This window comes from Bufo bufo, chromosome 4 (assembly GCF_905171765.1).
Source record: "Bufo bufo chromosome 4, aBufBuf1.1, whole genome shotgun sequence".
NCBI lineage: Eukaryota > Metazoa > Chordata > Amphibia > Anura > Bufonidae > Bufo > Bufo bufo.
Genome location: NC_053392.1, coordinates 528957503 through 529029591, shown reverse-complemented (window position 1 = coordinate 529029591; position 72089 = coordinate 528957503).

The window sequence follows — 72089 nt, the reverse complement described above, 5'->3', positions numbered from 1 at the left end:
CAGAGTGGGGCGGTGGGTGGAAATACCAGTACCCGCTGACGAAGGTGGGTTAAATAAGGAGCACTTGGCATCAGATGTGTGGCATCAGGCGGGTTGTAGCATCAGATTAGTAGCTGAGGCGGGTATCCAGAAGAAACCGGTCTCTGATGCATCAGGAATTGGTGGTTGGAAATCCTGGCTGACCCACGCCTGATTCATCTTGACAAAGGTCAGTCTCTCCACATTTTGGGTGAACAGGCGAGTTATCCTTGGGTTAACTATGGTCCCCGCCTCACTAAAAACCCGCTCTGATGCCAGACTACTGGCCGGGCAGGACAGCATTTCCAGGGCAAACTCTGCTAGTTGCAGCCACAAATCCAGTTTGGCTACCCAGTAGTCCAGCGGATCTTCAATGTTGGGTGTCAGGGTGCCATCCAAGTACAGGTAAAACTTGAAAAATTTGAATATCGTGCAAAAGTCCATTTATTTCAGTAATGCAAATTAAAAGGAATTGCATTAATGCAGCTTAAAATTAGAATTTTGTGAAAAGGTTCAATATTCTAGGCTCAAAGTGTCACACTCTAGTCATCTAATTAATCCATACCCCCTGAGTAAAGGATACCTCAAAATTGAGACTTTGGGGTTTCATAAGCGGTAAGCCATAATCATCCAAATTATAACAAATAAAGGCTTGAAATATCTCGCTTTGCATGTAATGAGTCTATCTCATATATTAGTTTCACCTTTTAAGTTGCATTACTAAAATAAATGAACTTTTCACGATATTCTAATTTTTTGAGTTTCACCTGTATGCCACCACCTGCTGGTTCAGGTGCTGCTCCAGGTCTACCTGCTGCTGCTGGTGAGTAGTTTCTTCACTATGCGGCTGAAGAAAGCTACTCATCAGCGACAGTAGACTCAGGCTGCTGCTGCTGAAGCTGGTACTGCTCCTGCCACCCCACCCCTCCCCAGCAGCCATGGCAGTGGAATGTGAGAGCAGAGGGCCCCCCTGGTCAGACCTGCAAGAGGATGGACGATGGCGCAGATAGGTAGCGGCCAACTGACTACATTGGATGTCTCTGTAGTAGTTAAGTTTGTCCTCCCTCTCGGTGGGAGTAAAAAAGGCCCCCAAGTCACCCCTCTGCCGAATGGTGACAATTCGGCTGTCACTATGCAAGCAAATGAGCATGCATCGTGCCATTTCTGCAAGTGACTCGGAGGGACTCCCTGTAGCTGGCCAGCTAAGACCTGTCCTAGGTTGCTAACATAGCTTATATGTTTATACAGCTAGACCTGCCAATAACCTTAATACAGTTCCCAAAAGCAGAGCTATTTACAGTGACTTTATGTTTGGATGTCATATAACTGTTATATTTTGTGTTCACAGAAGCAGAAAAGATAGTATGCCTTTAAGATTCATTATTTGCCAGAGAGAGAAGCTGAACAGACATTCCCTCCACTAAGAGCTGTGTTTTATGGAAGCAGAGAGGCCAAAATAGGTATTTAAAACAGTTATATAATGTTCATACTGTTAATATAGTGATTAGAACTGTATACTGAATTGGTTATATGTACAGTGGATATAAAAAGTCTACACATCTATGTTAAAATGTCAGGTTTCTGTGCTGTAAAAAAAAGCATACATCCAAATCAACAAAGGAATGGCTTCAGAAGAAGATTAAAGTTTTGGAATGGCCCAGCCAGAGTCCAGACCTGAATCCGATTGAAAATCTGTGTGGTGATCTGAAGAGGGCTGTGCACAGGAGATGCCCTCGCAATCTGACAGATTTGGAGTGTTTTTGCAAAGAAGAGTGGGCAAATCTTGCCAAGTCAAAATGTGCCATGCTGATACTCATACCCAAAAAGACTGAGTGCTGTAATAGAATCAAAAGGTGCTTCAACAAAGTATTAGTTTAAGGGTGTGCACACTTATGCAATCATATTTTATTTTTATATTTTTTATATTTTTCCACCTAAAAGATTTCAGTTTGTTTTTCAATTGAATTATACAGTTTATAGGTCACATTAAAGGTGGAAAAAGTTCTGAAATGATTTATCTTTGTCTCATTTTTTTACAGCACCGAAACCGACATTTTAACAGAGGTGTGTAGACTTTTTATATCCACTGTATGTTTACTTACAGTTCCACCATACAAATGAACTACTGAGCCATACAATCATACAATCCAAACAAATTGCATACAAATGCGAACTGCTCATACCAGAACATAAGCAATTGTATAGAGCAAACTGCAAACCAAGTAGAGCAAGTGAACTATTGGTTAACCTCAGATATACCTCTCAGAGAGATCATAAAGTGCTTACCGTATTTTTCGCCATATAAGACGCACTTTCCCCCCCCCCCCCAAAAGTGGGGGGGAAATAGCAGTGCGTCTTATGGGGCGAATGCTGCGATTTTGCCGAATTTTCAATGATACACCCGCCGCGATGCCGCGCGGCGGGTGTATCAGCTGTGAGGGAGGAGGGGCTGAGGGCCGGCATCTGCTTTTATAATGACAGCGGGTCCCGTGCAGTGACTGTATTCTACTACACGGGCCCCGCTCACTGTATAATCGTATCTGTAATAGTTAATTGTTATGTATATAATCGGGTAATTAGCGCCTGTATACTTACAACTACAAGCGCTTGGTAGCAGAGAGGAGGGAGGAGGCAGGCCGGGAGGACGGGCTCTGGCAGCGTGAGTCACTACGTCATGAATGAAGCAGTGGGTGTGGGCGCATGGCGTAGTGACTCACGCTGCCAGAGCCCGTTCCCCCCGGCCTGCCTCCTCCCTCCTCTCTGCTACCGAGCGCTTGTAGTTGTAAGTATACAGGCGCTGATTACCCGATTATATACATAACAATTAACTATTACAGATACGATAATATACAGTGAGCGGGGCCCGTGTAGTAGAATACAGTCACTGCACGGGCCCCGCTGTCATTATAAAAGCAGATGCGACCCCCACCCCCTGTATTGAGGGTCATTCACTACAGGGACACTGTTATGGAGGGGATCTGTGAATGACACATAGCATAAGATGCTATATATGTGTCATCCACAGATCCCCCTCATAACTGTCATACACAGATCCCCATAACAGTGCCATCCAGAGACCCCAATAAGTGTCACCCACAGATCCCCCATAAGTGTCACCCACAGATCCCCCATAACAGTGCGTCACCCACAGATCCCCCATAACAGTGCGTCACCCACAGATCCCTCATAACAGTGCGTCACCCACAGATCCCCCATAACAGTGCGTCACCCACAGATCCCCCATAACAGTGCGTCACCCACAGATCCCCCATAACAGTGCGCCATCCACAGACCACAATTAGTTCAAAACCCACCATAAGCACACCTTTTGGTTCAAAATATTTTTTTTCTTATTTTCCTCCTCAAAAACCTAGGTGCGTCTTATGGGCCGGTGCATCTTATAGGCGAAAAATACGGTAAATAACTTAAAGTGAGAGTGCAGATACTCAAGAGAGAAATACAGGGAGTGCAGAATTATTAGGCAAATGAGTATTTTGACCACATCATCCTCTTTATGCATGTTGTCTTACTCCAAGCTGTATAGGCTCGAAAGCCTACTACCAATTAAGCATATTAGGTGATGTGCATCTCTGTAATGAGAAGGGTGTGGTCTAATGACATCAACACCCTATATTAGGTGTGCATAATTATTAGGCAACTTCCTTTCCTTTGGCAAAATGGGTCAAAAGAAGGACTTGACAGGCTCAGAAAAGTCAAAAATAGTGAGATATCTTGCAGAGGGATGCAGCACTCTTAAAATTGCAAAGCTTCTGAAGCGTGATCATCGAACAATCAAGCATTTCATTCAAAATAGTCAACAGGGTCGCAAGAAGCGTGTGGAAAAACCAAGGCGCAAAATAACTGCGCATGAACTGAGAAAAGTCAAGCGTGCAGCTGCCAAGATGCCACTTGCCACCAGTTTGGCCATATTTCAGAGCTGCAACATCACTGGAGTGCCCAAAAGCACAAGGTGTGCAATACTCAGAGACATGGCCAAGGTAAGAAAGGCTGAAAGACGACCACCACTGAACAAGACACACAAGCTGAAACGTCAAGACTGGGCCAAGAAATATCTCAAGACTGATTTTTCTAAGGTTTTATGGATTGATGAAATGAGAGTGAGTCTTGATGGGCCCGTGGCTGGATTGGTAAAGGGCAGAGAGCTCCAGTCTGACTCAGACGCCAGCAAGGTGGAGGTGGAGTACTGGTTTGGGCTGGTATCATCAAAGATGAGCTTGTGGGGCCTTTTCGGGTTGAGGATGGAGTCAAGCTCAACTCCCAGTCCTACTGCCAGTTTCTGGAAGACACCTTCTTCAAGCAGCGGTACAGGAAAAAGTCTGCATCCTTCAAGAAAAACATGATTTTCATGCAGGACAATGCTCCATCACACGCGTCCAAGTACTCCACAGCGTGGCTGGCAAGAAAGGGTATAAAAGAAGAAAATCTAATGACATGGCCTCCTTGTTCACCTGATCTGAACCCCATTGAGAACCTGTGGTCCATCATCAAATGGGAGATTTACAAGGAGGGAAAACAGTACACCTCTCTGAACAGTGTCTGGGAGGCTGAGGTTGCTGCTGCACGCAATGTTAATGGTGAACAGATCAAAACACTGACAGAATCCATGGATGGGAGGCTTTTGAGTGTCCTTGCAAAGAAAGGTGGCTATATTGGTCACTGATTTGTTTTTGTTTTGTTTTTGAATGTCAGAAATGTATATTTGTGAATGTTGAGATGTTATATTGGTTTCACTGGTAAAAATAAATAATTGAAATGGGTATATATTTGTTTTTTGTTAAGTTGCCTAATAATTATGCACAGTAATAGTCACCTGCACACACAGATATCCCCCTAAAATAGCTAAAACTAAAAACAAACTAAAAACTACTTCCAAAAATATTCAGCTTTGATATTAATGAGTTTTTTGGGTTCATTGAGAACATGGTTGTTGTTCAATAATAAAATTAATCCTCAAAAATACAACTTGCCTAATAATTCTGCACTCCCTGTATATCCACCATTTTATGTTGAATGACAAGATTGAACAGTTGAACCACCATCTTATGCATACCGCCATTTTATGATACTTTATTCAACACGTGTTTTGTACATAGACTATCTGCTGCGGAGGCGGCAGTGTTATATATGAAGTAAAGTTGAAGTTAATAAAGAAGTTATTTTAAGCATTTGGTGTGCTCTTTAAACCTACTGCTTCCATAGAACTGCGCTAGAGGAATTACAGAGTAATAGACAGTCTGGTTAGACTAAAAGCCAGAGATATCAAAATTCTTCTAATGCCACTGCGCAAAAGGCACGTCATAGTGTTGCGCCTGCCAGAGTGGAACTATTACCCTCAGAGGGCAAAGTGATAGAGCTCCTCAACTTGCACAGTAAAGAGCACATTAGAGCAGTAGAGTGCCAGCATATACCGAAGCGCAGCAACTGTTCCCTGAGTGAGCAAGCAAAGACACCTCAGCGGAGCTACCAGAGAGGCCGACTCTTAAAGTGGCAGAACGGCAAAGGCAAAGAAAGAGCGCCAACTCTCCTGCGATCCCTAGAGAGAGAAAGAGATGCATGGTGGGAGGCCAAAGTCCAGAGCTAGAGTACCCAAACCGATATCCACGAAGAGGCCACGTACTGCAGACAGCTAGTTTCCCGCCACTAGGCCCAAAGCCTGCAGCAGCGTATTCAAGACAGCGCATCGCAAGTATGCACAGAGCATCGCAAGTCTTCACAGAGCATCGCAAGTCTGCACAGAGCATCGCATCATCAAGAAAGGACACGTCTTCTTTAAGACTGACATTTGTTCCTGCTCTTCAGAATAAGGTCAGAGCCTTCCTTATTACTTATCATTGCACATACACTAGGTTTTGGTATAAAGTGACATTTTCATGTTCAGGATTAAAAGACAAAGGACAGTTTGTAATACACGGACTCTATTGCATTTAAAGTGAAAGTCATTTATTGCCTGCATTTATCGCTGTTACATTAAAGACATTCATAGAAAGCTAAAGCAAGAAAGTATAAAAAGGAACTTGATTTATTTGGTAGAGACAGTAGAAGAATCTGAATCAGAGCTTATGGCAGCATATGTCAACCTGCGGTCATTTACGACACCTTCCCAGGATATTGTAAGGAACATGGACACATGTACTGCAGTCACTAAAGATTTGGTAAAGCTCATGAGAGAACTATCATCTACAGAAAACAATGATGAAGTTAAAGCAAGAAGTAGAATGAATTAGCTTTTTATGAGAGAATATGCTAGGTCCTTAGGTGGTATCCCAATCTCAAGTGTGACTTCCTTTGCTAGCAGAGGTGCCACCCACATATCAGAGTCCTCAAATACTTCAGCCAAAAGAAAGGAATTAGCTGAACAACTTGTTGCCAAGAGAGCAGAAATTTAAATGGAAGCTGCTATCGAGGCGCAGCGCCAACTGATGGCTGAAAAGGAAGCTGAAAAGGATGCACAAAGCCATCAGATGCAAGCTGAAATGGATGCACAACGCCATCAAATGGAAGCTGAAATGGAGGCACAGCACCATTAAATTGAAGCTGAAATGGAGGCACAGCACCATTAAATTGAAGCTGAAATGGAGGCACAGCGCCAACAGATGAAAAGTCTGGAAAGGCAGAAAAAAGTTAAGATCATAGAAGCCAGACTCAGAGTACACGAAGAGGATATGAATCAGAGCAGTCTTAGGTTCAAATCTGTACTAAGTGAAGAAACTGCTATTTTCCTCCATACGCCCAGGAGAATGGAAGGAAATCTCCAGCAATTAGTGAGGAAATAAGTCATTATCCTTCCATCCCTGCTCAGAAAGACAAAGAGAGACCTAGTCCAGTGTTAGGAAAAAGGTGTGTGAACTTACCTTCTAGCTAACGGAAAAAATTAAGAAGAGGACTCCCCTAATTCAGAACTAAATGAGAAAATAGAACTGGATGATTCTATTCCTAGATGTCATTTCAACAGTCAGGAGAATGTTACAACCATTGTCCCAGCAAGACCACAGAGAACAGTCCACGCTAGACTTCCCGTTCTGGAACCCACTGTATTTTCAGGAGACGTACTGAAGTTCATAGAGTGGAAGGCAAGCTTTGAATGATCAATGAGCATCATTACTCCAGTCCAGTCGACAAGGTATTCTACCTTCAGAGATATGTTGGTGGAGAAACCAAGGAATTTCTTAAACGTAACTTCTATAGAAAAGATGAATAACCTTGGGAAAAATTGAATGCAAGATATGGTCATCCTTTCTTAGTACAAAGAGCCTTTAGAGATAAACTGAATAACTGGCCTAAAATAGGTCCTAAAGAACACTTCAGACTCCAAAAGTATGGTGACTTCCTGCAAGCATGCAGCAATGCCATCCCACATGTTCAAGGACTGGAAATACTGAACCACTATCTAGAAAATCACAGAATGTTAACTAAGCTACCTTAAGTGGCTTCTAGATGGAATCGCTATGTGACTAAACAGTTAGATCTAGGTAAGAACTTCCCAAGTTTTAAAAAGTTCTCTGAGTTTGTCAATAAGGAAGCACGGATAGCATATAATCCAGTAACATCATCTTACGTCTTAAAATCCTTAGAAGAAGGCCTGCAAGAGTAATAAGATGCGCAAGAGCAGCTAGCTTTGCAACCAATGCAGAAGCTAAAGGTCCAGATACCCACCAGAGCAAGTTCAAAGTCACTACTGGGATCAGTAGAGAGACAGAACCGACAAATCTTCAGACTACAGTACCTTCAAATGTATGTTCTGTGGAGAAAACCACGCCAAACATAAAGCCAACAATTGAAGGAGAAGTCCCCAGATGAAAAGAAAAAATTTGTACTTGATAACCAACTGTGTTTTGGATGTCTAAGAAAAGGCCATGTTACTAAGGAGTGTAAGAAAAGGGCGACATGCAGCGTTTGCAAAGGACTCCATCCTACACCGCTACATGAAGAACGTCCAAAGAAAGATAAATCCTCAATACTTAAAGATACTGAGGAAGGAAAGAAAGTATTGGTATTCTCATGCAGAGTGAGGGAAGGAGAAAGCAACGGCACATTAATGGTTGTACCAGTGTGCATTATAAATCCTAAAAGGAGGAACAAGAAGGTATACGCCTATGCGCTACTGGATGCCCAGAGTGACGTCACCTTCATTGATCAAGAAATCTGCAAGAAATTACAAGTGGCTACAGAACCAGTGAAGCTCAAACTCACCACAATGATGGGGAGAGACACAGTAGTGAACAGTCAAAGGGTCAAAGGACAGAGTTAGAGGACTTCATTCACTCTTCACATTAGATCTACCTCCAGCTTATACAGACGATATAGATCGAGATCGCATACCTACCTGTGAAACAGCCAATGAATGGGAGCACCTATCTGTCATATCTCATGAAATGTCCCTGCTGAAGGAGTTTGGTGTTGGACTGTTGATAGGCTACGATTGTCCTGAAGCCTTGGTACCACGAAAGGTAATCACAGGAGAAAAGGGTGAACCCTACGCTGTACTAACTGATCTGGGATGGGGTGTTGTTGGAGGAAAACAGCAGATCGCAAACTCAAGACAGGTGACAGGATTGTGTCATCGAATATCTGTCCAAGAGTTACCAACTGTAAGTCCAGCAAAAGTAATCAAGATCCTTACATCCGACTTTGCAGACATAAGTTTTAAAGAAAAGAGTGTATGCCAAGAAGACATAAAGTTCTTACACACTCTAGAAGAAAGTATTCAGCAGAATCAACAAGGTCATCTTGAAATGCCCTTACCCTTTAGAGAGCGACCTCGTCTGCCAAATAACAGAAATCTTGCCCTAGCAAGATTTAAATGTTTAAAGAAAAGGATGGGAAGAGATCCCAAACTCAAGAATGATTATTTGAAATTCATGGAAGGCCTCCTCAAAGAAGGACATGCAGAGAAAGTTAATAATCAACCTAAAGAAGGAGAAGTGTGGTACCCATACATCCCACATCAAGGTGTCTACCACTCAAAGAAACCGGATAAGATTAGAGTAGTATTGGATTTCTCAGCAAAGTACTATGGTGTTGCATTGAACGATCATCTACTAAAAGGACCAGATCTTACAAACACTCTGCCTGGAGTACTCTGTAGATTCAGAAAATATCCGGTAGCGGTCATGTCGTTGAAAAGATGTTCCACCAGTTTCATGTGAAGAATGAAGATATAGACTTCCTGAGGTTTCTATGGTGGGAGGACGGAGATACAGATTCAGAGCCAGCAGAATACAGAATGAAAGTATATTTGTTTGGAGCAGCATCGTCTCCAGGTTGGGCCAATTATGGTATGAAGTACCTGGCCAATCAGAATAAAAAGGATTGCCCATCAGCAGCGAATTTTCTGAAGAAAAACTTTTATGTAGATGATGGTCTTATAAGTCTAGAGTCCAAAGAATCTGCAATCAAACTAGTAAAAGAAAGCCAAGAGCTATGCGCAAGAGGAAACCTGCGTCCTCACAAATTTATCTCAAACAACAGAGAGGAACTGGAATCCATCAGTGACTCTGAACATGCAGCAACAATGAAGAATGTAGATCTCAATTATTATCATCTTCCAGTTCAGAACGTACTTGGATTGGGATTGAATGTAGAGAATGACAAGTTTTTCTTTGAAGTATCTATTGAAGAGAAAATTGCAACTAGATGTACCATTCTGTCCGCAGTGGCTTCTACATTTGATCCATTAGGATTCTTGGTCCCAGTAATCCTCAGAGCAAAATAAATACTACAAGAATTATGCAGACAGAAGTTGAGATGGGATGAGCCCATACCTGAAATTTGAGGCCAAGGTGGGAGAGTTGGATAAGAGTCATGCAAAACTTGAGAGAGGTTCGGATACCCAGATGTTTTGTACCTCATGATTTCGGAAAGTACAAGAAAATAGAACTTCATCATTTTTCAGATGCCAGTACTTAGTTATAGTTATGGTCAGTGCTCCTACATAAGAGTAATTGGAGAAGAAAAGATACACTGTGCCTTGGTTATGGGGAAGGCAAGAGTTGCACCTACCAGTATTCAGACAATACCAAGACTTGAACTGACAGCAGCCGTAGTTTCAGCATCAGTAAGCAAGTTTCTGAGAGAAGATGTGGAATTGAAAATGGATGAAGAATATTTTTGGACAGACTCACAAGTTGTCCTAGGATACATAAACAATGCAGCTCAAAGATCCCATACTTTTGTCGCCAACAGAGTTGAGAAAACTTGGGAAATAACAAATCCGGAACATTGGCATCACATTGAAACAAAGCATAACCCAGCAGATCATGCTTCAAGAGGCCTGAATGTAACAGAATTGAAGAATTCAAACTGGTTCACTGGTCCAGAGTTCTTTTGGGATAAGGAAATCACACCCAGTAAAGGTTACACAGAATTGTCTATGGGTGATCCAGAAGTAAAAGTTGTGCAAACATTAAGCACTGCTGCCAAGTGTCAAGATGACATACTTGAAAGACTAGCCAGATGTTCAAAATAGAATACGGTCATAAATGTAGCAGCTCGAATTCAACGTTTGGCAAAGGGAATCAGAAAGAAGAAATTGTTGAATGTAGAACAAAGAATGAAAACTGAAGAAACAGTCATAAGACTCATTCAACAGAGATTCTACATTGAAGAGTTGAAGAGACTTAGTCAAGAACCTAAAAGGTTTCCAAACAACCACCCATTGTACAAGCTTAATCTTGTTCTGCAGGATGGTATACTGAAGGTGGGAGGGAGACTGGAAAATGCATTGTTACCTAGCAGAGCTAAGCATCCAGCAATCCTTCACAAAAATTCTATCTTGATTATTGATCACTACCACAACAAATCCTTGCACCAGGGAAGAAGCTTTACCCAAAGCTGTTTGAGAGAAGGGTGTTATTGGATTGTGAAAGGAAGCAAAGTTATAGCAAAGTATATAAGTAAATGTGTAGTCTGCAGAAAGGCACATAGACCTACCAAACAACAAAGAATGGCAGATTTACCGGCAGATCGTGTAAACCCATCACCACCATTTCTTTTTAGCGGAATGGATTGTTTTGGCCCATTCATCACCAAACAGAACCACAAGGAGTACAAGAGATATGGACTAATATTTACATGTCTAAGCTCCAGAGCAATTCACCTGGAAATGTTAGAAGATATGTCAACTGACACATTCATCAATGCCTTGAGATGTTTCATAGCCATTAGAGGTACTGCCAGAAAGTTTAGATCTGACCAAGGATCTAATTTTGTCGGAGCAAAGAATGAATTGAACAAAGCTCTAAAAGAGATCGATAAAGAAAAAGTAACTGAGTATTTGTGAGAGAAACAGTGTGATTTTCATATGAATGCTCCACATGCAAGCCATACAGGTGGAGTTTGGGAAAGACAAATCGGAATTGTAAGAAATATGTTAAGTTCAGTGTTGAAAAAGAACGCCCAAGAATGGATGATGCTTCACTTAGGACCCTATTCTAGGAAGTAATGTCTCTTGTTAACAGTCGTCCACTTACAGTTGATAACATCAACGATCCAGCAACCATCTACTTCAACTTAAGTCTGATTACATACAGCCACCGCCTGGCAAGTTCACCAAAGAGGATTTATATGAACAGTTTTGGAATAGATGGAGGAAAGAGTACTTAGCCAATCTTATGCTAAGAAGTAAATAGCAAACACCCAGAAGAAATGTCCAAGTTGGTGACATAGTGTTAGTAAAAGAAGAAAATTTACCTAGAAGTCAATGGAAATTGGCCAAAGTTCTAGACGTTCAAAAGGATGAAGACAAACTAGTAAGAAGAGTGTTGTTACAAGTAAGAAATTATTATTCACCAGAGAGAGAAGCTGAACAAACATTCACTCCACTAAGAGCTGTGTTTTATGGAAGAAGAGAGGCCAAAATAGGTATTTAAAATAGTTATATAATGTTCCTACTGTTAATATAGTGATTAGAACTGTATACTGAACTGGTTATATGTTAACTTGCAGTTCCACCATACAAACAAACTACTGAGCCATAAAATCATACAATCCAAACAAATTGCATAAGCAATTGTATAGTGCAAACTACAAACCAAGTAGAGCAAGTGAACTATTAGTTAACCTCAGATATACCTCTCAGAGAGACCATAAAGTGCGAGTACAGATACTCAAGAGAGAAATATATCCACCATTTTATGTTGAATGATAAGATTGAACAGTTGAACCACCATCTTATGCATACCGCCATTTTATGATACTTTATTCAACACGTGTTTTGTACATGTACTATCTGCTGCAGAGGCGGCATTATTATATATGAAGAAAAGTTAAAGTTAATAAAGGAGTTATTTCAAGCATTTAGTGTGCTCTTTAAATCTACCTCTTCCATAGAACGGAGCTAGACCATTGTCGGTCAACATGGTTCAGTTTTTCAGTTGACTCGGAGAAAGCAAGGATTCCATTTCTTGATGCATCACACAGAGCAGTTCCTCCCCTGTGTGACTCCAGGCTGAGGACACGGTGGAGGATGAGTAGGCAGAGGCGGACATTGTCGCAGGACCAAGGGCGTGACAACGTGGAGGCAAAAGCAGCGTGATCTCGCCAAGTTGCTGGTGTGGCTGTGCAGTAACCACATTTGCCCAGTGGGCCATAAAGGAAATGTACTGTCCCTGACCATAGTTACAGCTCCGCACATCGGTGCTGCCGTGCACTTTGGCAAACACCGACAGGCTCAAAGACTGGCCCACCTTCTGTCCAACATATTTGTGAAGGGCTGGTACTGCCTATTTCGCAAAGAAATGACGGCTTGGGACTCTCCACCTCGGCTCGGCACAAGCCATCAGTTCTCTGTAAGGTGCAGAGTCCACCACTTGGAAAGGGAGGGACTGCAGCACAAGCAACTTGGACAGGAGCACGTTCAGCTTCTGCGCCGTTTGATGTGTGCACCCATACTGCTCTCTTGGCAATTGCTTCGGTGATCGATTGCTGACGGAATGAATGACAAGGAGTAGGAGGAGGAGCAGGAGCATCTGGACCAGCAGAAGATGGGAAGGACAGACAGCTTCCTTCGGCTGAGGTGGTGGAGCCCTGACTGGCTAAAACCAGATGTGTGCCACTGGCTGATGTAGCGGTAGCTGCGGTAGTCTGGACCACCACATCGGATCCACGGTTCTCCCAGGCCACTGCATGGCGACGCTGCATGTGTTGAAGCAGGGCTGTAGTGCCAACATTGGTACCCTGGCCACGCTTCACCTTCTGCCCACATATTCTACATGTGGCCAAGTTAACCTCATCTGGTAGCTTAATAAAAAAAACTGCCACACCGCCAAGTAGGTGACCCCGTCGCTGCCTCCGTGAACCCCTGCACTACTACTTCCCGGGCAGGTAGGCTGCTGCAAAGCAGGTGGTCTACCCCGGGCATGTTTGGCTCCCAACCTCCCACTGCTGCCACTCTGCTGACTCCCAGCCATGCTACCACGCAGCTGGATCAGCCGCTGCCTCACGGGCAAGCTGCCACCCTCTTCTCCTGATGATGATGAAGCCCCTTCTGCACACGGCTCCCAAGTGCGATTGGCTTCATAATCATCAAGTAGTGTCTGCACATCACTGATGTCCTCCTCAACGGTCTCTGGTTCAGGAGCCTGACCGCTCGCAACACAAGCTCTTGCGCCACTCTCCTCATCACTACTTGCCCGCCTAGCGGAGGAAGTGGCGGATGTCTCCTCCAGATCTTGGCTGGGCAGTAGCTGCTGGCTGTCCTCTAGCAGCTTGTCCTTGCTGTATAGTGGAGTTGAGCCCACAGCATACAATACTTCTGTGGCTGAGGGAACAGCAAAGGACAGAGGCAGGTCATGCCAACTAAGGGTTGTGTCTGACAAACCCATCAACTGTTGGCTGGGGGTGTCTTATGTCACTTGGGATGATGTGGATGACCGAGTTAACCAATCAAGAACCATTGGGTTGCTGGTCAAGACACGACAGCTAGATGACACCGGGAGCTCAGGCCTCTCGCTGCGACTCCTGCTGCCACGCCCCCTTACTCTGCTGCAACCTCTGCTTGCACCCGAAACATTCAGGCCTCTGCCACTCCTCTGTGGATGGCATGGCACTTCTCTGCCTGACATACTTGTAGCTGAACTACACAAATTAAACGGAAATTTAAACACCCCTAAAAGCGACAAATATATCTTTCTTTTTGTACAAACCGGATTCCAAAAAAGTTGGGACACTATACAAATCGTGAATAAAAACTGAATGCAATGATGTGGAGGTGCCAACTTCTAATATTTTATTCAGAATAGAACATAAATCACGGAACAAAAGTTTAAACTGAGAAAATGTACCATTTTAAGGGAAAAATATGTTGAATCAGAATTTCATGGTGTCAACAAATCCCCAAAAAGTTGGGACAAGGCCATTTTCACCACTGTGTGGCATCTCCCCTTCTTCTTACAACACTCAACAGACGTCTGGGGACCGAGGAGACCAGTTTCTCAAGTTTAGAAATAGGAATGCTCTCCCATTCTTGTCTAATACAGGCCTCTAACTGTTCAATCGTCTTGGGCCTTCTTTGTTGCACCTTCCTCTTTATGATGCGCCAAATGTTCTCTATAGGTGAAAGATCTGGACTGCAGACTGGCCATTTCAGTACCCGGATCCTTCTCCTAAACAGCCATGATGTTGTGATTGATGCAGAATGTGGTCTGGCATTATCTTGTTGAAAAATGCAGGGTCTTCCCTGAAAGAGATGACGTCTGGATGGGAGCATATGTTGTTCTAGAACCTGAATATATTTTTCTGCATTGATGGTGCCTTTCCAGACATGCAAGCTACCCATGCCACACGGACTCATGCAACCCCATACCATCAGAGATGCAGGCTTCTGAACTGAGCGTTGATAACAACTTGGGTTGTCCTTGTCCTCTTTGGTCCGGATGACATGGCGTCCCAGATTTCCAAAAAACTTCGAATCGTGACTCGTCTGACCACAGAACAGTTTTCCATTTTGCCACACTCCATTTTAAATGATCCCTGGCTCAGTGAAAACGCCTGAGCTTGTGGATCTTGCTTAGAAATGGCTTCTTCTTTGCACTGTAGAGTTTCAGCTGGCAACGGCGGATGGTACGGTGGATTGTGTTCACTGACAATGGTTTCTGGAAGTATTCCTGAGCCCATTCTGTGATTTCCTTTACAGTAGCATTCCTGTTTGTGGTGCAGTGTCGTTTAAGGGCCCGGAGATCACGGGCATCCAGTATGGTTTTACGGCCTTGACCTTTACGCACAGAGATTGTTCCAGATTCTCAGAATCTTCGGATGATGTTATGCACAGTTGATGATGATAGATGCAAAGTCTTTGCAATTTTTCGCTGGGTAACACCTTTCTGATATTGCTCCACTATCTTTCTGCGCAACATTGTGGGAATTGGTGATCCTCTACCCATCTTGGCTTCTGAGAGACACTGCCACTCTGAGAAGCTCTTTTTATACCCAATCATGTTGCCAATTGACCTAATTAGTGTTAATTGGTCTTCCAGCTCTTCGTTATGCTCAAATTTACTTTTTCCAGCCTCTTATTGCTACTTGTCCCAACTTTTTGGGAATTTGTTGACACCGTGAAATTTTGAATCAACGTATTTTTCCTTTAAAATGATACATTTACTCTGATTAAACGTTTGATCTGTCATCTACGTTCTATTACAAATAAAATATTGACATTTGCCATCTCCACATCATTGCATTCAGTTTTTATTCACAATTTGTTTAGTGTCCCAACTTTTTTGGAATCCGGTTTGTACTAAAATAGTCCGCTAAACGCTTTCACCACAATTAAAAGGCTTCTGTCACCCCACTAAAGTGATTTTTTTTTTTTGGGCTAGTTAAATTAGTTATATTGCGATATATGAAAATATATTGGTGTTACTTACTTTGATCCAGCAGTTTCTTCCAAAAACAAAGTTTTATAATATGTAAATTAGGTCTCTACCAGCAAGTAGGGCGGCTACTTGCTGATAGCTGCTGCAGAAAACCGCCCCCTCGTCGTGTTGATTGACAGGGCCAGCCGGGATCTCCTCCTCCGGCTGGCCCTGTCGGCATTTCAAAAATCGCGCGCCTGTGTTCATTCGACGCAGGCGCTCTGAGATGAGGAGGCTCGTCTCCTCAGAACTCCCTCAGTGCGCCTGCGCCGATGACATCACTGAAATAGAAGACGTCATCGGCGCAGGCGCACTGAGGGAGTGCTGAGGAGACGAGCCTCCTCATCTCAGAGCAGAAGAAACTGCTGGATCAAAGTAAGTAACACCATTATATTTTCATATATCGCAATATAACAAATTTAACTAGCCCAAAAAAAAAAATCACTTTAGTGGGGTGACAGAAGCCCTTTAACTGCAGAAATGCACTGAGAATATATTTTTGTTGTTGTACTGAAATATGACCCTATACGCTTTGACCAGAAAAAACTCAGAGTGAAGTGCATATGTATTTTTCTAGTAGTACTAAAATATGCCCCTATATGCTTTGACCAGAAAAAAATGCAGAAGTGAAATGCGTATATATTTTTCTTGTTGTACTGAACTACGCCCCTATACACTTTAACAAGAAATAACTGCAACAATGCAGTGTGTATATATTTTTCTTTTTTTACTGAAATACACCCCTATACGCTTTAAACAGAAATAACTGCAACAGTGCAGTGCGTATATATTTTTATTTTTTTACTGTACTACGCCCCTATATGCTTTAAACCTACTTCTTCCATAGAACGGAGCTAGACCATTGTCGGTCAACATGGTTCAGTTTTTCAGTTGACTCGGAGAAAGCAAGGATTCAATTTCTTGATGCATCACACAGAGCAGTTCCTCCCCTGTGTGACTCCATTCGCTAAGGCAAACCAGGTGCAGAACAACATGACACCACCGAGCCCTGCACATGTGGTATGCTGGAGGGGCACTTTGACTTGTCCCTGCAGTGGAGGCTGAGGACACGGTGGAGGATGAGTAGGCAGAGGCGGACATTGTCGCAGGACCAAGGGCGTGACAACGTGGAGGCAAAAGCAGCGTGATCTCGCCAAGTTGCTGGTGTGGCTGTGCAGTAACCACATTTGCCCAGTGGGCCATAAAGGAAATGTACTGTCCCTGACCATAGTTACAGCTCCGCACATCGGTGCTGCCGTGCACTTTGGCAAACACCGACAGGCTCAAAGACTGGCCCACCTTCTGTCCAACATATTTGTGAAGGGCTGGTACTGCCTATTTCGCAAAGAAATGACGGCTTGGGACTCTCCACCTCGGCTCGGCACAAGCCATCAGTTCTCTGTAAGGTGCAGAGTCCACCACTTGGAAAGGGAGGGACTGCAGCACAAGCAACTTGGACAGGAGCACGTTCAGCTTCTGCGCCGTTTGATGTGTGCACCCATACTGCTCTCTTGGCAATTGCTTCGGTGATCGATTGCTGACGGAATGACTGATAAGGAGTAGGAGGAGGAGCAGGAGGAGCAGGAGCATCTGGACCAGCAGAAGATGGGAAGGACAGACAGCTTCCTTCGGCTGAGGTGGTGGAGCCCTGACTGGCTAAAACCAGATGTGTGCCACTGGCTGATGTAGCGGTAGCTGCGGTAGTCTGGACCACCACATCGGATCCACGGTTCTCCCAGGCCACTGCATGGCGACGCTGCATGTGTTGAAGCAGGGCTGTAGTGCCAACATTGGTACCCTGGCCACGCTTCACCTTCTGCCCACATATTCTACATGTGGCCAAGTTAACCTCATCTGGTAGCTTAATATAAAAAACTGCCACACCGCCAAGTAGGTGACCCCGCCGCTGCCTCCGTGAACCCCTGCACTACTACTTCCCGGGCAGGTAGGCTGCTGCAAAGCAGGTGGTCTACCCCGGGCATGTTTGGCTCCCAACCTCCCACTGCTGCCACTCTGCTGACTCCCAGCCATGCTACCACGCAGCTGGATCAGCCGCTGCCTCACGGGCAAGCTGCCACCCTCTTCTCCTGATGATGATGAAGCCCCTTCTGCACACGGCTCCCAAGTGCGATTGGCTTCATAATCATCAAGTAGTGTCTGCACATCACTGATGTCCTCCTCAACGGTCTCTGGTTCAGGAGCCTGACCGCTCGCAACACAAGCTCTTGCGCCACTCTCCTCATCACTACTTGCCCGCCTAGCGGAGGAAGTGGCGGATGTCTCCTCCAGATCTTGGCTGGGCAGTAGCTGCTGGCTGTCCTCTAGCAGCTTGTCCTTGCTGTATAGTGGAGTTGAGCCCACAGCATACAATACTTCTGTGGCTGAGGGAACAGCAAAGGACAGAGGCAGGTCATGCCAACTAAGGGTTGTGTCAGACAAACCAATCAACTGTTGGCTGGGGGTGTCTTATGTCACTTGGGATGATGTGGATGACCGAGTTAACCAATCAAGAACCATTGGGTTGCTGGTCAAGACACGACAGCTAGATGACACCGGGAGCTCAGGCCTCTCGCTGCGACTCCTGCTGCCACGCCCCCTTACTCTGCTGCAACCTCTGCTTGCACCCGAAACATTCAGGCCTCTGCCACTCCTCTGTGGATGGCATGGCACTTCTCTGCCTGACATACTTGTAGCTGAACTACACAAATTAAACGGAAATTTAAACACCCCTAAAAGCGACAAATATATCTTTCTTTTTGTACAAACCGGATTCCAAAAAAGTTGGGACACTATACAAATCGTGAATAAAAACTGAATGCAATGATGTGGAGGTGCCAACTTCTAATATTTTATTCAGAATAGAACATAAATCACGGAACAAAAGTTTAAACTGAGAAAATGTACCATTTTAAGGGAAAAATATGTTGAATCAGAATTTCATGGTGTCAACAAATCCCCAAAAAGTTGGGACAAGGCCATTTTCACCACTGTGTGGCATCTCCCCTTCTTCTTACAACACTCAACAGACGTCTGGGGACCGAGGAGACCAGTTTCTCAAGTTTAGAAATAGGAATGCTCTCCCATTCTTGTCTAATACAGGCCTCTAACTGTTCAATCGTCTTGGGCCTTCTTTGTTGCACCTTCCTCTTTATGATGCGCCAAATGTTCTCTATAGGTGAAAGATCTGGACTGCAGACTGGCCATTTCAGTACCCGGATCCTTCTCCTAAACAGCCATGATGTTGTGATTGATGCAGAATGTGGTCTGGCATTATCTTGTTGAAAAATGCAGGGTCTTCCCTGAAAGAGATGACGTCTGGATGGGAGCATATGTTGTTCTAGAACCTGAATATATTTTTCTGCATTGATGGTGCCTTTCCAGACATGCAAGCTACCCATGCCACACGGACTCATGCAACCCCATACCATCAGAGATGCAGGCTTCTGAACTGAGCGTTGATAACAACTTGGGTTGTCCTTGTCCTCTTTGGTCCGGATGACATGGCGTCCCAGATTTCCAAAAAACTTCGAATCGTGACTCGTCTGACCACAGAACAGTTTTCCATTTTGCCACACTCCATTTTAAATGATCCCTGGCTCAGTGAAAACGCCTGAGCTTGTGGATCTTGCTTAGAAATGGCTTCTTCTTTGCACTGTAGAGTTTCAGCTGGCAACGGCGGATGGTACGGTGGATTGTGTTCACTGACAATGGTTTCTGGAAGTATTCCTGAGCCCATTCTGTGATTTCCTTTACAGTAGCATTCCTGTTTGTGGTGCAGTGTCGTTTAAGGGCCCGGAGATCACGGGCATCCAGTATGGTTTTACGGCCTTGACCCTTACGCACAGAGATTGTTCCAGATTCTCTGAATCTTCGGATGATGTTATGCACAGTTGATGATGATAGATGCAAAGTCTTTGCAATTTTTCGCTGGGTAACACCTTTCTGATATTGCTCCACTATCTTTCTGCGCAACATTGTGGGAATTGGTGATCCTCTACCCATCTTGGCTTCTGAGAGACACTGCCACTCTGAGAAGCTCTTTTTATACCCAATCATGTTGCCAATTGACCTAATTAGTGTTAATTGGTCTTCCAGCTCTTCGTTATGCTCAAATTTACTTTTTCCAGCCTCTTATTGCTACTTGTCCCAACTTTTTGGGAATTTGTTGACACCGTGAAATTTTGAATCAACGTATTTTTCCTTTAAAATGATACATTTACTCTGATTAAACGTTTGATCTGTCATCTACGTTCTATTACAAATAAAATATTGACATTTGCCATCTCCACATCATTGCATTCAGTTTTTATTCACAATTTGTTTAGTGTCCCAACTTTTTTGGAATCCGGTTTGTACTAAAATAGTCCGCTAAACGCTTTCACCACAATTAAAGGGCTTCTGTCACCCCACTAAAGTGTTTTTTTTTTTTTTGGGCTAGTTAAATTAGTTATATTGCGATATATGAAAATATAATGGTGTTACTTACTTTGATCCAGCAGTTTCTTCCAAAAACAAAGTTTTATAATATGTAAATTAGGTCTCTACCAGCAAGTAGGGCGGCTACTTGCTGATAGCTGCTGCAGAAAACCGCCCCCTCGTCGTGTTGATTGACAGGGCCAGCCGGGATCTCCTCCTCCGACTGGCCCTGTCGGCATTTCAAAAATTGCGCGCCTGTGTTCATTCGGCGCAGGCGCTCTGAGATGAGGAGGCTCGTCTCCTCAGAACTCCCTCAGTGCGCCTGCGCCGATGACATCACCGAAATAGAAGACGTCATCGGCGCAGGCGCACTGAGGGAGTGCTGAGGAGACGAGCCTCCTCATCTCAGAGCAGAAGAAACTGCTGGATCAAAGTAAGTAACACCATTATATTTTCATATATCGCAATATAACAAATTTAACTAGCCCAAAAAAAAAAATCACTTTAGTGGGGTGACAGAAGCCCTTTAACTGCAGAAATGCACTGAGAATATATTTTTGTTGTTGTACTGAAATATGACCCTATACGCTTTGACCAGAAAAAACTCAGAGTGAAGTGCATATGTATTTTTCTAGTAGTACTAAAATATGCCCCTATATGCTTTGACCAGAAAAAAATGCAGAAGTGAAATGCGTATATATTTTTCTTGTTGTACTGAACTACGCCCCTATACACTTTAACAAGAAATAACTGCAACAATGCAGTGTGTATATATTTTTCTTTTTTTACTGAAATACACCCCTATACGCTTTAAACAGAAATAACTGCAACAGTGCAGTGCGTATATATTTTTATTTTTTTACTGTACTACGCCCCTATATGCTTTAAACAGGCAAAACTGCAACAGTGCAGTGTGTATATATTTTTCTTGTTGGACTGAAATAGGCCACTATATGCTTTCAACAGAAATAACTGCAACAGTTCAGTGCGTATATATTTTTCTTTTTTTACTGTAATACGCCCCTATACGCTTTAAACAGAAATAACTGCCACAGTGCAGTGCGTATATATTTTTCTTGTTGGACTAAAATAGGCCACTATACGCTTTGACCATAAAACAATCAAAGAGTGAAGTGCATATATATATTTTTTGTATTTCAGAAATACGCCCCTATACGCTTTCACCAGAAATAATTGCAACAGTGCAGTGCATATATATTTTCCTTTTTTACTGTAATACGCCCCTTTACGCTTTCAACTGAAATAACTGCAACAGTGCAGTGTATATATATTTTTCTTTTTTTACTGTAATACGCCCCTTTACGCTTTAAACAGAAATGCATATATATTTTTCTTGTTGGACTGAAATAGGCCACTATACGCTTTGACCATAAAACAATCAAAGAGTGAAGTGCGTATATATTTTTCAGAAATACGCCCCTATACGCTTTCAACAGAAATCACTGCAGAAGTGAAATGCGTATATATATTTTCTTGTCGTACTGAATAAGATAATAAGATATAAGCCACTAAAGGCTTTTCAACATAACACTTGCAGCCCAATAACAAAAAGCTGGAATGACAGAGCTGTCTAATGATTATTTGGATCCCCAAATAATCGTTCCTGCACTTGTAAATCACTTTCCTACAGTGTCTTGCAAAAGTATTCACCCCCCTTAACTTTTTTGTATTTTGGTGCCTCACAACCTGGAATTAACATGGATTGTTTGCGGATTTGTATCATTTAATTTACAAAACATGCCCACATGTTTTTTTTTAAATTGTGAAGCAAACAAATAGGACAAAATAACAGAAAAAGTCAATGTGCATAACTATTCACCCCCCTAAAGGCAATACTTTGTAGAGCCACCTTTTAAGGCAATAACAGCTCCAAGTCGCTTTGGATAAGTCTCTATGAGCTTGCCACATCTTACCACTGGGATTTTTGCCCATTCCTCCTTGCAAAACTGCTCCAGCTACTTCAAGTTGGATGGTTTGCGCTTGTGAACAGCAATCTTTAAGTCTGACCACAGATTTTCTATTGGATTGAGATCTGGGCTTTGACTAGGCCATTCCAACACATTTACATGTTTCCCCTTAAACCACTCAAGTGTTGCTTTAGCAGTGTGTTTGGGGTCATTGCCCTGCTGGAAGGTGAACCTCCGTCCTAGCCTCAAATCACACACAGAGTGGTACAGGTTTTGCTCAAGAATATCCCGGTATTTAGCACCATCCATCTTTCCCTCAACTCTGACCAGTTTGCCAGGCCCGGCTGCTGAAAAATATCTGCACAGCATGATGCTGCCGCCACCATGTTTCACTGTGGGGATGGTGTTCTTTGGGTGAAGTGATGTGTTGGGTTTGCGCCAGACATAGCATTTTCTTTGATGGCCGAAAAGTTAAATTTAATCTCATCAGACCAGAGCACCTTCTTCCATGCATTTTGGGAGTCTCCCACATGCCTTTTCGCAAACTCACAACGTGCCTTTTTGTTTTTTGCTGAAAGTAATGGCTTTCTTCTGGCCACTCTGCCATAAATCCCAACTCTATGGAGCGTACGGCTTATTGTTGTCCTATGTACAGATACTCCAGTCTCTTCTGTGGGACTCTGCAGCTCCTCCAGGGTTACCTTAGGTCTCTGTGCTGCCTCTCTGATTAATGCCCTCCTTGCCCGGTCCGTTAGTTTTGGTTGGCGGCCGTCTCTTGGCAGGTTTGCTGTTGTGCAGTGGCGTCGCTACAGCGTGGCAAGGGGGGGCAATTGCCCCCCTAGGTTATTCCTTGCCCCCCCCGCTGATTCCCCTTTAAAACCAGTGCCGTCTTTAACGCACGGCAGCTGCCCAGGGCCCAGTTGCTCCTGGGGAGCCCAAGGCAGCTGCCTCTTGAGCCCCACTGGCCGGCGAATACTAATGAAGAGCTTCCATTTTGGAAGCGCTCATTAGTACCGGAGGACCAGGAAGCTGTGAGTGCTTACAGCTTTCTGGTCCTCGGCTGTCGGCTGTGCAGGGCTGCGCACAGCGTGAAACACTTTGTGACGTCACGCTATGCGCGCCAGTTCAGAGCACAGCCGACAGCACGAGGAAGAAAATTGCGGGCGGCGAGGAGCGGCGGCATCGAGAAGCAGGAGATGTAAGTGGCTTTTTATTTTATAAAAGATGAGGCTGCTGGGGGCATAATGGGGGCTAATAAGAGGCATAATGGGGGCTAATGAGAGGCATAATGAGGGCTAATGAGAGGCAAAATGGGGGCTAATGAGAGGCAAAATGGGGGCTAATGAGAGGCATAATGGGGGCTAATGAGAGGCATAATGGGGGCTAATGAGGCATATGGGGGCTAATGAGAGGCATAATGGGGGCTAATGAGGCATATGGGGCTAATGAGAGGCATAATGGGGGTTAATGAGAGGCATAATGGGGGCTAATGAGGCATATGGGGGCTAATGAGGCTTATGGGGGCTAATGAGGCATATGGGCTGATAATGGGGGCTAATGAGACATAAGGGCTGATAATGGGGGCTAATGAGGCATAAGGGCTAATAATGGGGGTTAATAAGGCATAAGGGCTGATAATGGGGGCTAATGAGGCATAAGGGCTAATATGGGGGCTAATGAGAGGCATAATGAGGCATAAGGCCTTATAATGGGGCTAATGAGGCATAAGGGCTGATCTGGAGGGCTAATGAGACATAAGGGCTGATATGGGGGCTAATGAGGCATAAGGGCTGATATGGGGCTAATGAGAGGCATGGGGGCTGATATGGGGGTGATGAGAGGCATAATGGGGACTAATGAGAGGCATAGGGGTTGATATGTGGGTGATGAGAGGCATAATGGGGGCTAATGAGAAGCATAATAACAGTGCCATCCACAGATCCCAATAACAGTGTCATCCACAGATGCCCCATAACAATGTGTCATCCACAGATGCCCCCATAACTGTCACCGTCAGATCTCTGAGAAGTTCTGACAGACGTTCTTCAGTACTTCCTGCATGATGTTCTTTTGTTTTGGTTTCACTTTGACATCTCTTCTCCCTCTCCCAGCTGTCATCTATTAGCAGTAATTGCCTCCCTTTATATCCCCTCCCATACTGCCTCACTTTGCGGTTTATACTACTTCCTGGATTGTGCTCACTGCTAGAAGTTGCAACTGCTGGTTCCTCAGATAAGTCTATTCCATTATTTGTGTTTTCCTGTTGGCTTGATCCTAGGTGACCCTGACTCCCTCCGTATTCAGTGCAGGGAGCCGGTGTCCCCTCACTATTATAGGGTTTTCAGGTGTCACTCAGTCAAGGTACGTGGACATACAATTTTCTATCATAGAGATCTTTGCATGGGCTGAGCAGTCAGGGAGAGCTCTAGGGCTATTATAGGGCTCACCCATATGTTCCTTAGTTTGGGATCAAGTCAGTCAGATCATTATTTGTTACTACTTGTTTTCTGCAACACCATCCGTGACATTATAAACCGCCAAAACTGTCTTAAGCATGGATCCGGTTTCAGCCTTGATTGACCACGTGCAGGGTCTTTCACTGGAGGTAGCAGATCTCCGTAAAACTGTCTCTCAGTTTCAGGTGACCGGTTCTGCTTGCGTTCATGGAGTTTATTCTGAGCCTATGATCTCGCTTCCGGATACGTTCTCCGGGGGTAGTAAGAATTTTGTTCGTTTTAGAGAGGCTTGCAAACTCCATTTTCGCCTGCTTCCCCATTTCGCTGCCGGTGGGGGCACGGCCCCTCCGATCAGTGGATGAATTTTTTGTAGCCCTGGGTCAGATATATGATGATCTGGATCGTATTGCTCTGGCTGAATCTAAACTGCGTCTTTTATGCCAGGGTAAACAGTCCGCAGAAATATACTGTTCAGAATTTCGGAGATGGGAAGCTGATACTGGTTGGAATGATGCTGCACTCTGAAGTCAATTTTGCCATGGTCTTTCAGAGGGATTGAAAGATGCATTTGCCTTTCATGAGAGACCTACCTCCTTGGAGTCTGCCATGTCTCGGGCTGTTCGTATTGACAGGCATCTTAGAGAGAGAGGTGAGATCACTCCTTCCTGTCATACTCAGTCCAAGGACAGTGGGGTGGTCTCATTCAGTGCGCAGGAGCCTCAATCTCTCTCAATCCCCTCTGAGCAGGAGCCCATGCAGCTAGGTTTGCTTGCCTCTAACAATAGAGGATTCAGCTCTCAGAGGAGGGTTTGTTTCTGTTGTGGAGGTATAAATCATTTGGCAAATGTTTGTCCCTCTAGGAGATTCAGGGAGTTTTTTGAGGGTAATAAAGAAACAAAAAGAAAAAAGTCCTCTAAAAACGTTCAATCTGTTACTATTGGCAAGGTTGATGCGGAAATTGAAGGTTTTCCGTTTGCTTGTAGTTCCCGTTTTGTCCTACCTGCCAGGGTGGCGCTAGAGAGCAAGAACATTTTTTGTGAGATTTTTGTAGATAGTGGAGCAGCTGTCAATCTCATTGATAATCAATTTGCTATAACACATGGTTTCCAGGTATGCACTTTGGGAAAGGACATACCTGTTTTTGCTATTGATTCCGCTCCACTTTCTCAAAAATCATTAAAGGGCATAGTTCACAATATCCGTTTGACTGTGGGTGATGCTCATGTTGAGGATGTGTCATGTTTCGTCCTAAGCGGATTACCTACTCCTCTGGTGTTGAGGCTACCTTGGCTCACTAAACATAACCCCACCATTGATTGGCAGGCGAGGCAAATAAATGGTTGGAGTGACTTTTGCAGAGAGAATCGACGTCTCTTTCAGAGGTTTCTACTAAGACTGTACCATCTTTTCTCTCTGAATTTTCGGATGTGTTTTCTGAGAGTGGTGTTCAGGAGCTGCCCCCTGACCGGGAGTACGATTGCCCTATTAATCTCATCCCAGGTGCCAAGCTGCCTAAATCTCATTTATACAATCTCTCCCAACCTGAAAGGGTCGCTATGCGTACTTATATCTCTGAGAGCCTGAGAAAGGGACACATACGACCCTCGAAGTCACCTGTTGCCGCAGTTTTTTTTTTTGTTAAGAAAAAAGATGGTTTTTTAAGACCATGTCTGGATTTTAGAGAGCTGAACAGTATCACAATTCGTGACCCTTATCCGCTTCCTCTGATCCCGGAACTGTTTAACCAGATTGTTGGGGCTAAAGTTTTTTCCAAGTTGGATTTAAGAGGGGCATACAACCTGGTCAGGGTCAGAGAAGGGGACGAATGGAAGACGGCCTTCAATACCCCTGAGGGCCATTTTGAGAATTTGGTTATTCCTTTTGGTTTGATGAATGCTCCAGCCGTCTTCCAACATTTTGTGAACAGCATTTTTTATCATTTAATGGGGAAATTTTTACTAGTGTATCTAGATGACATTTTGATTTTTTCTCCTGATTTTAAAACTCATAGGGACCACCTACGTCAGGTCTTGCTCATTCTGCGGGAGAATAAATTGTACGCGAAACTGGAAAAATGTGTGTTTACGGTTCCAGAAATTCAATTTCTGGGTTTTCTTCTCTCCGCTTCTGGTTTTCGCATGGACCCCGAGAAGGTCCGCCCTGTGCTTGATTGGGAGCTTCCTGAGAATCAGAAGGTGCTGATGCGCTTTTTGGGTTTTGCCAACTATTACAGGAAGTTCATTTTGAATTATTCCTCTGTTGTTAAGCCACTCACTGATATGACTAAAAAGGGGGTAGATTTTTCCTCCTGGTCGGTAGATGCGCTTAAGGCCTTTTCTAGTATCAAAGAGAGTTTTGCTTCTGCTCCCATCTTGGAACAACCTGATGTCTCTCTGCCCTTCATTGTTGAGGTGGACGCTTCTGAGGTGGGTGTGGGTGCGGTCTTGTCTCAGGGTCCCTCTCCTGCCAAATGGCGTCCGTGTGCCTTTTTCTCGAAGAAACTCTCCTCCGCAGAGAGAAATTACGATGTGGGAGGTAGTGAGTTATTGGCCATCAAGTTAGCTTTTGAGGAATGGCGCCATTGGCTAGAGGGAGCCAGACACCCTGTTACCGTGTTTACCGACCATAAGAATCTGGCCTACTTGGAGTTGGCCAAGCGTCTGAATCCGAGACAGGCCAGATGGTCTTTGTTCTTTTCAAGGTTTAATTTTGTCACGTTCCTCCCTGGGGTTAAGAATGTGAAGGCGGATGCCCTGTCACGTTGTTTTCCGGGAGGGGGGAACTTTGAAGGCCCGGGTCCCATTTTGGCTGAAGGGGTGGTTGTCTCTGCTCTTTATCCTGAATTGGAGGCAGAGGTTCAGGAAGCCCAGGCAGAGGCTCCTGATCTTTGTCCTCCTGGGAGGTTGTTTGTGCCTCTCGCCTTACGACACAAGGTTTTTAAGGAGCACCACGATACTGTCCTTGCTGGGCACCCAGGGGGTAGAGCCACATTGGATCTCATTGCTCTGAGATTCTGGTGGCCGGCTCTTCGTAAGTCGGTTGAGGGTTTTGTGGCAGCCTGCGAGACCTGCACTCGTGCCAAAGTCCCTCATTCACGGCCATCAGGTCCTCTCCTTCCTTTACCCATTCCTTCCCATCCATGGACACATCTGTCCATGGACTTCATTACGGACCTGCCTCGTTCCTCCGGGAAGACTGTGATTCTGGTGGTGGTGGACTGTTTTAGCAAAATGGCGCATTTCATTCCTTTTCCTGGGTTGCCCAATGCTAAAACGCTGGCACAAGCATTTGTTGATCACATTGTCAAATTGCATGGCATTCCTTCAGACATAGTCTCTGATAGGGGCACTCAGTTTGTTTCCAGATTCTGGAAGGCTTTCTGTTCTCGCTTGGGGGTTCGGTTGTCATTCTCTTCTGCTTTCCACCCGCAGTCAAATGGCCAGACAGAGCGTGTCAATCAGAATCTGGAGACATATCTTCGCTGTTTTGTGGCGGAGAATCAGGAGGATTGGTGTTCTTTTTTGTCGCTTGCTGAGTTTGCTATAAATAACCGTCGTCAGGAGACCTCTGATAAGTCATCATTTTTTGGTGCATATGGGTTTCATCCGCAGTTTGGGACATTCTCTGGAGAGGGGTCTTCTGGTTTACCTGATGAGGAGAGATTCTCCTCGTCCTTGTCATCTATTTGGCAAAAGATTCAGAATAATCTAAAGAGCATGAGTGAGAGATATAAGCGTGTGGCGGATAAGAGATGCGTGCCTGGTCCGGACCTGAATGTTGGTGATCTGGTGTGGTTGTCTACTAAGAATATCAAATTGAAGGTTCCTTCCTGGAAGTTGGGTCCTAAGTTTATTGGGCCTTACAAAATCTTGTCCGTCATCAATCCCGTTGCCTTCCGTCTTGATCTTCCTCAGACTTGGAAGATCCATAATGTTTTTTACAAGTCCCTATTAAAACCTTATGTCCAACCCACTGTACCCTCCTCTTTGCCTCCTCCTCCGATTGTGGTTGATGGTAATCTTGAATTTCAGGTCTCTAGGATTGTGGATTCCCGTATTATCCGCGGTTCTCTCCAGTACCTCGTTCTTTGGGAGGGTTATGGTCCTGAGGAGAGGATGTGGGTCCCAGTGGCAGACATTAAGGCCACTCGGCTTATCAGGGCGTTCCATAGGTCCCATCCTGAGAAGGTGGGCTCTGAGTGTCCGGAGTCCACTCGCAGAGGGAGGGGTACTGTCACCGCCAGATCTCTGAGAAGTTCTGACAGACGTTCTTCAGTACTTCCTGCATGATGTTCTTTTGTTTTGGTTTCACTTTGACATCTCTTCTCCCTCTCCCAGCTGTCATCTATTAGCAGTGATTGCCTCCCTTTATATTCCCTCCCATACTGCCTCACTTTGCGGTTTATACTACTTCCTGGATTGTGCTCACTGCTAGAAGTTGCAACTGCTGGTTCCTCAGATAAGTCTATTCCATTATTTGTGTTTTCCTGTTGGCTTGATCCTAGGTGACCCTGACTCCCTCCGTATTCAGTGCAGGGAGTCAGTGGCCGTGTCCCCTCACTATTATAGGGTTTTCAGGTGTCACTCAGTCGAGGTACGTAGACATGCAATTTTCTATCATAAAGATCTTTGCATGGGCTGAGCAATCAGGGAGAGCTCTAGGGCTATTATAGGGCTCACCCATATGTTCCTTAGTTTGGGATCAAGTCAGTCGGATCTTTATTTTTTACTACTTGTTTTCTGCAACACCATCCATGACAATAACAGTGTGTCATCCACAGATCCCCCATAACAGTGCGCCTGCGCACTGAGGAGAGACAGAAAGGTGGGGAAAGAATCCGCGGAAGCAAGCAGAGGACGGCACAGCAGTCGACTAAATAGCTTCTTTTGTGAATAAATTGTTTTATTATAAATGTATCCCTGCATACCACAATACTCTCATATTTTGTAATCTTATTTATACAGTATATACTTATTTTGTTTTTTTCAGTAGTATGATTAAGTGGTGAAAATTATTAGTGCCCCCCCCCCCCATTTTTTACTGTGGTATCTTATGTGCCCCGCCCCCCCCCCCACCCCCCATATATTGTTCCTAGAGTCGCCACTGCTGTTGTGCCATGTTCTTTCCATTTGGTTATGATAGAATTGATGGTGCTCCTGGGGATCATCAAAGATTTGGATTTTTTTTTTTTAACCTAACCCTGACTTGTACTTCTCAACCACATTGTCCCTTACTTCTTTGGAGAGTTCCTTGTTCTTCATGGCAGTGTTTGGTTAGTGATGCCTCTTGCTTAGGTGTTGCAGCCTCCGGGGCCTTTCAAAAAAGGTGTGTATATGTAATGACAGATCATGTGACACTTAGATTGCACACAGGTGGACATCATTTCACTAATTAAGTGACTTCTGAAGGTAATTGGTTGCTCCAGAGCTTTTCATGGGCTTCCTAACAAAGCACATGACAATTTTCTGTTTTGTTTTTCTAAATAATAGTTTTATTTATATATTTTTCTCATTTCACTTTACCAACTTAGACTGTTGTGTTCCGATCCATGACATAAAATTCAGATTAACAAAACATTGAATTTAAGGCTGTAATGTAACAAAATATGAAAAAAGTCAAGGGGGTGAATACTTTTGCAAGGCACTGTATCAATATCCCTAGCACCTTCTGACGTCTCTCCCTGCAATAAGACGCTGTGAAATGATTCCTATCCTTTCCCTGCACTGATAAATCGTTTTTTCTGTCTTTTTTTTTCCACAATCGTTTTTCCACTTGCTGTCCCTAGCACCTTCACACGTCTGTCCCTGCACTCTGAACGCTGGAAAATGGCAGAATCTAAAATGGCTGCCGTATTTATAGGGCTGTGACATCACAGGGCTTGCTGGTTGCTGATTGGCTGCATGCAGGCATGTCAATCTGGGTGATCCCGCCTTCCCAGAGTTCCTTGCCCCATGTCCTCACACGTGTATCCGCCATTTTAGGAAAATTGTGATTCGTTACCACAAAGCGAGAGGAAATTTGCATTCATTGCGAATCAAATTTTTCCTGAAATTCGGATCGAATTCCACTTCCAATTAGAGGCATTCCATTTTGATCTGTCATAATAGAGTTCTATGGCCAAAAGAAAGAAAGTTCAAGAATACAGAAACCAGACTGAACCATTACTTTTGGCCATAGAACTCTATTATGACGGATCAAAACGGAATGCCTCTAAAGGTTTCCATTTTGAATTTTGTTTCACAATTCCATTATTTTCCATTATAAGCATGTTATAACGGAAAGCTATAACAGAATTGAAAATGCCGATGTGGACGCTCTCCCCCTAACTAGCAGAATGAAGTTAGTGCAGGGCAGTAGCTGATATAAGACATTGCTCCTCTGCCTGTGCCCGCTGTGCTGACATTGCACTTGTAAGCAACACTTTAGTAAGCAACGCTGGTACAGGCAGGAGCAGGTCTGTGCTATGGCGCTCCTCCTACCTGTAAAGTGCTGACGGTAGGAGGAGAGAGAGGGAGTCCGTACTGCCAGAGAGGGAGTCCGTACTGCCATACTCGGAAGTGTATGGGTGTACGGATTGTAAAGCTGTCACGACTGTGACTGATCCAGACAGGTCTGGGAGGAGAAGGTCGCAGCGACTTGCTACTCGCGATAGCTTGTGAGTTTGCTCCGTGGTTCAGGGTATGTCATCTGGGTTTTGCCTTGTGAACCTTTTTGTCCTGACTGGGAGTTTGTAGGCATCCTTCTCAGGTGAGTCCTGTCTGCCACTCCCAGCTACTATATTAGTTTCACTTTCACTTGCAGTCATTTCCAGATATAGTCCTTACTTCCAGTTCTATTCTGACCTTTGAAGGAGATCGTTTGATGGTGTTGCTGTGGAGCTCTTGTCCGGCGTGGACTGTCGTGATTGGGATCGCCTTCTCTGCTTGTGACTGGATAAGTCTATCTCTGAAATAGTTTGTTTGTTGCTGTCTTCCCCTGCTGTTCTCCTAGACATGAGTGATGGTGACTAGTGCTCCCATCGGCGTTTCCCCACTCTAGGCTTGTTAGGGTGACTGAGGGTTTTAGGCATCCTGCTCGCCGCACGGGTTCACACCCCGTCTAGGGTATCAGGGCAGACAGGTGCCAGCTTAGGGTTAGTCAGGGGTGGCCATACTATTCCCATCCGTAGATAAGGGTCCCCCTTCCCCTCCGTCTGGTGCGACACGACTGCTGCTGGGGTAACGGTCATGACAGTATATCTGGCCTTTTAAAAATAAAAAAAGTGACATTTCTTTTTTTTTTTGCTTGCTGTTTTGCTTTGTATTTTTCTGTTCCACTATGGATCCAGTTACGGTTTTGGTGAAACAATTACAGGGATTATCCCTTGAAGTGGCAGGATTAAAAGCAACAGTGCGGCAGCAGCAGCAGCCATCCTTGGGTTCCACCGTTGCTACGGGAAACCAAGGTACTCCTGAGCCAAAAGTGGCTTTACCTGATAGGTTCTCAGGAGGGAGAGACCAATTTGTAACCTTCAGAGAAGCTTGCAAATTGTTCTTCAGGTTACGCCCTAGATCCTCCGGCGGTGAGGAACAACGGGTGGGTATTGTAATTTCTCTCCTGCAAGGAGATCCGCAGGCTTGGGCTTTCTCCCTACCATCAGACTCTCCGGCCTTACGATCAGTGGAGGAGTTTTTTGAAGCCCTGGGTCTCGTATATGATGACCCGGACAGGGTCTCACTGGCTGAGTCTAAGCTACGTAGACTTCGGCAAGAGAACCGGTCTGCTGAACTATATTGTTCCGAATTCCGTAGGTGGGCTACTGATACGTTATGGAACGACTCGGCCCTTAGGAGTCAGTTCTGCCAGGGGTTGTCTGAAAAATTAAAAGACGCGCTGGCGGTATACGAGGTCCCTGGGTCTCTGGAGGCTGCTATGTCTCTGTCCATAAGAATCGACAGACGACTCAGGGAGAGACTATTAAATTTTACGGAGGCCTCTATAGGGCTGGGATCGGTTTGTTATGATCCAGTCGAACCAATGCAAATAGGGGGCGCCACTAGACGGGTGAATCCTCCTAAGTTCCGCTGTAGGTCAGAGGTTTGTTTTAGTTGTGGGGGGAGGGGTCATTTTGTAAAGGTTTGTCCCTCAGAACCCAAGAGACCACAAACAAAGGAGCCGCCGGGAAAACTAGAGTCCCCAGATTGTGCGGAGGATTACAGTCTGGGCGTATTCGTTTCCTCCATACGCATGTCTCAGTTTTTGTTGTCCGCTACCGTTGAGGCGGGCAATAAGACTGAGATCTGTTCCGTCTTTTTGGACAGTGGGGCGGGGGTCAACTTGGTGGATTCACGGTTTGCTCAGGCTCTGGGTTTTACTCCAGAACCGATAGCAGAACTATTCCTGTTTTTGCCATCGACTCCTCCCCTCTTACTCAGAAAGAATTAACTCAGATCATTCATAATATCCATCTGCAGATAGGGGACCTCCATAAAGAGCATATCTCGTGTTATGTCCTGGACGGTCTTCCGGCTCCTATGGTATTGGGGCTTCCCTGGCTGGTGACTCACAATCCAGTGGTGGATTGGCAGGCCGGGGAGATTGTGGAGTGGAGTTAACATTGTAAGGACAACTGCTTGAGTAGTAGGTGCTCTACACTCTCTGTAACATCTTTACCTGCCTTTCTGTCAGATTTTATGGATGTGTTCTCTGAGAAGGGTTGTCAGGGGTTACCACCTTATCGTCCATATGATTGCCCGATTAATCTACTACCTGGGGCCAAACTACCTAAAACCCGGTTATACAATCTTTCCGGCCCGGAGAGGAAGGCTATGAAAGATTATATTTCGGAGAGTTTGGCTAAGGGACACATCAGACCCTCTTCTTCACCTGTGGCTGCAGGGTCCTTTTTTTTTTTTTTTTTTTTAATAATAAATATATATTTTTATTTTCCAGATCATAGTATTAATACATAAAACAATAATAATCACAACGGTATGCCTAGCATGGCAATCATAAACATCCTTACAAGAAAAATTGTATATAACATCCTAAGAACACCCTGATAACAATATATAATAATAACTATATCAACCCCCCCCCCCCATTTGGCTGCCGTCCACTCCATTCCTTAATATATAGAATAGTATTATTATTAATTATAGCTATGTAGCTCTGCGTGCAACTCTCCGCTTCCTTTCAATTTCCTCATATACTCTAATTTTTTGAAGATATGAACTCCACTCCCTTGTTGAGGGCGGGGAGACAGAGCCCCAATACTTTATCAATATAACTTTAGCGACCATCAATCCCCGCATCCAAATCCGTCTAACCTGGGGCGGGACTTCCACTTCTGACCCACAATCTCCAAAGATCACAGTCAAAATCCCCGGGTTATAGTTCATTGAACTCTCCTTTTGTAGAGTAGCAAAAACCTCATCCCAATAATTTCTTATTTTGCTGCAGCTCCAAAGCAAATGGACATAGTTTGCGTTAACATATCCACATTTGGAGCAGCAGCAATCCCGATCTTTATTTTGGGGAAATTTTCCTTGGGTTTTAGGCGTATAGTAGAGTCTATGGAGGATCTTAAATTGAATTAACCTATGCGCACTGGAAACTGTCGCCCTTCTCACATTCCTATAACTAGTAGACCACTGTAGTGGGGGGCAATTCAACTCTTGCTCCCACTTATTTGTACTTTTGAAAGGTGTTACAGTTGCCAGTGCCATTCGGAGTTTCGCATAAAGTCTAGATAACTTCACTTTTTCATACTTCTGAGCGTCACAAAAATCAAAAAATATAGCTGCAGGGTTCTTTTTCGTTAAAAAGAAAGATGGGGGCCTACGTCCTTGCCTGGATTTCCGGGAATTAAACCGGATAACTATCCGAGATCCCTATCCTCTTCCTCTCATTCCCGACCTCTTTAATCAGGTTGCTGGTGCTAAATGGTTCTCCAAAATGGATCTCAGAGGAGCCTATAACCTGGTTCGCATCAAAGAGGGAGATGAGTGGAAGACGGCTTTTAATACTCCGGAAGGGCATTATGAAAATCTGGTCATGCCATTTGGTCTTACTAATGCGCCTGCGGTATTCCAACATTTTGTCAACGATATTTTTAGTCACCTTATCGGGAGATTTGTTGTGATATATCTTGATGACATCCTGGTCTATTCCCCGGATCTGGATACACATAAGATCCATGTGAGACAAGTGCTGCAGATATTAAGGGCCAACAAATTGTTTGCTAAGTTAGAAAAATGTGTGTTCGCCGTAAAAGAACTGCCATTTCTGGGGTATGTGTTGTCAGATTCAGGTTTCCGCATGGATGCAGAGAAAGTCCGAGCGATTATAGACTGGGATCTGCCAGAGAACCTGAAGGCATTGCAACGCTTCCTGGGGTTTGCCAATTTTTATAGAAAGTTTATAAAAAACTATTCCTTGGTGGTCAAACCACTGACGGACATGACCCGAAAGGGATCCGATTTTTCCAAATGGTCACATGCAGCCAAAACTGCCTTTGCATCTCTGAAGGAGAGATTCACCTCGGCCCCTATTCTCGTACAGCCAGATGTCTCGCTTCCTTTTATTGTAGAGGTTGACGCATCAGAGGTGGGGGTGGGAGCGGTACTATTTCAGGGCCCGTCCCCTGGTGAATGGCGTCCGTGTGCTTTCTTTTCGAAGAAATTGTCTACTGCAGAAAGGAACTATGATATTGGCAACAGGGAACTTTTGGCTATTAAGTTGGCTTTTGAGGAGTGGCGTCATTTTTTGGAGGGGGCGGTTCATCCCGTCACGGTGATTACTGATCACAAAAACTTATTATATCTGGAGTCTGCTAAACGTCTCACCCCTAGACAGGCTCGGTGGTCGTTATTTTTTACTAGGTTTAATTTTGTAATAACCTATCGCCCGGGGGCAAAAAATACTAAGGCGGATGCATTGTCTCGAAGTTTTCCTGGAGGGGGTGATGTTGAGGTACCAGAGCCCATTTTGCAAAAGGGGGTGGTGGTCTCTGCATTACACTCAGGTTTGGAGGGGAGGGTGTTGGAAGCTCAGGGGGACGACCCGGCCTCCTGCCCCTCGGGTAAACTGTTTGTGCCAGAAAATTTACGACTGGAGATACTAAAAGAACACCATAACTCCACACTGGCAGGACACCCAGGTAGTAGGGCAACCTCTGAGTTAGTGTCTAGTCGGTTCTGGTGGCCTAAATGGCGCCAGGAGGTGTTGAATTTTGTGTCTGCATGTGCTACCTGTGCTCGTTCTAAGGTAGATCATACTCGTCCGGCAGGGCGTCTTTTACCTCTGGCCATCCCCAACAGGCCTTGGACGCACCTGTCAATGGATTTCATTACGGATCTACCAGTATCAGCGGGGAAGACTGTTATTCTTGTAGTTGTTGACAGATTCAGTAAAATGGTGCACTTTATTGCTCTTGCCGCATTGCCTAATGCTAACACACTGTCTCAGGTTTTTATTGACCACATCGTGAAGCTTCACGGGGTCCCTTCCGATATTGTTTCGGATCGTGGTACCCAATTCGTTTCTAAATTTTGGAAAGCTTTTTGTTCTCGTTTAGGGGTTCATCTGTCGTTTTCTTCATCTTTCCATCCACAGTCCAACGGTCAGACTGAACGTACCAATCAAAACCTAGAGACATATTTGAGATGCTTTGTTTCCGAAAATCAGGAGGAATGGTCCTCTTATTTACCGTTAGCCGAGTTTGCCATTAATAATCGTCGTCAAGAATCCACCGATAAGTCACCATTTTTTGGTGCGTATGGTTTCCATCCTCAGTTTTGTACGTTTAGTGAGGGAGGGCCGTCTGGGATTCCCGAGGAGGAACGATTTGCGTCTTCACTTTTTTCATTGTGGCAGAGTGTGCAAGAAAGTTTGAAGAGAATTGGTGGTAGATACAAACGTGCGGCTGATAGGAAGCGCTCTGAAGGTCCGGACCTTGGGGTGAATGACTTGGTGTGGTTGTCTACCAGAAATATCAAGTTGAAGGTTCCCTCGTGGAAATTAGGTCCGAGATTTATTGGTCCTTATAGGGTAATTAAGATCATTAACCCGGTGGCTCTTCGTCTGGAGCTACCTCAGACTCTAAGGATCCATAATGTCTTCCACAGATCTCTGCTTAAGAGATATGTAGAACCTCCTGAACCATTGCCACTACCGCCTCCACCGGTGGTTGTTGATGGCAGTCTTGAGTTTCAGGTAGAAAAGATTGTTAATTCACGATATGTTCGCCGCTCTCTTCAGTACCTGGTGCACTGGAAAGGTTATGGTTCCGAAGAGAGAATGTGGGTTCCAGCATCAGAGATAAAAGCGGACAGACTCATTCGGGCTTTTCATAGCTCCCATCCGGAGAGGCCTGGTCTTGAGGGTCCAGGGGCCCCTCGTAGAAAGGGGGGTACTGTCACGACTGTGACTGATCCAGACAGGTCTGGGAGGAGAAGGTCGCAGCGACTTGCTACTCGCGATAGCTTGTGAGTTTGCTCCGTGGTTCAGGGTATGTCATCTGGGTTTTGCCTTGTGAACCTTTTTGTCCTGACTGGGAGGACAGGAGGTGAGTCCTGTCTGCCACTCCCAGCTACTATATTAGTTTCACTTTCACTTGCAGTCATTGCCAGATATAGTCCTTACTTCCAGTTCTATTCTGACCTTTGAAGGAGATCGTTTGATGGTGTTGCTGTGGAGCTCTTGTCCGGCGTGGACTGTCGTGATTGGGATCGCCTTCTCTGCTCGTGACTGGATAAGTCTATCTCTGATATAGTTTGTTTGTTGCTGTCTTCCCCTGCTGTTCTCCTAGACATGAGTGATGGTGACTAGTGCTCCCATCGGCGTTTCCCCACTCTAGGCTTGTTAGGGTGACTGAGGGTTTTAGGCATCCTGCTCGCCGCACGGGTTCACACCCCGTCTAGGGTATCAGGGCAGACAGGTGCCAGCTTAGGGTTAGTCAGGGGTGGCCATACTATTCCCATCCGTAGATAAGGGTCCCCCTTCCCCTCCGTCTGGTGCGACACGACTGCTGCTGGGGTAGCAGTCGTGACAAAAGCACAAATAGGCCCCTGAACTTCAGACGCCTATTTCACATGAGAAAGTAAAAAAATAAAGAATTGTAAAAGAACATTACAAATATTATTTTTCAACCATTTCCTATAAGTTTTAAGAAAGTGTACTTGAAAGTTTAGGTACACTTTAAAGTGGCCAACCCCTTTAAACTTCGTGGCACTTTTCCTCATGTGAATGGATATGTAGAGTGTCTCAAAGGGGTTTTCCGAGACATAAATACTGATGACCTATCCTCAGGATAGGTCATCAGTATCTGATCGGTGGGGGTGCAACACCTGCGTCTCCCGCTGATCAGCTGTTTGATAAGGCAGCGGTGCTCGCAGTTGCGCCACTGCCTTCTCTCAGCTTTTCCTAGGCCAGTGACAACACATTCATCGGTCATGTGGCCTAAGAGCAGCTCAGTCCCATACAGGGAGTGCAGAATTATTAGGCAAATGAGTATTTTGACCACATCATCCTCTTTATGCATGTTGTCTTACTCCAAGCTGTATAGGCTCGAAAGCCTACTACCAATTAAGCAGATTAGGTGATGTGCATCTCTGTAATGAGAAGGAGTGTGGTCTAATGACATCAACACCCTATATCAGGTGTGCATAGTTATTAGGCAACTTCCTTTCCTTTGGCAAAATGGGTCAAAAGAAGGACTTGACAGGCTCAGAAAAGTCAAAAATAGTGAGATATCTTGCAGAGGGATGCAGCACTCTTAAAATTGCAAAGCTTCTGAAGCGTGATCATCGAACAATCAAGCGTTTCATTCAAAATAGTCAACAGGGTCGCAAGAAGCGTGTGGAAAAACCAAGGCGCAAAATAACTGCCCATGAACTGAGAAAAGTCAAGTGTGCAGCTGCCAAGAAGCCACTTGCCACCAGTTTGGCCATATTTCAGAGCTGCAACATCACTGGAGTGCCCAAAAGCACAAGGTGTGCAATACTCAGAGACATGGCCAAGGTAAGAAAGGCTGAAAGACGACCACCACTGAACAAGACACACAAGCTGAAACGTCAAGACTGGGCCAAGAAATATCTCAAGACTGATTTTTCTAAGGTTTTATGGACTGATGAAATGAGAGTTAGTCTTGATGGGCCAGATGGATGGGCCCGTGGCTGGATTGGTAAAGGGCAGAGAGCTCCAGTCCGACTCAGACGCCAGCAAGGTGGAGGTGGAGTACTGGTTTGGGCTGGTATCATCAAAGATGAGCTTGTGGGGCCTTTTCGGGTTGAGGATGGAGTCAAGCTCAACTCCCAGTCCTACTGCCAGTTTCTGGAAGACACCTTCTTCAAGCAGTGGTACAGGAAGAAGTCTGCATCCTTCAAGAAAAACATGATTTTCATGCAGGACAATGCTCCATCACACGCGTCCAAGTACTCCACAGCGTGGCTGGCAAGAAAGGGTATAAAAGAAGAAAATCTAATGACATGGCCTCCTTGTTCACCTGATCTGAACCCCATTGAGAACCTGTGGTCTATCATCAAATGTGAGATTTACAAGGAGGGAAAACAGTACACCTCTCTGAACAGTGTCTGGGAGGCTGTGGTTGCTGCTGCACGCAATGTTGATGGTGAACAGATCAAAACACTGACAGAATCCATGGATGGCAGGCTTTTGAGTGTCCTTGCAAAGAAAGGTGGCTATATTGGTCACTGATTTGTTTTTGTTTTGTTTTTGAATGTCAGAAATGTATATTTGTGAATGTTGAGATGTTATATTGGTTTCACTGGTAAAAATAAATAATTGAAATGGGTATATATTTGTTTTTTGTTAAGTTGCCTAATAATTATGCACAGTAATAGTCACCTGCACACACAGATATCCCCCTAAAATAGCTAAAACTAAAAACAAACTAAAAACGACTTCCAAAAATATTCAGCTTTGATATTAATGAGTTTTTTGGGTTCATTGAGAACATGGTTGTTGTTCAATAATAAAATTAATCCTCAAAAATACAATTTGCCTAATAATTCTGCACTCCCTGTAGAAGTGAATGGAGCTGAGCTGCGATACCAAGAATAGCCGCTATACTACATTGTATGTACATCGCTGTGCCTGGTGAGCACACTCGAGCGCCGCCGGTGTCTGTCGGACCCCAGAGATCAGATACTAATGACCTATACTGTGTGGACCTACAACATTTATATATATATATATATATATATATATATATATATATATATATAATTTTTGTGGAGGGGTGCAGATATACTGTATAATTTATATCTTTTAAGACACTAGAAACCTGCATAGAAGTGCAAGAGATCAGCACTACAGCTTTCTAAAATTCCTGAATGATTTTTTTTGGGACGATATTTCAGCATTTGGGACTCCACGTCTAATTTATGCCCAAGGCCACGATTTATCTAAAACCAACCCTGTGGAAACCCTTTTAACATAATTAGATGCCTAGGTCAGCATTTGCTACAAGATCAGTCCACTCATCTCCTGGTGTTGCCGTAATACTAATTTGATCACCTTCAAGTTGTTCTATGCCTGCCAATATCAAACAAATACACATGCAAAGAGGTAAAAAACACATAAATAAATGCTTATGCAATGAAAAATGCCCCTTCAAGTTTACTTTCAAAAGTTACTTGTTCCATATATAGCTGACCATACACATTAGGTCACTCGGCCAACATATTAAATGCACCTTGGTTTTAGAGGAGGAAAATAAGAAAAAAATATATATTCTTCATCAGACCTCAGATCAGACAGCCAATTTTCATCAGACCCACAATCTTCATCAGACCCTCAAATTAGACCCCCAATCTTCATTAGATCTCAGATCAGATCCCCAATCTTCATCAGACCTCAGATTAGAACCTCATATCAGACCTCAGATCAGACCCATATATCAGACTCCAATATCAGACTCTCATATCAGACCCCAATATTAGAACATTTAATCAGACCCCCATATCAGACCTCAGATCAGACTGCAATATCAGACTTCAGATCAGACCCCCAGATTAGACCCCAATATCAGACTCCCATTTCAGACCCCCATATCAGACCTCAGATCAGACCCTCATATCAGACTTCCATATCAGACCCAAATATTAGACCATTTGATCAGATCCCCATCATACCAAAAATAACTAAATAAACTTAAAGGGAATCTGTCACCTGGTTTGACCATATTAAGCTGTCACCATTGCCATGTTTAATAAAATACCTTATTTCCTGCAGTGGTCTTCTTTCTTCTCTTCATGGTTTCATTTTGCTAAAAAGCGATTTGTGTATTATGTAAATTAACCTCGAAGGTGCCCAGAGGGGTGTTATTCATCACCCTTTGAGCCCAGTAACGCCCCCCTGCAGTGCCTAGTCCGCCTTAATTTAGAGCCCAAGCACGCCTCCTCTTATTAACTATCGTCCCACAGCCTAGTTTAACGGTGCCGCCCCTCCGCTACTTCAACTAATTCATTCAATCTTGCGCAAGTGCAGTACTGCCTACTGCCTCTGCCTGTGCGATCCAATATCTCCTAAGGGCAACAGCCTCAAAAGTGTCACTGGGCACGCACCGAGCCCAGTGACGTCTTCTTATCGCTGTTGCCCTCAGGAGCTATTGGATCGTTTGTGTTTTTTTTTTTTATAATTCCACCCCATTTGGAATTATTTTCCCGTTTCCCACTATATTGTATGCAAAAGTAAATGGTGCCAATAGAAAGCACAACTTACCGTGCAAAAAACAAGCCTTCATATAGGTATGTGAATGGAAAAATAAAAAACTTATGGCTTTGGGAATGCTGGGAGTAAAAAATGAAAATGAAAAAATGGAAAATTTCCCGGTCATTAAAGGGAACCTGTCACCCCTACTATGCTACCCTCACTGAGCCTTTCTAAATGTTCATTGTGTTACCCTAAACATATAAATTACACTTTTAATTTCATTTGCAGACGAATTCAATAAGTATTATGCATTTTTGTACTTCCCGCCTTTTATGCAAATTACCATAAAAGAGTCATATCTTACTTGTGTGACCAGAGAAGAGTCATATTTTCAAGCTCTGACTCATCTCAGGTTAATTTGCATATGTATGAAATCAGTTTTTTTACACAATAAAAGCACACAGAGCTATGGGGACTGGGTGTTGCGGATGTGCTAGCGGCCATCTAGCAACCCATGTCCTCAGCTCTATACCCAAAATCCAGGTGACAGGTTCCCTTTAAGGGGTTAATGTATAAACTATAGTGCAGATGTTGATGGCTCTATATCAATAAATCATATTACACATTATATCACTATACATTAATGACTGTATACATTTATTCAGGTTAAGAGGCTAAGAATAAATTCACAAACATAATTATGAAGTATGTTTTTCTATACAAACAATGCATAGAAAAAATTGCTCCTGTTTTGTATTATGAAAGTGCCTACAAATATTACTATATGTGATGTTGTCTTCCTGCCTATCGGAGAATAATGAATAATACAGGGAAGTGGTGGGCTCAACAATAAGTCAAAAGATTGTTGATATAGTGAGATCCATGTGGGAGCATGACTGTAGATTACTTGTTTTTGTGGCAAAAAGTAGATTTAGAGAACACCCAAATCCAGTATTTACAGTTCATATAGAATAAATTAATACATTAATTAGGTTTCATTTTCTAGGACATATCCTCATCAAATAAAAATGCTAATGTTCGCATATTAGCGTTGTTAGAAAAAAAATAGTCTAAGACCGGCTCTTACACGGCTCAAAACACAGACATTGCAATAGAACAAGTAATTTTTTTAAGCCTAGGAGCAAAGGGACCATTGCCATTTCACCTAGAGGCTCAGCTATCTCTGCATCTGCAGCACCTTTTCCACTTTGCGGCCAGGCGTGATCATGTTTAACACTGCCTGGTCCTGTCAATCAAAGTTGAGAGGGGACAGCAGTTGCAAAGAAAGCAGAGCCTTTAGGTGTAATGGCAACGCCCCTGTTGCTACTAGAGGCTCGCTTCCATATAATAAAACATAATTTTTCTCAGCAATGCAGGCGCATATGAACATGGGACCAACACAGATGCCTTCAGCGGTCAAACGCACATGCAACAGGTCAGCCAGTTTCAGAGGTACAAATCTGCTGACAGATGCCCTTTAAAATAGGGTTAGGGTTCTCAACCACCTTGTTAGTTTCGATCAAATTGGGTTGCTCCAAAGTGATTGTCAGCTCATAGCCCATCCTGGTTGGCTTCAAGAGGAGACTACTTTCTGCCACATGTGAAATTAGGCATGAATGCATTGCACTATGACATGGTGAAACTCAGAAGCAGGACTCACATAGACTAAAGAGATCTGGCAGCCGCCAAGAAGGGAGTTACAGCAGGGTGCAGTTCAACCTTTGCCACAGAGCCTATGAGATTGAGTCAATAGTTTACAGATGTAAGAGCGCCATAGGGCTGGAGAGCAAGGGGCCTGGGCCAGGCATATAGAAGATGTGAACTTGGGGGCTGTAGAGAACAAGAGCTGTGTGATGAGTCCCCAGCAGGGGAAAGAGGCTGTGACAATGTGCAAGGTGGTAGTGTTTTATCACTGACATTGTTCGCACTGAACCCAACTTAGGGGTATCAAGGAGTCTACCTTCAAGTCAGTTAAAGGCTATGACTATCGCTATGATTGCATTTTGAATTGGTCTTTATTAAAAATCTTCAGTAGTTTTTATGCCAAATTAAGTTTCAGTCTATTTGAAGACTGTCACTGTCTGTTTTACATTGAGTCTCTTCAGATGCCAGCTTGCTCTGTCATCCTTATTTCTGAACTCCTTACAGCTCATAAACACAAACTGATAAGAATTTAGCTGTAATGAGTGTTTATGAGCTGTCAGGAATTCAGAGATAAGGGCTTCAGAGCCATCGCCAGAACAGCAACATGATAGGACTCATTTACATGGGGATCTACTGGAAACTTTTAGCGATCGATCCTCCCCATACTCTGGAGGAGATTTCTGCATGTAAATGCACTGGTCTCCTCTACTAGCGATCAACAGATTGTCGGGAAGGAACACTTCGTTTCCCCACTATCTGCTGTAATATCATCCCCTGTTAAGGGACCTTTAGACATTAGCAGCAGATCCTGTCAATTTCTTGAACTTCAAATATTGATGGATGATTTATAACAGTGCTCCTTGCCTGGGATTTGTATGCCAGTTGGGATGTAATAAGACAACTGTTTCCAAAAATACATCTATAATCGTGCGAGAATATATCAGTAAAAAAAAATCCAAATTACTTCTTATTTTGTAAAGAGGACATTCAACCTAAATCAGACTAATCAATTACTTTCCACCTACTGTAGCCATTCCATAAGTGTGCTCAGTAACAGACCTCAAATGCCTGACAAACAATCCCATCTACACTGACCAGCAAAAGGGTAACAATGTTTTGAACTTTTTGACTTTCAGATTCCATCTCACCATCCACTACAGCTTCAAACTTGAGACTACCATCATTTTATAGACAATCATCTTAGCTATCTCATACAGAAATTGGACTTGCAGATTCTTGTCATGTAACTGCATTGTTACTGTTTTGCTCCTGGTGGTGGGACAATCATTTTCTTCTTGTATACTACAAATTACAACCTGTTCTCACATTCCCTAATAGCTTAGTGTGTTATTTAGGTTGATTCCCAAGTGAAAGTTCACTGGTTGGAATCCAGGAGCAGCCATGAAGAAGATTTCCCAAGAAAAGAGAAACAGCATCATCCAACTCATCGATAGCGATATCTCAGCAAAGAAAATTACCAAACTGCATCATGTGAGTGCCATAAGGGTTGGAAGAATACCAAATTAAGTCAGTCCATTCATTCCAAAGCCAAGAGGCTGGCGCCCAGGCAAAATATCAGAGTGAACAAGATCTATCAGTTTTGGAGAGACAAACACGGCAGTGGAGGTGGCTCATATGTTTTGTAATAGTGACATCACAGACGTCCATGCAAGCACCATGCAACACGCATTAAACAAGACTGCAATGGTGGCCCAAAAATAGGTGAAGCTTTGACTTGAATATTGTCATTAGAAGAGTTGGCTCAAGTTTAGTAGACAGTAGAAGATTGGAAACAGTGATTTGGAGAGATGAGACAAAAGTTAATAGACTCAGATGCAAATGGGTTTGGAATAAACAAGGGAAAGGGGGTTAACAGATCGAGAAATTGAAGGAACTGTGTCACAGCCGTTACCTCTGGCTGTGACTAGGGATGAGCGAACCCGAACTGTATAGTTCGGGTTCGTACCGAATTTTGGGGTGTCCGTGACACGGACCCGAACCCGAACATTTTCGTAAAAGTCCGGGTTCGGGTTTGGTGTTCGGCGCTTTCTTGGCGCTTTTTGAAAGGCTGCAAAGCAGCCAATCAACAAGCATCATACTACTTGCCCCAAGAGGCCATCACAGCCATGCCTACTATTGGCATGGCTGTGATTGGCCAGTGCAGCATGTGACCCAGCCTCTATATAAGCTTGGGTCACGTAGCGCTGCACGTCACTCTGCTGATACAAGTGTAGGGAGAGGTTGCAGCTGCGACGTTAGGGCGAGATTAGGCAGTGATTAACTCCTCCAAAAGACTTCATTCAGTGATCGATCTACAGCTGTGGATCATTGAACTGCTGCTATTCAATTGCTCACTGTTTTTAGGCTGCCCAGAGCGTTTTTCAGTCACTTTTTTCTGGGGTGATCGGCGGACATTTCGTGGCTTGTGGTGCGCCAGCACAAGCTGCCAACAAGTACATTTAACCATCAATAGTGTGGTTATTTTTTCCTATATCCTACATCAGGGTCAAGCTGTCATCAAGTGCATTTAACCATCAATAGTGTGATTATTTTTTGGCCATATACTACATCAGGGGCAAGCTGAGCCTGTCACCAAGTGCATTTAACCATCAATAGTGTGGTTATTTTTTGGCTATATCCTACATCAGGGTCAAGCTGTCATCAAGTGCATTTAACCATCAATAGTGTGGTTATTTTTTGGCCATATACTACATCAGGGGCAAGCTGAGCCAGTGACCAAGTTATTCTCAATAACTTCACACACACGCTACTGTGCAGATCCAAGTCTAATTCTGTGATTAAACATATACCTGTCACCCAGTGCCTAAAAAATAGGCCTCACATTTATATTCATCCAAATCTGTCATTACTGCTTTAGCTGGTCAAGTTATTTAGTGTCCGTCAAAGCACAGTTTTTGTTCTGGGTTGAAATACAATTCCCAATTTTGCAATTCTCTAAATTAGTGGTTTCTGCTGTATCAGGCCTACTTTAAATCTATCCCTAAAAGGGTATATTAGATTCAAGGTGCTGATAGGGTAATTCTCAATAACTTCACACACACGCTACTGTGCAGATCCAAGTCTAATTCTGTCCGTAAACGTATACCTCACCCAGCGCCTAAATAATAGGCCTCAAATTTATATTCAGCTAAATCTGTCATTACTGGTGTGCCTGTATTAGTGTAATACGGTACCTAAATAGATAGCCAGATAGTGTTAGGTGTCTGTAAAAAAAGGCCTGAATTTGAATTCAATACATTGGCCCGAATAATATTTTTCTTATTGTGGTGAACGGTAACAATGAGGAAAACATCTAGTAATGGACGCGGACGCGGACATGGTCGTGGTGGTGTTAGTGAACGCTCTGGTGCTGGGAGAGGACGTGGCCGTTCTGCCACAGCCACACGTCCTAGTGTACCAACTACCTCAGGTTCCAGTAGCCGCCAGAATTTACAGCCATATTTGGTGGGGCCCAATGCCGTTCTAAGGATGGTAAGGCCTGAGCAGGTACAGGCATTAGTCAATTGGGTGGCCGACAGTGGATCCAGCACGTTCACATTATCTCCCACCCAGTCTTCTACAGAAAGCGCACAGATGGCGCATGAAAACCAAGCCCATCAGTCTGTCATATAACCCCCATGCATATCAGGGAAACTGTCTGAGCCTCAAGTTATGCAGCAGTCTCTTATGCTGTTTGAAGACTCTGCTGGCAGGGTTTCCCAAGGGCATCCACCTAGCCCTTCCCCAGGGGTGGAAGAGATAGAATGCACTAACGCACAACCACTTATGTTTCCTGATGATGAGGACATGGGAATACCACCTCAGCACGTCTCTGATGATGACGAAACACAGGTGCCAACTGCTGCGTCTTTCTGCAGTGTGCAGACTGAACAGGAGGTCAGGGATCAAGACTGGGTGGAAGACGATTCAGGGGACGATGAGGTCCTAGACCACACATGGAATGAAGGTCGTGCCACTGACTTTCACAGTTCGGAGGAAGAGGCAGTGGTGAGACCGAGCCAACAGCGTAGCAAAAGACAAAGAGGGAGCAGTGGGCAAAAGCAGAACACCCGCCGCCAAGAGACTCCGCCTGCTACTGACCGCGGCCATCTGGGACCGAGCACCCCAAAGGCAGCTTCAAGGAGTTCCCTGGCATGGCACTTCTTCAAACAATGTGCTGACAACAAGACCCGAGTGGTTTGCACGCTGTGCCATCAGAGCCTGAAGCGAGGCATTAACGTTCTGAACCTTAGCACAACCTGCATGACCAGGCACCTGCATGCAAAGCATGAACTGCAGTGGAGTAAACACCTTAAAAACAAGGAAGTCACTCAGGCTCCCCCTGCTACCTCTTCTGCTGCTGCCGCCTCGGCCTCTTCTGCTGCTGCCGCCGCCTCGGCCTCTTCCTCCGCCTCTGGAGGAACGTTGGCACCTGCCGCCCAGCAAACATGGGATGTACCACCAACACCACCACCTGCGTCACCAAGCATCTCAACCATGTCACACGGCAGCGTTCAGCTCTCCATCTCACAAACATTTAAGAGAAAGCGTAAATTCCCACCTAGCCACCCTCGATCCCTGGCCCTGAATGCCAGCATTTCTAAACTACTGGCCTATGAAATGCTGTCATTTAGGCTGGTGGACACACACAGCTTCAAACAGCTCATGTCGCTTGCTGTCCCACAGTATGTTGTTCCCAGCCGGCACTACTTCTCCAAGAGAGCCGTGCCTTCCCTGCACAACCAAGTATCCGATAAAATCAAGTGTGCACTGCGCAACGCCATCTGTGGCAAGGTCCACCTAACCACAGATACGTGGACCAGTAAGCACGGCCAGGGACGCTATATCTCCCTAACTGCACACTGGGTAAATGTAGTGGCGGCTGGGCCCCAGGCGGAGAACTGTTTGGCGCACGTCCTTCCGCCGCCAAGGATCGCAGGGCAACATTCTTTGCCTCCTGTCTCCTCCTCCTCCTACTCAGCTTCCTCCTCCTCTTCTTCTACCTGCTCATCCAGTCAGCCACACACCTTCACCACCAACTTCAGCACAGCCCGGGGTAAACGTCAGCAGGCCAATCTGAAACTCATATGTTTGGGGGACAGGCCCCACACCGCACAGGAGTTGTGGGGGGGTATAGAACAACAGACCGACGAGTGGTTGCTGCCGGTGAGCCTCAAGCCCGGCCTGGTGGTGTGCGATAATGGGCGAAATCTCGTTGCAGCTCTGGGACTAGCCAGTTCGACGCACATCCCTTGCCTGGCGCATGTGCTGAATTTGGTGGTGCAGAAGTTCATTCACAACTACCCCGACATGTCAGAGCTGCTGCATAAAGTGCGGGCCGTCTGTTCGCGCTTCCGGCGTTCACATCCTGCCGCTGCTCGCCTGTCTGCGCTACAGCGTAACTTCGGCCTTCCCGCTCACCGCCTCATATGCGACGTGCCCACCAGGTGGAACTCCACCTTGCACATGCTGGACAGACTGTGCGAGCAGCAGCAGGCCATAGTGGAGTTTCAGCTGCAGCACGCACGGGTCAGTCGCACTGCGGAACAGCACCACTTCACCACCAATGACTGGGCCTCCATGCGAGACCTGTGTGCCCTGTTGCGCTGTTTCGAGTACTCCACCAACATGGCCAGTGGCGATGACGCCGTTATCAGCGTTACAATACCACTTCTATGTCTCCTTGAGAAAACACTCGGGCACATCACTGGTGCGTGGCTGGGGGGGGAACGCAGGACGATGACGATACGCCTCCCACAGAGGACAGCTTGTCCTTACCTCTTGGAAGCCTGGCACACATGAGCGACTACATGCTGCAGTGCCTGCGCAACGACAGCAGAGTTGCCCACATTTTAACGTGTGCGGACTACTGGGTTGCCACCCTGCTGGATCCACGGTACAAAGACAATGTGCCCACCTTACTTCATGCACTGGAGCGTGATAGTAAGATGCGCGAGTACAAGCGCACGTTGGTAGACGCGCTACTGAGAGCATTCCCAAATGTCACAGGGGAACAAGTGGAAGCCCAAGGCGAAGGCAGAGGAGGAGCAAGAGGTCGCCAACGCAGCAGTGTCACGGCCAGCTCCTCTGAGGGCAGGGTTAGCATGGCAGAGATGTGGAAAAGTTTTGTCACCACGCCACAGCTAACTGCACCACCACCTGATACGGAACGTGTTAGCAGGAGGCAACATTTCACTAACATGGTGGAACAGTACCTGTGCACACCCCTCCACGTACTGACCGATGGTTCGGCCCCATTCAACTTCTGGGTCTCCAAATTGTCCACGTGGCCAGAGCTAGCCTTTTATGCCTTGGAGGTGCTGGCCTGCCCGGCGGCCAGCGTTTTGTCTGAACGTGTATTCAGCACGGCAGGGGGCGTCATTACAGACAAACGCAGCCGCCTGTCTACAGCCAATGTGGACAAGCTGACGTTCATAAAAATGAACCAGGCATGGATCCCACAGGACCTGTCCATCCCTTGTGCATATTAGACATTAACTACCTCCCCTTAACCATATATTATTGTACTCCAGGGCACTTCCTCATTCAATCCTATTTTTATTTTCATTTTACCATTATATTGCGGGGCAACCCAAAGTTGAATGAACCTCTCCTCTGTCTGGGTGCCGGGGCCTAAAAATATCTGACAGTGGCCTGTTCCAGTGGTGGGTGACATGAAGCCTGATTCTCTGCTATGACATGAAGACTGATTCTCTGCTGACATGAAGCCAGATTCTCTGCCTTGGGACCTCTCTCCTCTGCCTGGGTGCTTGGGCCTAAATATGTGACAATGGACTGTTCCAGTGGTGGGTGACGTGAAGCCTGATTCTCTGCTATGACATGAAGACTGATTCTCTGCTGACATGAAGCCTGAATCTCTGTTATGGGACCTCTCTCCTCTGTCTGGGTGCCGGGCCTAAAAATATCTGACAGTGGCCTGTTCCAGTGGTGGGTGACATAAAGCCTGATTCTCTGCTATGACATGTAGACTGATTCTCAGCTGACATGAAGCCTGAATCTCTGTTATGGGACCTCTCTCCTCTGTCTGGGTGCCGGGGCCTGAAAATATCTGACAGTGGCCTGTTCCAGTGGTGGGTGACATGAAGCATGATTCTCTGCTATGACACGAAGACTGATTCTCTGCTGACATGAAGCCTGAATCTCTGTTATGGGACCTCTCTCCTCTGTCTGGGTGCCGGGGCCTAAAAATATCTGACAGTGGCCTGTTCCAGTGGTGGGTGACATGAAGCCTGATTCTCTGCTATGACATGAAGACTGATTCTCTGCTGAGTCGCTGACATGAAGCCTGAATCTCTGTTATGGGACCTCTCTCCTCTGTCTGGGTGCCGGGGCCTAAAAATATCTGACAGTGGCCTGTTCCAGTGGTGGGTGACATCAAGCCTGATTCTCTGCTATGACATGAAGACTGATTCTCTGCTGACATGAAGCCTGAATCTCTGTTATGGGACCTCTCTCCTCTGTCTGGGTGCCGGGGCCTAAAAATATCTGACAGTGGCCTGTTCCAGTGGTGGGTGACATGAAGCCTGATTCTCTGCTATGACATGAAGACTGATTCTCTGCTGACATGAAGCCAGATTCTCTGCTATGGGACCTCTCTCCTCTGTCTGGGTGCCGGGGCCTAAATATATGACAATGGACTGTTCCAGTGGTGGGTGACGTGAAGCCTGATTCTCTGCTATCACATGAAGACTGATTCTCTGCTATGGGACCTCTCTCCAATTGATATTGGTTAATTTTTATTTATTTTATTTTTATTTTTATTAATTTCCCTATCCACATTTGTTTGCAGGGGATTTAACTACATTTTGCTGCCTTTTGCAGCCCTAAAGCCCTTTCCTGGGCTGTTTTACAGCCTTTTTAGTGCCGAAAAGTTCGGGTCCCAATTGACTTCAATGGGGTTCGGGTTCGGGACGAAGTTCGGGTCGGGTTCGGATCCCGAAACCGAACATTTCCGGGAAGTTCGGCCGAACTTCTCGAACCCGAACATCCAGGTGTTCGCTCAATTCTAGCTGTGACCTTCTGTCTTTGCTCTCGCTGCAGTTCTGTTCCTGTGTGTTGTTTGTGGTTCTTTATGGGTTAACTCCCCTGTGTGCCTATTAGGAGTTATTCCTCTCTGTCTGCTCCATGGGTCTGGCCTCTCTGCTGCACTGACGGAATCTGTATATTTGGCTGAGTTTCCCTTAGATCTGGGTCAGCTCTTCTAGTATGTGTTTGTCTTGTCCTTCTCTTGGTTTGTACTTTGTCTCCCATGCTGCTGACCCATGGGATCCGTGTCTGTCTATGTTCTGTGAGTTCGCCTTCTTGCTCATTGTCGTCCTTTCTCCTGTGTTTCTGTTATCAGGGTTGCCAGTTATGTTTTAGTTCCCCTGTGTGTATTATTATGTCTTTATTCCTCTGCCCTGATTTGTCTTGTCTGTCTTGTTTCGTACCGGTCTTCCCCTATTTCATATCCGTTCCTCCATATGGAGGGTTCTGTCTCTGCGTTAGGGGATATTCTGTTCAGCAAGCCCTTGCTGCAGCTTTCTTTGTTGCAGAGTGCCATGGGCAAGGCCATGCAGTTTACTACTGGTGGAGTAAGTCCTTCTCTGCTCATTGCCACTCCTGGTTCCTTGCGATGTACTCCTGCTTGTGTTATTAGTTGCCTTGTTTATATGTGCCTGTCTATGTTATGTTTGCCTATGTACCTTCTGGTACCTGTTGTCCGGTCGTTCCTGCTGTCACTGTCTAGTTCACGCTCTGAAGTGGACCCTGGCAAATTCCTGCTGCAAAGCCTAACTCTACAATCTGGGGGCCCTAGTGAATACCAGGAGTTGCTTAGTCATGCCCATCTGGAGTATTACTAGACAGTGGCGCGGTGGGGGTTTTCTCCCATTGTGCTAACGGTACATAGAGTTCATGTTTTGTCTGTGCTGCCTTCCCTGGCCTTTTGTCTGTACCTGATTTCCGTTTGTTTATTGCTTGACGACACAGAGGTCTGTTGCTGGATCTCTAACTCATGACAGAACTGTCAAGTTGGTGGAGGAAGTCTGATGATAGGAGGTTGTTTCACAGCCAATGACGTTGGATACTTGACCAGGATCGATGGTGGTCTTAATGCTGAGCTATATGAGAGTATCCTACAAAACAAGTTACTTCGTAGACTCAAGTACTATGGGTATGAAAAGGATGACAGTGTTCCAGCAGGACAACAACCCGAAGCATACGTCAAGATTAGCGAAGAAATGGTTCAATGAATTGAAGTAGAGGTGCTGGATTGGCCCACACAGACCTCAACCCAATCGAACACTTCTGGGTAGAGTTGAGGAAAAAGGTCAACCAGTATGAACATTGGGAATGTGTAGAAGAGACCTGGGAATATATTTCAGTCAAGACATGCTTTAATCTGATCGAGAGCATGCCCAGAAGTATTCAGGCAGTGTGGATTTACAAAATACTAACAAAATAATAAAAATTAACATTTAGAATTAGAAGAGCAAAACAGTAACAATACCATTACATGACAATCTGCACAACTAATCATATACTAAATAGTTGCAAGTCCAATTTATGCATGAGGTAGCCAAGATGATTGTCTATAAAATGATGGTAGTCTCACATTCAAAGCTGTAGTGGATGGTGAGATACGGAGCCTGAAAATCAAAAGTTAAAAACATTGTTACCCTTTTGCTGGTCAGTGTAAATGGAATATATGCCATCGTTCAGTTGGCCTATGAATTAGCCAGAACTTATTTTACAAAGAGGTCACATTCCAAAATCACATGTACAAATATCTCTGTATATAGATAATGATCACTAAAATAATATTTCAAGTTTGCTCAGTGCATTCATTTCCACTAGTCTATAAAGGCAAAGTAGGCTTTGACTTTCCCATTAGAACAATTGTTCAATCCCTTATCTGTACCTTGCATGTGACTGCTTTTTCCTTTTCAAAATGTAAACACTGTACCCTTTGTCTGCTGAAAGTTTCATGCAATCATCCCTAGTTGTAGAGTTAAGGCTTGTATATAGATAGCCAAGTTTTTATTTTATATTTGTCACTGACAGGGTTTCAGACACATGGAAAACATTCCATGGTATGAAGACAATCGAACTTAATGGTCCTGAGATAATTAGGTTTCCTGAATGTGTGAATTTGTCTAAATACTTTTTTTCTACTCTTGTAAAATGACTCTTAAAATGAAGTGTCTTTTATCTAGCTTTATTATACATGATGTTTATATGCAATCATATATATTATATATTGTGCATAGGAATCATTAGGTTTCACAAATTTTAAATGCCCATTAAACAATAAAATGTTTAGCAAGATACATAAAAAAAAAAAAAAGATGAACAACGAGAATATATCCACTTGGAAGTCTTGTCTAGAAGAATGTAAATGTTTATTATTTTTTTTCATTTTATAAACATGTTGATTCTTGATAAATACACTCTCATGGTCAGGACATGGACTATCATCACTGAAGAGAAGGTGGTGTCACAGGTTAAGGGAAAGGGAAAACACCAAATACACACCACAACGAATAGACAACAAACTAGGCCTCAAAAGCTAAGGAAGAAGGATGGTGACCTCCTAGTAATCCCTAGACCTTTCCCTAACTCCTGCAAGTATGAGCAGATCCTGATGGTAGAAATACTCATACACCAGATAACTAAAGCCCTGCTAAAACTGACGAGCCCTGGGATAGGTAGCAGGGGATGAGACACACACCAGATAATAAGAAACAGCAAAGGCAACAAGTACTTAGCCTAGAGATGTATGGAGAAGCAGGAGATCCAAGACACACCAGCACTAGCAACTCCAAGCAGAAACTATCAACCGTATGGTCAGCAGTGTGAGGCAGATATAAATAGAGCCTCATCACTGATAACGAGCGGCACCTGAGGAGAGGTGAGATCCTGCCGAACAACAACATACATAGAGAAAAAAACAGAGATACCTGTCAGATAGCCTCACGTGCAGCACGCAAGTCTATCCGATCTTCTCACCTCTCTCACAGGAGGGACCGTGACAGTACCCCCGCTTCTACGGATGGCCTCCAGACACCAAGGACCAAATTTATTAGGATGCGCCCTGTGAAAGGCCCTCACAAGGTGACTGGCATTCACGTCGGTCACAGGAACCCACATTCTTTCCTCTGGACTGTAACCCTTACAGTGCACGAGGTGCTGAAGAGATCCATGAAGAATATGTGAGTTCACTTCCCTGGCAATCTGAAACTCAAGATTACCATCCACCATGACAGCAGGTGGTGGCAGGGAGGACGGTTCACTGTACCCTTTGTCTGCTGAAAGTTTCATGCAATCATCCCTAGTTGTAGAGTTAAGGCTTGTATATAGATAGCCAAGTTTTTATTTTATATTTGTCACTGACAGGGTTTCAGACACATGGAAAACATTCCATGGTATGAAGACAATCGAACTTAATGGTCCTGAGATAATTAGGTTTCCTGAATGTGTGTCAGATAGCCTCACGTGCAGCACGCAAGTCTATCCGATCTTCTCACCTCTCTCACAGGAGGGACCGTGACAGTACCCCCGCTTCTACGGATGGCCTCCAGACACCAAGGACCAAATTTATTAGGATGCGCCCTGTGAAAGGCCCTCACAAGGTGACTGGCATTCACGTCGGTCACAGGAATCCACATTCTTTCCTCTGGACTGTAACCCTTACAGTGCACGAGGTGCTGAAGAGATCCATGAAGAATATGTGAGTTCACTTCCCTGGCAATCTGAAACTCAAGATTACCATCCACCATGCCAGCAGTTGGTGGCAGGGAGGACGGTTCAGCAGGTTCAACATATCTTTTCAGCAATGACTTGTGAAACACAATATGAATTTTCAAAGCCTGCGGAAGCTCAAGGCGAAAAGCAACCAGATTAATAATGGCAGAGATCTTGTATGGCCCAATAAACCTTGGCCCCAACTTCCAAGAGGGTACCTTTAACTTAATGTTTCTTGTGGACAGCCACACAGAATCACCCACTGTCAGGTCCGAACCACTCTCGCGTCTCTTGTCAGCCATACGTTTATACTTTTTGCCCATTTTATTTAAATAGTTTTGAATCTTCTGCCAAAACGATGACAACGAAAGAATCTTTCCTCTTCAGGTATAACAGACGTCTCAGTACCAGAAAATGTGCCAAACTGCGGATGGAACCCATATGCACCAAAAAACGGCGACTTATCAGTGGACTCCTGTCTACGGTTATTTATGGCAAACTCAGCCAATGACAAAAATGAAGACCACTCCTCTTGATTCTCAGAGACAAAACATCTCAAATAAGTCTCCAGATTCTGGTTAGTGCGCTCAGTCTTCCCGTTCGACTGAGGGTGAAAGGCCGAAGAGAAGGACAATTGGACCCCCAGACGAGTACAGAACACCTTCCAGAATCTGGAAACAAATTGAGCCCCTCTATCAGACACAACATCAGAGGGAATGCTGTGTAGTTTCACGATTTTATCGACAAACACTTGAGCTAGAGTTTTGGCATTATGTAAACCTGATAATGGTATAAAGTGCGGCATCTTGCTGAAGCGGTCAACAACCACCAGAATCACAGTTTTCTCAGAAGAATTAGGCAAATCAGTGATAAAGTCCATGGACAAATGAGTCCATGGTCGGAATGGGATAGACAAGGGAAGTAGAGATCCTGAAGGCCGAGAATGAGTCACCTTACCACGTGCACAGTCACACAAGCTGCCATATAGCCCTCAACACATTTACGTAACCCTGGCCACCAGAATCTTCGAGAAATGAGATCCACAGTGGATCTGCTCCCAGGGTGTCCCGTAAGAACAGTATTGTGATGTTCCTTAAACACCTTGTGTCGTAGTTCAGAAGGGACAAACAACTTTCCTGGAGGACAGGAATCGGGTGGCTCTCCCTAGGTCTCTAACAGCTCTGCCTCAAGTTCAGGATAAAGAGCGGATACAACCACCCCATCAGCCAATATCGGAGCAGGATCCTCCGAATCACACCCCCCCCCAGCGGAAAGCTACGCGACAAGGCATCCGCCTTGACGTTTTTAATCCCAGTACGATAAGTGACAATTAAATTAAATCTAGTAAAAAACAACGACCATCTGGCCTGCCTTGAGTTCAGATGTTTAGCCGACTGCAGGTAGGCCAGATTTTTGTGATCACAGTAATTACCGTAACGGGATGAATCGCTCCTTCCAACCAATGACGCCACTCTTCAAAAGACAATTTAATGGCCAACAACTCTACATCATAATTTATTTTGGCAAAAGAGAGTTTTTTAGAGAACAAAGCACTAGGGCGCCATTTGTTAGGAGAAGAACCTTGTGACAAGACTGTTCCAACCCCTACCTCTGATGCATCAACTTCTACAATAAATGGTTGTGACACATCCGGTTGCACCAGAATAGGAGCAGAAGCAAAATATTCCTTTATTGCTGAAAAAGCATGCAATGCTTCTTCAGACGAGACTGAGAAATCCGCGCCTTTCTTAGTCAAATCAGTTAATGTTGAGTAATTCAAGATAATTTTACGGTAGTAGTTGGTGAACCCCAAAAATCACATTAATTGTCTTCAGATCTTCGGGTCAATCCCAGTCCAACACAGCACAGACTTTTTCTGGATCCATACAAAAACCCATTTTGACATACAATTTATTCTCTCTTAGGATCTGTAAGACCTATCTCATGTGATCCTTATGTGTCTCCATATCAGGGGAATAAATTAAAATATCATCCAGATAAACCACCACAAACCTGCTCACCAGATGATGAAAGATGTCATTGATGAAGTGTTGAAAAACCGCAGGAGCATTGGACAAACCAAAAAAGCATGACCAGATTCTCAAAATGACCCTCAGGAGTATTAAAGGCAGTTTTCCATTCGTCCCATTCCTTGACTCTAATCAGATTACTGTATTTTTCGCCCCATAAGACACACTTTCCCCAAAAAAAGTTAGGGGAAAATGGCAGTGCATCTTATGAGGCGAATGCTGCCATTTTTACATCGCAGACTGCGATGTATCAGCGGGGAGGGAGGAGGGGCTGGAGGCAACTTGCGGCAGGGCCAGCACATACAAGTATTCAGATGTAAACTGTAGGCAATTGATATGTTAACTGTAGGCAATCCAGATTTAAACTACAAGGTAGCGCAATCCGCGTACCTTAGTACTCACTATTGAACGCCCATACTTGCAGGCAGGCTGGTCAGTCACTCACTTCCTCACGGCGCATGCTCCGCCCACTTTATTAATGAAGTAGCATGTGCCATTAGAAAGTGTGTGACCGGCCAGCCTGCCTGCAAGTATGGGCGTTCAATAATGAGTACTAAGGTACGCGGATTGCGCTACCTAGGAGTTTAAATAAGGATTGCCTACAGTTAACATATCAATTGCCTACAGTTTACATCTGAATACTGGTGCTGCGGGGCCCGTTGTATTACAGTGATTGCACGGGGCCCCGCAGCACCAGTTGCCGGCCCCCACTTGCATTAGGGTCACTATTTACTGTACACAGGGACACTGTTATGGGGGATATCTGTGGATGACACATATATAGCATAAGATGCTATATATGTGTCATCACAAATGCCCCCATAACAGTGTCATCCACAGATGCCCCATAATAGTGCCATCCACAGATCCCCTATAACAATGCCATCCACAGATCCCCCCATAACAGTGCCATCCACTGATCCCCCATAACAGCGTGTCCTCCACAGATCCCCCATAATAGTGTCATCCACAGACCACCATTAGTTCAAAACTCACCAAAAGCACACCTTTTGGTTCAAAATATTTTTTTTCTTATTTTCCTCTTCAAAAACCTAGGTGCATCTTATGGGCAGGTGCGTCTTATAGGGCAAAAAATACGGTATATTTCCCCCTCAAATACAACTTAGAGAACACCTTGGCGCCGACAATCTGATTGAATAAATCTGGGATCAAAGGAAGGGGATAGTGATGCGATTAAGCTCACGGAACTCCACACATGGGCTAAGAGTTCCATCCTTTTTTTTAACAAAGAAGAACCCCACCTCCATTGGTGATTTGGATGGTCTAATATGACCTTTAGACAAACTATCGGTGATATTCTCTCGCATGGCTACTATTTCGGGTTCAGAAAGGTTATACAACTGAGACTTTGGCAATCTAGCTTTGGGAATAAGGTTTACGGGGCAATCATACTCCCGATGAGGAGGCAACTCCTTGTCTCCTCCACCCTTAGAGAATACATCAGAAAAATCCAAAAGGAAAGGAGGTAACATTTTAGTAGTTACAACAAAAAGCCACGTGCTAAGACATCTTGCAAACTGAGATGAAGAAAAAATAGGCAGCACTCACCAATGGTTCATTTGCTTCTTTATTTCAAGCAGACAAGTGCTTCATGCGGCAAGGTAGCAGTTAGCCAGATTCACATACCAGTGGCGACGGCCGCTTGGCACACGAGTGATCGTGCTTCCTCAGGCCACTACAGGTGCACGCCCATACGTGCAGACCTCTTATACCCTGGCGTCAGGTTGCCATGGAAACCCACAACAACCAGGCGCTGTGCACACAAGTGATCATTAATAAACATGTTACAACAAAGAGATACAATATTACAAAAATGCATTTAAATCATTGCGGTCATTCAGACCAAGCTGACCTGTTTCTCTTGTACAAATTATCCATTTTGCTTCTTTTTGCAAAAGGGTGCGGTGTCTGTCTCCTCCCTGAACTGGGTATGGGACAGTCTTTATCCCAGCAAACTGCAGTGCTTTCACATTAACTCCATGTACCTTTCTCACATGGTTAATTAGTCTGGTGCAACCTTTTCCCGTCTTTATAGAGTTAAAGTGTTCCCTGATCCTCTCAAATAAACATCTGATGGTCTTTCCCACATAGAAGTGGCCACAATCACACATCAAAACATATACTATATAAGTACTTCTACAGTTTATGAAACTAGTGATCCTTTTTGTGATGGGACCTATTTTGACAATCTTTTTTTGGCAATTATGTTCACATAGCGAACAACTGCCACATTTATAGTTACCAGCCGGCAACCTCTCCTGCAACCAATTAGTCTTTTTTTCTCCGAAAAATCTGCTTCTCACAATCCTATCTTTTATTGTGTGACTACGTCTATACGTGACTAACGGTTTATCATCCACTATGCCTCTCAGACTTCCATCTTTTTTCAGGATATCCCAGTGCTTAAATATTGCTGTGCGTATAGAATTAGCCATTAGGCTAAATTTAAATAAAAATACACATCTCTTTTTGTTGTTATTTGCTTAACAATGTATCCCGGATACATAATAAAAAACTCACAGGTAGAGATGTGGCCAGTGCCCTTGGACCGGGCAGTGGACAAAAGGGATGTCTCTCTTACCAGACACGAGGATGGCCTTCTCTATCCCGGACGGAGCCCCCAAACTGAAAGGATTTGGACCTTTCTGGACCTCTACGACAACCTTGGTTTGAGACACTGACGTCAGGAGAGATGTTTCTCAGTTGGCAATAATAGACACACACACACACACATCACTGAGAAACACTCTAATTTTATTATGCTATAGCTTGGCCTTATATAGGCAGTAGAAAGGTTTGCATAACAACAGCGTTAAACCAATCATAAAAGATAAACATTGGTGCTCAATACAGATACTACCGGAACATCCTTTTATGGGTATGTAATACGTCACATACAAGAATGTACGCAGTTGTGCCGAATGACCCTGAATGAGACAGAACATTTGTTCTAGTTCTGGGAGATTCCCAGAATCTGTCCTGAGACAGATAAGTGAACCTAACTCACAGCGGGGAGGATGTGAAACAGTGCGTGGGTGAGATATTATGACAATTCTGTACCTGTAAGAGAAGACAAGATGGAGTCACATTTCCCTTCAGGTACTACCGGTAAAAGACAAAAGTACATTCTCAACTTAACCATCCACACTACCAAGAGTGAGAAAAGGACTAGACACATTAAGACTTTTTTTCCCTTTTCACCTTGATGTTTAACATAAGGACATACAGTTGCAAGAAAAAGTATGTGAACCCTTTGGAATTATATGGATTTCTGCACAAATTGGTCAAAAATGTGATCTGATATTCATCTAAGTCACAACAATAGACAATCAAAGTCTGCTTAAACTAATAACACACAAAGAATTAAATGTTACCATGTTTTTATTGAACACACCATGTAAACATTCATAGCGCAGGTGGAAAAAATATGTGAACCCCTAGACTAATGACATCTCCAAGAGCTAATTGGAATGAGGTTTTAGCCAATTGGAGTCCAATCAATGAGATGAGATTGGAGGTGTTGGTTACAGCTGCCCTGTCCTATAAAAAAACCCACATCAGTTCTGGGTTTACTTTTCACAAGAAGCATTGCCTGATGTGAATGCTGCCTCGCACAAAAGAGCTCCCATAAGAGCTACGATTAAGAATTGTTGACTTGCATAAAGCTGGAAAGGGTTATAAAAGTATCTCCAAAAGCCTTGCTGTTCATCAGTCCATGGTAAGACAAATTGTCTATAAATGGAGAAAGTTCAGCACTGCTGCAATTCTCCCTAGGAGTGGCCGTCCTGTAGAGATGACTGCAAGAGCACAGTGCAGACTGCTCAATGAGGTGAAGAAGAATCCTAGAGTGTCAGCTAAAGACTTACAAAAGTCTCTGGCATATGCTAACATACCTGTTAACGAATCTACAATACATACAACAAGAATGGATTTCATGGGAGGATACCACAGAGGAAGCCACCGCTGTCCAAAAAAAACATTGCTGCACGTTTACAGTTTGCATAAGAGCACCTGGATGTTCCACAGCAGTACTGGCAAAATATTCTGTGGACAGATGAAACCAAAGTTGAGTTGTTTGGAAGAAACACACAACACTATGGGGGGAGAAAAAGAGGCACAGCACACCAACATCAAAACCTCATCCCAACTGTGAAGTATGGTGGTGGGGGCATCATGGTTTGAGGCTGCTTTGCTGCGTCAGGGCCTGGGCGGATTGCTATCATCGAAGGAAAAATGAATTCCCGAGTTTATCAAGACGTTTTGCAGGAGAACTTAAAGGGACACTGACAGGCCCAATTATCTATATATATGCATGCACAGGTCTTGTATTGTGTATTAAAAACATATAAGTCTAACTCCTGTCCACCTTATGAACACTGCAAACTGATGTTTTATAACCTGATGTAATCGGTCTTCTTTCTGCCCAAGGGGCGGCGTTTCAGCTTCACTTCTGCCCAGCCAGCCGCCCCCCAACTGCCGTTTTGAAGCGCCGCCCAGCTCATCAATATTCACTTCGCTGGGCGGCTTCTGCTGTCCCCGACGTTCCGAGATCCCGCGCATGCCCAATAGAAAGCTATGGGCATCGGACTCACTTTCAGCTTCTGCGCATGCGCCCGGCACCCATAGCTTTCTATTGGGCATGCGCCGGATCTCGGAACGTTGGGGACAGCAGAAGCCGCCCAGCGAAGTGAATATTGATGAGCTTGGCGGCGCTTCAAAACGGCAGTTGGGGGGCGGCTGGCTGGGCAGAAGTGAAGCTGAAACGCCGCCCCTTGGGCAGAAAGAAGACCGATTACATCAGGTTATAAAACATCAGTTTGCAGTGTTCATAAGGTGGACAGGAGTTAGACTTATATGTTTTTAATACACAATACAAGACCTGTGCATGCATCTACACTGCGTGCAGAATTATTAGGCAAATGAGTATTTTGACCACATTATCCTCTTTATGCATGTTGTCTTACTCCAAGCTGTATAGGCTCGAAAGCCTACTACCAATTAAGCATATTAGATGATGTGCATCTCTGTAATGAGAAGGGGTGTGGTCTAATAACATCAACACCCTATATTAGGTGTGCATAATTATTAGGCAACTTCCTTTCCTTTGGCAAAATGGGTCAAAAGAAGGACTTGACAGGCTCAGAAAAGTCAAAAATAGTGAGATATCTTGCAGAGGGATGCAGCACTCTTAAAATTGCAAAGCTTCTGAAGCGTGATCATCGAACAATCAAGCGTTTCATTCAAAATAGTCAACAGGGTTGCAAGAAGCGTGTGGAAAAACCAAGGCGCAAAATAACTGCCCATGAACTGAGAAAAGTCAAGCGTGCAGCTGCCAAGATGGCACTTGCCACCAGTTTGGCCATATTTCAGAGCTGCAACATCACTGGAGTGCCCAAAAGCACAAGGTGTGCAATACTCAGAGACATGGCCAAGGTAAGAAAGGCTGAAAGACGACCACCACTGAACAAGACAAACAAGCTGAAACGTCAAGACTGGGCCAAGAAATATCTCAAGACTGATTTTTATAAGGTTTTATGGACTGATGAAATGAGAGTGAGTCTTGATGGGCCAGATGGATGGGCCCGTGGCTGGATTGGTAAAGGGCAGAGAGCTCCAGTCCGACTCAGACGCCAGCAAGGTGGAGGTGGAGTACTGGTTTGGGCTGGTATCATCAAAGATGAGCTTGTGGGGCCTTTTCGGGTTGAGGATGGAGTCAAGCTCAACTCCCAGTCCTACTGCCAGTTTCTGGAAGACACCTTCTTCAAGCAGTGGTACAGGAAGAAGTCTGCATCCTTCAAGAAAAACATGATTTTCATGCAGGACAATGCTCCATCACACGCGTCCAAGTACCACACAGCGTGGCTGGCAAGAAAGGGTATAAAAGAAGAAAATCTAATGACATGGCCTCCTTGTTCACCTGATCTGAACCCCATTGAGAACCTGTGGTCCATCATCAAATGTGAGATTTACAAGGAGGGAAAACAGTACACCTCTCTGAACAGTGTCTGGGAGGCTGTGGTTGCTGCTGCACGCAATGTTGATGGTGAACAGATCAAAACACTGACATAATCCATGGATGGCAGGCTTTTGAGTGTCCTTGCAAAGAAAGGTGGCTATATTGGTCACTGATTTGTTTTTGTTTTGTTTTTGAATGTCAGAAATGTATATTTGTGAATGTTGAGATGTTATATTGGTTTCACTGGTAAAAATAAATAATTGAAATGGGTATATATTTGTTTTTTGTTAAGTTGCCTAATAATTATGCACAGTAATAGTCACCTGCACACACAGATATCCCCCTAAAATAGCTAAAACTAAAAACAAACTAAAAACTACTTCCAAAAATATTCAGCTTTGATATTAATGAGTTTTTTGGGTTCATTGAGAACATGGTTGTTGTTCAATAATAAAATTAATCTTTAAAAATACAACTTGCCTAATAATTCTGCACTCCCTGTATATAGCTAATTATGCTTATTGGGCCTGTCAGTGTCCCTTTAAGGCCAACTGTCCACCAGCTGAAGCTCAACAGAGGATGGGTGTTGCAACAGGACAATGGCCCAAAGCATAGAAGTAAACCAACAACAGAATGGCTTAAACAGAAGAAAATACACCTTCTGGAGTGGCCCAGTCAGAGTCCTGTCCTCAACCCGATTGAGATGCTGTGGCATGACCTCAAGAAAGCGATTCACACCAGACATCCCAAGAATATTGCTGAACTGAAACAGTTCTGTAAAGAAGAATGGTCAAGGATTACTCCTGACCGTTGTGCACGTCTGATCTGCAACTACAGGAAACTTTTGATTGACGTTATTGCTGCCAAAGGAGGTTCAACTAGTTATTAAATCCAAGGGTTCATATACCTTTTCCACCTGCACTGTGAATGTTTACATGGTGTGTACAATCAAAACATGATAACATTTAATTCTTTGTGTGTTATTAGTTTAAGCAGACTGTGAATGTCTATTGTTGTGACTTAGATGAAGATCAGATCGCATTTTTGACCAATTTGTGCAGAAATCAATATAATTCCAAAGGGTTCACATACTTTTTCTTGCAACTGTACGTTAACAAAATGTCCTCCTTGACCACAAGAAAAAGAAAGTCTTTTCTTAACCCTAAAGTTTTTATCACCTGGTCCAGGTGTGACCTCACCCAATTGTATTGGCTCATCACCAGACACGAGCTAGAGTGTCTTTACCCAGAGTCTCAGAAGAGACCGCTTCCCTGTATGATAATACAGAGAGGAACTTTAGAGGAACTTTAGATCTCTCCCTCAGGCGTCTATCAATAGGCACCGCCAGAGACATGGTGTCACAGTCGTTACCTCTGACTGTGACCTTCTATCCTTGCTCGTTCGGCGCTCCTCGCTGAAGTTCCGTTCCTGTGTGTTATTGGTGGTTCTGTATGGGTTAACTCCCCTGTGTTCCTATTAGGAGTTAATCCTCTCTGTCTGCTCCATGGGTGTGGCCTCTCTGCTGCACCCATGGAACCTGTATATAAGGCTGAGGTTTCCTCAGTTCTGTGTCAGCTCTCCTGGTGTGTGTTGTCTTGTCCTATCCTGTCCTGCTCCTGGATTGTACTCTCTCTCCCATGCTGCTGACCCATTGGATCCGTGTCTGTCTGTCTGTGCTCTGTGGGTTTCCCTACTTGTTCATTAACGTCCTCTTTCCTGTCTTTCTGTTATCTGTTCTGCCTGTTATGTTTTAGTTACTTTGTATGTATTCTTATGTCTGTGTTCAGCAAGCCTTTGCAGCAGAGTGGCATGCGCAAGGCCATGCAGTTTACCACTGGTGGAGCAAGTCCTTCTCTGCTCATTGTCACTCCTGTTTCCTTGCTATGTATTTCTGCTTGTGTTATTAGTTGCCCTGTTTTGTATTTGCCTGTCTGTTATGTTTGCCTATGTGCCGTCGGTACCTTCTGGTACCTGTTGTCCATTCGTTCCTGCTGTCACTGTCTAGTTCACGCTCCAGAGTGGACCCTGGCAACTTCCTGCGGCAAAGTCTAACCCTACCATCTAGGGCTCTAGTGAATACCAGGAGTTGCTTAGTCACGCCCCTCTGGAGTATTACTAGACAGTGGCGCAGTGGGGGTATTCTCCCACTGTGCTGACGGTACATAGAGCTCATGTTTTGTCTGTGCTGCCTTCCCTGATTTTTGTTTGTGCAATAAACTCTTGTGTGTCTGTATCTGATTTCCGTTTGTTTATTGCTTGACAACGCGGTGGTCTCTCCTGGGACCTCCAACTCGTGACACATGGATTTGCGTGAAATGCCAAGGCGTCCTTCAGGTTCTCAGACAGTCCTTTACAAAATTGACTACGGTGAGCTGGGTCATTCCACTCCATATCAGTTGCCTACCTCCTAAATTCAGAGCAATAGGACTCAGCTGAACACTCTCTCTGCCGCAAGCAACGCAACTTAGATTCGGCCAGGGAAACCCGATCTGGGTCATCGTAGATAAGTCCCAGAGCTTTGAAAAATTCATCTACCGACCGGAGGGATTGTGAACCAGTCGGCAAAGAGAAACCCCAAGACTGACGGTCACCTTTCAGCAACAAAATAATAATCCCCACTCTCTGACTCTCGTCCCCAGAAGAGCTAGGACGCAGTCTGAAATATGATTTGCACGATTCCCTGAACCGAATAAAGTTGTCACTTCCCCCGGAAGCAACCTTCGGTTCAGGGCAGGCCTGGTTCCCGCTGCCGGAACCCACCGCCTGTGGTCTCTGAAACTGTGCAACAGCCATGCAGAGGTCAGCCACCACCAACGACAGCCCCTGCATACGATCAACCAGTGCAGAAACAGTATCAATAGCTGCACTGATAAAACAAAGGATAACGGTTTGGGCGGTTGATAATTTCACAAGTTAAAGGGAAGGGAAAACACCAAATACACACTAACAATCTAGGCCTCAAAAGCTAAGGAAGATGGATGGTGACCTCCTAGTAATCCTTAGGCCTTTCCCTAACTCCTGCCAGTATGAGCAGATCCTGATGGTGGAAATACTCATACAGCAGATACCTAAAGCCCTGCAAAAACTGACAAGCCCTAGGATAGGTAGCAGGGGATGAGACAGCTGGTACCTTCCAGAATGAAGGAACCTGCGTCTCCCTGAGGCCTAGAAACAACACACACCAGATAATAAGAAACAGCAAAGGCAACAAGTACTTAGCTTAGAGATGTATGGAGAAGCAGGAGATCCAAGACACACCAGCACTAGCAACTCCAAGCAGAAACTATCAACCACATGGTCAGCATTGTGAGGCAGATCTAAATAATGCCTCATCACTGATAACGAGCGGCACCTGAGGAGAGGTGAGATCCTGCCGAACAACAACATACATAGAGCAAAACAGAGAAACCTGTCAGATAGCCTCACGTGCAGCAAGTCTATCCGATCTTCTCACCTCTCTCACAGGAGGGACCGTGACAGGTGGCCATACACAAAAGCAACCATTTCGCAGACACATTCATGCACATTTTAGTCAATATTGGCTGTTATACTTCAAACTGGCCATAAATATTCAATGAAAACGGGAAATGGACAAAAGATATTTCTGGTAATGCTCTTTTCAAGAAAGATCTTTCATCCAAAATGATCCTTCTTGGTGGTCTGCCATCAGTCGGCTAAAAAGATTGTAGTTAAATTTCACTCATCGAAGAAACATTTTAGTTGAAATTGTCTATTTTGATCACCTTTAGTCCAATCCCTTTATGGTAATAGCCAAAGGTGTACATTTTATAGAGACAGACCATGTAGTAGTTATGTTGCTTTTAAAGAAAGGGGCCAAGCCTTGTTGTTCCCATCTATTTTGCTATTGAGTGTTGAAAACCCTGTGCTGGAACCCCGTCCCTATATAGAAGCTCCGCTGCTTGCAAACATATGGGTGGGAAAAGAGCATAAAGAGTAAAACTAGTATCAAATAATTTGCTATTTCACCCCTTTCATCTATGTATTCTGCTACAAGAACAGCAGAATAAAAGAATAGGTCGCAATAAAGGAGCATGCCTTTGTCCATCTTCTAGACAGTGGGTTTTCCTTCTTCCAGTGATCTTTAGTATTTAGGTTTCTCCCAAGGACCCATAATTCCTACGTCTTTTAAGTTTAAAGTTCCAAAGTTACATGGAGATGAATCTGCAGAGGAGGTTGCATGACTGCTGAAACATTTAATGTAGAATATTGGGGAAAAGAGTAGACTGAGGAGACAGACCAACAAGAAACTGGTGGCAGTCAAAGAGACATTGAGACCTGTTGTAGTGAAGGTTGTAGAATGAGCATCCGTTCATTCATAGAACAAGAAGAAAGGTTAAGAATTGGGAGGAAATGAGGAAAAGTTCTTCAAACTCACTATGAAAGTTGACAGCAAGAAGAAGAAAAATGTATTCTTAAAATTTGGAAACATTTTGAAGGATCCATAAATCAATCTATAGAAGAGAACACAGTCTAGCCAGCAGCTGAAATGCCAGAAATGATCTATAATTTAAAGGGAATCATCTGAAATGATAGCCAGGAAAAATGTAGCACAACATGGTGGTCATTCAGATGAATGGTTATCCGTTTAATACAAGGATAGCTTGAGGCCTCCAGCAACAACACTCTTTTATAAAGAAACCTCAAGCCCTGGTTCATAGTGCTTCATGAGCAAGGACCACAGTTCACCCATCCTCCCATCCCCCAATCCTATAATATCCATATGCTTTAAAAGGGCAAATAAAAGGTTGTCTTCAGTGACAACCCTTTTACGCCCTTGATTATGCAGACTCATTTGGACTTCGACTTTTTTTAATTTTTTTCATCTTTACAATTCCAAAAGCAGAAATTGTTTGATTTTTCATTTGACATGGCAATAGTTTAATTTTTTTTGTATTTTTATTTTTGCAGGAGGAGTTGTATTCTTAAACAGCACCATTTTGGGGTACATCTTATGCATTTTTTGCGGTGGTGTGAAAAAAAACACAACAATTCCAACACTGTTTTTAGATTTCGTTTTACAGTGTTCAACATGCGATATAAATTAAATAACTTTTTTCTGTGGGTCAGTATGACTGTGGCGATACCAGATTTATCATGTTTTTAATGTTTTCTATTCTTACACATTAAGGATAAATAATATGTTGATTGCATTGTACTGATTGCAAAAATCACTGTAATACCAACTATGAATGTATTTTTTTCATAAATGTTTGCAAGTTAAAAAAGATGATTTTTTTTACTTTAAGCATTTTTTTATTTATTTTTCCAAACACTTTGTGAGAGTTACAGCAAAATTGACAGAATTCCTATTGAGCCATGCCAAAAGCAGGGCCTAATAGCATACAGTAGTTGGCAACTTTTCGAAATTTGCTTGGACGAAATTTCAGATACAATTTCACAAAAATTTGGCTTGTCCTATGTTATTAAGGCATGATAAGGATCCAAGCTTAAATAGCCCAAATTTACCAACAGGTCCCTGACTGCAATGGCAACAGTTCAGCACCCCACAATCACATTGGTGGGGGCAATAGGGTGAGAGACGGATCCTCCTGGGTTTTTCTAACCACTTATAGTATTTACCACAGTCACCATTGAGTTACTCTGATCTGGGCAATAAGAGCAGAGTGGCAGCTATATAATAAAGCTAGCAATCACAAGTAATGACACAGGCAGAACTCCTCAGCCTACGCAATCACTGCACCCTAAAAGTAGGCTGGTTGCAGGAACTACCTTTCGGCAGCAATGTACTATTGCGGAGCAGGACAAGAAGAGGTTACATTTAATTAATTCCTTTGTACATGAGAGGCCCATAGATTGCTATGAGTTAGATATTATTGTATGCCATAGGGTTGTATAAAAGGGGATGTCTCATCTCGCCATTATTAAGGCCAGATGAGACACAGTCCCAAACACCAGTCAGCCAGGAAACAGTAGAGCGCTCCAGCACTCATCTATTTCAGTATCTTCAATTGTGCTACATAAGAGCTACAGAAACAGAGTAGCACAGCAAGCCATGCTGTTTCCGAGTTAAGGAAACACTATAACTTGCTGTGCTATGCTGTTTCTGTAGCTGTCATGCACTGCAATGTAAGCTACGGAAACAGTGAATGCCGGAGCGCTCTGCTGTTTCCTGGCTGACTGGTGTTTGGGACTGTGTCTCATCTCGCCTTAGTAATGGTGAGACGAGACAACCCCTTTAAGCCATGAAATAATTGACTCTGGTCAATAATAAAGAAAAATACATCTGAAGTAGAGTGGTTAAATACAAATTAGAAGTCAAATAGCAGTCTTTCTTGTCAGTTGTCTAGTTCAGAGTTTGTGGACTGTAGCTTTATAAGGTGAACCATGTTTCATATTTCCGTCTGACTTCCTTCGTTTGTTAATATTTTCTGTATTGTTGGCCACTAACTTATAATCAGCTTCTTTAGTCCAGTTCTATGGACTTTCTGTATCCAAATAAGGGAAAAGCACAGTAGCATATCACTGCTCCCAAAACAATCCTTTACTAGTTCATTCTCAGCAGAAGTTGGCCTTGATTTTTTCTCCTCTCAGTTTTCTTCTGTTCCAGGAGTCTCTCTCCCAGATTCACTGTTAGAGATGGCCTTGCGGTTGTTTCGCGGCAAACTTTGCTCGTTCGCGATTCGCCAAACATATGGCGATATTTGCACGCTCCATATTTTTTTGCATATCGCTGAACTTTGACCCATGACACATCCATCAAGTGGGACAGGACAGCCAATTGAGACATTTCAGCACATGGACACACCCTCTACCCTATAAATAAACCCGATCTGGCAGCCATTTTACATTCAGTTTTTTGCCAGTGTAGGGAGAGGTTGGTGTGTGGAGCAGGGACAGACTGTTAGGGACACCAAACACTAGCTAATAGGCCCACAAAAGTCCTTTTAAGGACTGGTATAGGTGTGCTATTGATAGGTGTGATATATTGAGGGGTGTGATATACTTATAATATACTTTCTAACATAAAAAGTATATTATAGTGCATTTGTATTCTTCAGCAGTTGTGTGCGGTTCTGCTGCGATACTGCAGCTAGATAGAGGGACAAACGCTATTGGAATAACTAATTGCAACTAGTGTGATATACCTGTTGCCCAAAAAATAAAACTGATTGAGGGGTGTGATATACCTATAATATACCTTCTAACATAGAAAGTATAATATAGTGCATTTGTATTGTGCAGCAGTTGTGTGCACTAATTGCAACTGCTGTGATATACCTGTTGCCCCAAAAAAAAGGCTGATTAAGGGGTGCGATATACCTGCTTCCACAAAATACTGATTAAGGTGTTTGATATACCTGCTTCCACAAAATATTGATTGAGGGGTGTATACCATCTTCCAGGAAATACTCATTAAGGGGTTCTATATACCTGTTTCCACAAAATACTGATAGAGGAAATTGATATACCGGCTTCCACCAAATATTGATTGATTCCTGCGATACGCCAACTTCCACCAAATATTGATTAAGGGGTTTGATTTACAGGCTTCCAGCAAATACTCATTCAGGGGTTCTATATATACCTGTTTCCACAAAATACTGATACAAGGGAATTGATATACCAGCTTCCACCAAATACTGATTAAGGCCTGTGATACACCGGCTTCCACAAAATATTGATTAAGGGGTTTCATATACCAGCTTCCAGCAAATACTCATTAGGGGGGGTCTAAATACCCGTTTCCACAAAATACTGATAGAGAGGATTGATATACCGGCTTCCACAAAATATTGATTAAGGCCTGTGATACACCGGCTTCCACCAAATATTGATTAAGGGGTTTCATATACCAGCTTCCAGCAAATACTCATTAGGGGGGTCTAAATACCCGTTTCCACAAAATTCTGATAGAGAGGATTGATACACCGACTTCCACTAAATATTGATTAAGGGGTTTGATTTCTGAGCTTCCAGCAAATACTCATTAAGTGGTTCTATATACCTATTTCCACAAAATACTGATAGAGGGGATTGATATACTGGCTTCCACCAAATATTGATTGGGGCCTACGACACATCGGCTTCCATAAAATACTGATTAAGGGGTTTTATTTACCAGCTTACAGCAAATACTCATTAACGGGTTCTATATACCTGTTTCCACAAAATACTGATAGAGGGGATTGATATACCAGTTTCCACCAAATATTGATTGATTCTTCAGCAGTTGTGTGCGGTTCTGCTGCGATACTGCAGCTAGATAGAGGGACAAACGCTATTGGAATAACTAATTGCAACTAGTGTGATATACCTGTTGCCCAAAAAATAAAACTGATTGAGGGGTGTGATATACCTATAATATACCTTCTAACATAGAAAGTATAATATAGTGCATTTGTATTGTGCAGCAGTTGTGTGCACTAATTGCAACTGCTGTGATATACCTGTTGCCCCAAAAAAAAGGCTGATTAAGGGGTGCGATATACCTGCTTCCACAAAATACTGATTAAGGTGTTTGATATACCTGCTTCCACAAAATATTGATTGAGGGGTGTATACCATCTTCCAGGAAATACTCATTAAGGGGTTCTATATACCTGTTTCCACAAAATACTGATAGAGGAAATTGATATACCGGCTTCCACCAAATATTGATTGATTCCTGCGATACGCCAACTTCCACCAAATATTGATTAAGGGGTTTGATTTACAGGCTTCCAGCAAATACTCATTCAGGGGTTCTATATATACCTGTTTCCACAAAATACTGATACAAGGGAATTGATATACCAGCTTCCACCAAATACTGATTAAGGCCTGTGATACACCGGCTTCCACAAAATATTGATTAAGGGGTTTCATATACCAGCTTCCAGCAAATACTCATTAGGGGGGGTCTAAATACCCGTTTCCACAAAATACTGATAGAGAGGATTGATATACCGGCTTCCACAAAATATTGATTAAGGCCTGTGATACACCGGCTTCCACCAAATATTGATTAAGGGGTTTCATATACCAGCTTCCAGCAAATACTCATTAGGGGGGTCTAAATACCCGTTTCCACAAAATTCTGATAGAGAGGATTGATACACCGACTTCCACTAAATATTGATTAAGGGGTTTGATTTCTGAGCTTCCAGCAAATACTCATTAAGTGGTTCTATATACCTATTTCCACAAAATACTGATAGAGGGGATTGATATACTGGCTTCCACCAAATATTGATTGGGGCCTACGACACATCGGCTTCCATAAAATACTGATTAAGGGGTTTTATTTACCAGCTTCCAGCAAATACTCATTAACGGGTTCTATATACCTGTTTCCACAAAATACTGATAGAGGGGATTGATATACCAGT